The sequence below is a fragment of the Manacus candei genome, unplaced genomic scaffold (assembly GCF_025592945.1).
Source record: "Manacus candei isolate 608988 ecotype Guabito, Panama unplaced genomic scaffold, ASM2559294v1 h1tg000052l, whole genome shotgun sequence".
Taxonomy (NCBI): Eukaryota; Metazoa; Chordata; class Aves; order Passeriformes; family Pipridae; genus Manacus; species Manacus candei.
Genome location: NW_026138100.1, coordinates 3,734,850 through 3,806,938, shown reverse-complemented (window position 1 = coordinate 3,806,938; position 72,089 = coordinate 3,734,850). Strand labels below are relative to the sequence as shown.

The 72,089-nt window shown below is 38.9% G+C and overlaps 1 long non-coding RNA gene across 1 annotated transcript; it reads right to left on the bottom strand.

Annotated features, from left to right (window-relative positions):
• Positions 1-17,766: 17,766 nt before the first annotated feature.
• LOC127477399 (uncharacterized) lies at positions 17,767-58,027 on the bottom strand. Its single transcript, XR_007906939.1, has 3 exons — positions 57,947-58,027; positions 20,543-20,585; positions 17,767-18,417 (listed from the first exon to the last, which is right to left on the bottom strand). It is a non-coding gene; the product is annotated as an uncharacterized LOC127477399 (long non-coding RNA).
• Between the last annotated feature and the right edge of the window lie 14,062 nt (positions 58,028-72,089).

Sequence of the window (72,089 nt, the reverse complement as noted above, 5' to 3'; positions counted from 1 at the left end):
TTAAATAATTAAATTACGCTTTCAGTTCTTCAAGACTAATTTTATTTTCCCTGGCTATTTCTACTTTTTCAGATGATAAATTGTCATTAGAGCTTCTTGGTTTTGTTTTTACTGATGGTATCTCAGGATGTCTAGAGATTCTTGATACCCCAGCTGTCCTCCAGAGTTACCAGATGCATTTTTTAAGGACATTTCTGGTTCACGGGCCTAGTTCTGAGACTTCCAGCTCCCGCTTTGGCAGGCAATTTCTCTCTCAATATTTTCCAGCAGCCATTTTCTTCTGTTCAGTAATTTTCTCTTTTTAACCAGGTGTGGTGGGTTGACCTTGGCTGGACGCCAGATGCCCACCCAGCTGCTCTATCACTCCCCTTCCCAGCCAGACAGGGGATAAGGCAGTTTATTTAAAGCGAAAGCAAAGTGGAAGCTTGCACGCGCAAAAGCGAAGCAAAGTGAAAGATTGCATGGTTTATTCCCATCAGCAGCGATGGTCGGCCGCTCCCGAGAAGCAGGGCTTCAGTACGTGCAATGGTTTCTCAGCAGGCAGCCATTGGAGACAATGAATGCCCACCTTCCTGTGCTCCTTGCCTTAGCTTTTATATCTGAGCTGACATGATATGGTCTGAAATATTCCCTTGGTCAGTTTGGGTCAGCTGGCCTACTTGGGTCCCCTCCCAGGATCTTGCCCTCACTGAGGAAGGAATGTTACAGTGCTGATGCTGCGCTCAGCAGTAGCCAAAACACCGGTGTGTTATCAACACCCTTCTAGCTACCAAGGCAAAGCACAGCACTGTGAGGGCTACTATGGAGAAAGGAACTCCAGCTCAGCCAGACCCAACACACCAGACCACCTTTATGACTGCTTACATTAATACTGTAGTGAAAAACACTTACCATCATGTAAGTTGTTGGGCAAATATTATCAAAAATACAATACAAGTTTGCTGGTGCCTAGTTTCTGAAAAGTTATACTGGTGGAAATGAGGTAGAACAGTTACATTAGACACAGTCTAAGTTGGATGCAGGGGACAAAGTACTCCCTGCCTTCAGAAGAATGCTGTTAAGTCAGCAGAGAACATTTCTGTCAACAGCTTGTAATGGGCATGGAAATAATGTGTGTGTGTTAAAGAGAAACACCTCAGAAAATCTGAGGATAAGCACTTCAAGTGTTATTATGCTGCATTTGTAATGCTTGATATTATCAGCTCTGCCCTTGTGTCCCTCCGTCTGATTTAGAAAAAGGTTGGTTCAGAATAGTTAATATTACAGTGTTGGTAAGCTGATTCAGCATCTACCAAGGTAATTGCAATTTATTTGTTGTTCAAATACCCATGATTAAACTGGCAGATTTTCACCTGAATTGTTTTGTTTGCCTTAAGAACTTTCTGAAACATAATTTAAATGGGTGTAGGCTGAAGGTACTGATTAAAAGTTGTTTCTTGTTTGGTTTTATTTTAAGTAGAAAGAAAATTTTCTGATAGTATAACAATCCCAGCACAATTTTGAAGAGGAATGTCTCTCTGTCATGTACAGAACAGATGCAGGATTGTTCTTCTTTTCCATCTCTTGCTCCCCTGTTCCTCCTACAACTTAAATAAAGTTTTAACTAAAGTACTTTCTGTTCTCTTCTTCCATATTGCGTTCGGCTTAAGATCACCTCTCTTCCCGGTTTCAGTCCCAAGTCCTGTCAAGCTGTAACTGCAAATACATTCAAGCCCTGTAAAATGAGCCCAAGTAAATACTAGTATAGATGAGAACAGTCTCACACTGCTCCTTTGTACTTAACCTTTCTCTATTTCTACACTAAATCCTACTGTACCATGCAGAGTTTGAGGAATCTATATAGCCTTTTATTGAGAATTAGACCAGATAAGCCAAAGTTAAAAAACTCACCCAGATTGCTTTCTTGGGCCACCTACATAGATAAATAAATGACACAGCATCTATTTCTTTTCAAGAATGCAACAAGGAAGCAGCACCTGCCTGTTCCATGCAGACAGTGTAATTTTTTTCTGTCTGTGAAGTTAGCATTCAGCTAATTTTTGTTCACTAGTTTTTGTTCACTTGTATCATTGGGCTGATGGTAAAATTTGATTAGATAAAGCAGAGTAAAGAATGTGACTACAGGAGATCAGGGTAAATTTCTAATACAAGACTGATTTTTCACTAACATCATGTTCTGACCTTAGCAGGTTAAAAATTATGAGCTTTCTCTGTATCTTCTTCTTCTGCATTTCCTGAAATTTTGGCAGCCTCTTTGGCACACTTTTTTCTGGTTATATAGCATTGGTTATATGGTATGGAGAGGTGAACCTCGATCTGGTCAGCAAATCTCCAAAACATTTTGTATTATAGTGTACTGAGCTTGAATAGCCCAAGCTTATTGCTCCTGAAAGTAGCACATCCTGTTATTTAGGGGCATCCTTCAACTCTGGACAACCCCATGACCTCTTATCTCTGCCTTTCTAATATAACTTAGCCAGAATTCAGGTGAGCTTTGTACTATACAAAGCCTGACAAAGAGAGATAAATAGAAAAACAAGAACTTAGGAAACAAAGGTTGTTTTCTTTTCCACTTAAGCAATTTATTTTGTTGCCTCTTTTCTGTTTCTAAAGCCTTGTCTGTGGATTTCTTTCATTAAGCCTGTCTAAATGACAAAAACATTGTTTCCCAGGAAAAGGAGAAAATAGAAGAGCTAATGGGAAAAAAGAGATGCAGTTTGAAGCAGTAAAAAAAGATCAAGAGTTAATCTAAATCTTACTTATTGGGTTTTTTACATCCCGTTTAGTCTAACTTTTCTCCCTTTTGATAGGTGGTTTATACTTGAACAAAGCTAACTGCTTTTAGGAATGATTCTCTTCAACTTGGTCAACACCAAGACTGGCCAGAGAGATGCCCATAAGGCAATGTTTTATCCTCTGGTGCCTGGAATCAGAGCATTTCCACAGAATTTGCAGTTCAGAAAATCACAGAGTAGCTGAGGTGAGAAGGTCTTTCAGGAGATCCCCTAATCTAACCCCTCTGCACAAAGTAGAGTCACCTACATAAGTTTACACAAAATCTGCATCCAGTCAGATTTTTAGTATCTTCAAGGTCTGAGACTCCACAACCTCTCTTGGTAACCCGTGATTTTGTTTCACTACCCATATAGTAGGAAAGTGATTTCTTACATTTAACTGAAAGCATTTAATGAAATATATGTTCAGAGAAAATTTGCTTCGTCAAGGCAGGTTGAAGTTCACTAGACTAATAAACTAAAAATTGTATTCTTACATGAAGTTAGTTACCTGACATGGAAGAACTTACATCAAGTTAGTTACCTTGGCATTTTTTTATACCAATGTTCATTTTAGCTCAGAAAACCCAACAAGTACAACTTCTTATGCCTCAGGAAACTTTGACTCATCTTTTTCTCCTGGAATTTCTCAGTAAAACAGAACACCAGCATATTAGATTGATGAAAAGAGATAGCTGAAAAACCAAAGTGGTGGGTTTTTCAATTTCTTTACAGGCTTTTAAAGAAACCAAAGTTCATCCTGAGAGGGACAATTAAAATTAATAAAGGGGCTCTCAAGTGGACTTAGCATAAACACAGCACACAGTAAACCAGTAATATTTATGCTGACTATATAATCTTGTACTCAAGACAAGAAAACAGTTTCCCCAGAAGAGAAAACACATATGAAATTAATGAATGTGAAAAGGGCAAAAACACAACAGGGTGCAAGAAGAAAATAGTGTCTGTAGAATTGTTAGGCTCTGTGGTCAGGGAAACAGCAGACAGAGAATAGTGGTTACCATGGTATTTCAGTGCTAATTTAGTGCATATAAATTTTTGGTAGCATAGTTGGTATATCGGTCACAGACTGAAATGACATTAGTAAATGAAAGGCAACTATGGCACATGATGTAATTTGCTTTGTAAAGATCCAGTGTTTAAAGATTCAGATGTGGATACTTTTGTTATTGTAGGGACATGCTAAAGTTTTTTCTCTGGTAAATATACCAGGATTAGTCTAGCAGCTGAAGAGAGAGGGATGTGAATTAGAAGAGCAGCCACACTGATCTGTCCATTATCGTACACAAAAGGTTGATGTCGTGTCCCTGGACCTTCAAGTTTTCAAGGTATCTGTTAACTGTTTCCCCACTTACTGAGTTTCCACTTTGAAATACATCTTTTATCTCTTCATCAGTTCAAGTATTTGGTTGAAGTGAAAGAATAGATTAGAATGGTTCAATTTTAGTGTATCCTATAGGGCCAAGGAGAGCTGGTGAGTCTATAATAATTCTCAGTAGGGCATTTACAATTACAAGACCAACAAGAGATGCAGGATCTTTTACTTTATTATGCTTCATTCCACTACTTTTTTCCTTTTTTTTTCTTTAATAAAAGCAAACCTTGTTCAAACAATACAGGTTATTGATTATATGAGCTTTTGGACAAAATTCAAGTTCAGAATGATAATATAAAACTGAAGAGAATGTCATTATTTAGATCTTGAACAGGTTAATCTACAGGACTTAGGACAAGTAATAGAGTCATATATGAAGAAAGAACACACCGAAAGGACTGAATATGAAAGCAGGAAACAAGACTGAAAAGGTAGCATCATCTTTCGTCTTCTTGATTGCAGTGGGTTGATTTTCTAAATTATCATACCAACATGTTCCACAACCATAAAATGGCACCTCAACAGTCACAAGTAACTCTGCACTAGAGGCAGTGAGATACAAAACAATTGTGAACATGTGATGGTGGCCTAAATGATGCTCTCAGACTGCAGGTTGGCAGGCAAAAGATTTTATTATAAACAAACTTGTTCTTTTTATCTGCTTTTCCTCTGTCCACGCGCTAATATAATATATGTCATTGGTTAAGTAGTGTTGTTCACGCATCTGTATCTCATGGCTAATTGGTCTCTACCAATTAGTCTCTAATTGGCTAATTGGTCTCTACCAATCTGTGCTCATGCCCCATCCTGTCTCCTGACAGATAATCGGCATCTCTTCTCATGTCCAAACACATTCCTCTATCTGCAGCTGTTTTTCTTCTCTTTCTCACACTTTCTTCCTTAATGATGTTTTACTTGTTCCTTTGCCAGGCCACAGCTGTAGCTCAAGGTCAAAGCTGCCTTACTACAAACATGTGACTGCACTGGTGTATATTAAAGCACACAAATCAAAATTTAAAATGATTTTATATGTCAGTAGAAAGACATATGAAACCTGATCTGATGCAGATTCCTTGTTGTGGACAGATGTTACCCAACATTTTAAAAAGCCTGATCTTATGAACTGATCTGCTGGCGCTTGAGTGACTTTGAACCAGCACCAGCTGTTGTAATTGCAACATATTTGATACGACAGAAAGAGTCCCAGAGACTGCTTTGTTGCACTGCCAAACTGTGTCATCTTTACTGAATGTCAAATGAGCAAATATTCTATAGTTTTATCTCTTAGAACTGCTTGAAACCATGTCTTAACACCACTTCAGCACAATATATAACCTGCACTCATTTTTGCACATTGGTTCTGAATCATTCTATGAACATTTTAGTTTAGACATAGTTTTATTTTGGCTGGTTAACCATTCCTCCTCATGCAGACAGATTTACTATTAATTCAATTATATTGCATTTGGAACAGAGAAGGGGGACCAAACAAAAGCACTTAAAAGTGATATGAGTCTGTGCAATTTAGTGTTCTAATAATGAAAGACTATAGGCTCTCTGTTTTTTTTTAATTGAACTCTTTTTCGATGCATCAGTATTAAAATACTGCAAAGAGGTTGATCTTCTTCATGCTATATACTATCTCCTATAATTTGAAGATTTAAAAAATTCCTTAGACAATAGTCAGAACCATATATTAAACACAAAGGGAAAGATATTAAGATAGCTGAAGGATAGCTGAATTGCTATCCTTCTGAGATCTCCATTCAAGTCCAACTTAGAAACTCTAAAGTCATAGAAATCTTAAATGACAGCAAGATAATGGTCTTTGATATTTGTTACTTATTAATCTTAAATTCAATGATAGCAAAATAATGCTATTTGGGATTTATATGCTTAATTATATAAGCAGTTCTTCAAAGCCCTAAACCCATATTTTTCATTCTTTGAGTTTAGTGGTGGTGTGTAATATATAAGAACTCCATTATTTTCCTAAAATACTTTTGGATTATCTTACCAGTCTTTTATTTTCCCCTAAAAAGCATTTTGATTATACATATGGACAGCTGCCATTGTAGCTTCCACTTTCCAAGTAAGGCTAATTCTACTTTTGGCAGTGGCTCTTCACAGTAAATAGTCTGGAAGGTAATAAAGGAGAGAAAGTGTATTTCCAGACACAGGTCTTTCCTAGACAATACAGTATAACATAGGAATAGAAAGGCATGGAGTCTGTAAACTTTCAGTTCCGATCTTCTTGAGTATCATACTTGCTTAATTTTTATTCTGAGTATTCACCTGAATCAATAACATAAATATTATTGATTAGGAGGTAAATTCATTTAATAAATATTTTGAAAATCTGACGTAACTTTGATCTCAAGGGCTTTAATTAAAATTTTTTAGGGGTTGTCTTCCCCAGCCTGACCTACCTCTGATCTGCATTTTCTAATCTCTTGCCTTTATTATTCCATTGGTGCGTTTTGTAGCTTCTACCTTCCTTTGGCATTTTCTGTAAGAAGGAATGTAGGCTGCTTGTCATCAGTTCTGCAGTATGCCAACCAGAAAATGTCCTCCAACCTACTCCAAATCCTTTGACAGATACTTAATTCTGGGACTGAGAACCCAAAGACCAAAGAAATTATATCTTCTGTTTCATTTCTGATTTACTACAGCCTACTCTATCTAATGGTTGTAGCTCCTACAGCATTAAAACAGGGTGAACAGTCAATGTTTAAATAACATATCACTCACCTCTTAATCACAGGACATGCTCAGACCATCACAAGGCCCTAACTTACCATACAATCATCCCTGCCTTGGATCATGATGACTGAAGAATTACTGCACATCCTTAGTATGCTACAAAATCCAGATATTATGTACTCATATGAAATGACTACAGAAAACCCTTTAGTTCAGCAGATGTCCTCTGAACGTCCAGATAGGATTAGTTGTTGTCTAATCAAAGTCTTATAATCATGAAGATGATGTGATGATGTTTATTCTGTGTGAATAATATAACAGTAAATTGTTCTGAGACATTTTCAGGTTTTATTTTAGGAAAGGAAAATTTACTTAGCTGAACTTGACAATGAATGATTTCTTTACCACTAAAATGAGACTAATTGAATTCCAAGTAAATGAAAGATAAGGATGAGAGCAGACAACAAAGATGGACAGTGCATAAGTTAATTACTTATAAGGTAATAGCAATTGTATTGACATTCAGAGGGTGACAGTGCAGTATGTACAGCAAAAACTATTTGGGCTAAATTTATTTTTTAGTCTTTTCTGGAGCTTATCTGTACAGCACAGCTTACAGCATAGACACAGAAAATATTAGCCCATGTCTGTTAGATTAATTTTATCTGTTTTAAATAGGGAATAAACCCCAAGCAATTCAGCTGCATTACCAAAAGTAAACCATCCTAACGTTTGTGATGTTTCAGGCTATTTGAAGGTGTTTGATGGATCCCCAGTGAGATTCTGTGTTTTTTCAGCACTAATTCAGCAGAAAACCTTTATGAAGGTCTGTAATAGATTTTCTCTTTAAAAAAATTCAGTGTCACCTTGAAAGTAAATAGCAACAAAGAAAGCAAACACAGGAAGGTTTTAAGAAATGTTTGTAAAATTAAACCAAGAAAGCAGTAACACTACTTTTAAATTAAAGAGGAAATCCAATCAAAGAGTACTAACTTTGACCAAAATTATTAAAATTAGTGATTCTTGGAGGTTATGAGATGTTGAGTAAACTGCTGTGCTTCTTCAAATTCATTGCAGTAACAAAGGATACAAAAACTAACCCAACATATCGCTATTTGCGCATGATATAAGCATGTCACCTATTAACTTATGTTTTAGGAGACAGGAACACTTGACTGTTTACTTATATAATACAGAATTTTAGAATTAGTAAAGTTGTAGTAGTATTAATAGAATAATTCAACAGTTTTTCACACCAGTTAAATGAGAAAACATATAAAAAAATTATCCTTTATCATGTTGGTACAATCATCACTAATATTATTATCACTACTCCCATTAATATTATTATGTAGTTTTCCTTCATTATTCCTTTTTTAATTTTGATTGTTTCTTGACTGATTTTCTTAAAAATCAAATTCAATTGATGCCTAAAATATTGCTAAGAAAAAACTCCAAAGCAGTTAATTGAGGGTGAGATAAGGAAAGGGTTTAATTTGTGCCTATGCATAGATGTTACAGGACATGTGCTCAGGCTGTGCTTGAGATGTTATATTTTATAATACTGCTTGACCAGTCCAAGTTTTGTCCATCCCGTAGCTTTTGCCCTGGTCCACCCCTGGCCCACCCCCTGGGAATTGGGTCTGGGGGCTTTTGGAACCACCTCTTCATCATCATCATCATCTTCAGAGTACAGAGGGTATACGGTCACCCAGTTCTTGACTGTGTTCTGTTGTTCAGGCCAGGATATGAGTGTTCTCTAAACAGCCTAGGCCTTGCCTTGAAAAAAGACTAAACATTTTCTACTGAATTCAGGGGTAGAATTGATATGGGGAGCATGGAATGGGGTAAGAGGGTTGAGGAATGTGTAAACTAAAGGGTGCTAAAGGGTGAGGAATAAGGACTGCTGCTTCTAAAATCTACTTCTACTTCTTATAAAACTTAGAAAATTGGGAAAATAAGAAAAAAACAGGTGGACCTTATGGCATCAAATGATAGAGCAGACTAATTATCCACCTACTGTAATACCAAAATAATTTTAAATTGAAGTATTAAACCCCTGAAAGATAAGTATTAAACGCAGAATTATATTTGCTGTTGATATAAAATATAATTCTGAATCTTTCTGCATTCTCTGGTCTCAGGGTCTTTTTCACTGTTTAAGTAGAATAATTAATTCTGAGATTCATGTCTCTAATGAATAGATGAAAATGCTGTTATTAGAACATGTTATGTACTGTATGCTGAAAAGACTCTAATTTGTCTTGATATGAATTATTCCTTTCATAATTTATGTCTTAAAGATCAGATATTGCTTTGAACTGACCTACATAGCATTAAGTAAATGTCAATTCTGGGCAAAAGCCTTCCAGTGTTGGTGACCTGAACAGAGATGTTGTGCCAACAGTACATCAGGTTTAACAAAGAGATATTCAGTGATTGCATGCAGATAATTTTATTAGCATTATTTTTCATCAACATTAATTGCTCTCAGTTTGCTTTATAATATCCTGCAAAAACTATGTGGAATATCCTATGGAAAACACCATGTGCTCAATATACAGCACTGTTGGGGAACGCAAGGCAGAGTGGGACGAATACCAAGCCTGGAGAAAGATCTATAGCCCGGAGTGACACTTTTAACACCGGACAAGGCTTTACTTTACTGGACTTTACTCCATGACACCGGATTTGACACTATTATGGATTGGACAGTTATCCCCAGTTATTCCCCAGTTGTTGTTGTATTGTTATATGAATGTTTGTACCCCAGTTGTTGTTTTTGAAAAATCATCCTCCATATTGTCTTCTTCTTCCCTTCACAGTTTTCCCGCCTTTTTCCCTGCTTTCCCGCTCCTCTGCCTGCCATTGGTTAGAGTTTGGTGCAGTGCAGAGGTAGCTCCCATTGGTCCTTTTCCCCGGAGATTCACAAACTCCTCCCTTCCTTACCTAATTGCCCAATCACCATGCTTCCCCAGTTGTCAATCCCACGCTCCTCCCTAGCCCAAAACTCCACCCCTGAACCTACCCTTTATAAGTTACTGTTTCCCCCAATAAATTTGGCATTGCTCCACGAGACTTCTACTGTGTCCTGAACCCTTCTTGCAGTGCCCGATCCCTTTTCCTCTCCCCCCGGGTCGTGGCAAGTGGCGCCCAACGTGGGGCACAGTAGAGGTCTCCTGTATCAGGAGAACTCCTGCGCTGCCAGTTGAGCTCAGGCATCTCCAGGAGAGGAGATTGCTCCGCCGGCCCTCCTCTGCAAAGCCGACGGCTGTGGACTTTCTGAGTCGCACGGGTCGCACGCCTGGACAGGTGAGCTGCAGGGGACAGTCCCTACACCTCCACCCCACACCTTACCCCAACAATTTAAATTCGAAAGGGAGGAATAACACCAGAGAGTGCTGAGGAGCCCGACTACCAGCATGGGACTCACACTCTCCACCTCCCAAAAGTACGTTTATCGCCGCCTCAAGGACTTTGTTATCGAGCACGGTCACCCTTTAGATAAGAAATCGGCGAAAGCCCTTGCCAGATGGCTTGACCGTCACGGTCACCAAGTGAACGATAACACCACATTCGACAAATGGCAAGCCATCGGATTTCAACTGTGGCGAGAGAACGGCAGGGGTGACCGACTCGCAAAAGAGGCGCTTATCGCCTGGAGGCTTATTCTGATGGTGCTTCAGCACCAGATGATGAATAAGAACGACAGCAGTAACACCCAAGAAGCTGTATCCTCCAAGTCCACAGAAAAAGATAAATCTCACACAGAGAAAGACACGGACAGAGACATTAAACACACGGACACGGACACTTGCAATACAGACAAGGACACCGGGAGAGGGAAGAAGGACACCAACCACCACACACAAGATGGCGGGAGGGACTCCGACAGCGAGTCACAAGATGGCGGGAGGGCGAGAAGATGGGGATCGCGGCGATCACGGAATGGCGGCGAGGAGGCGGGGCCCCGGGAAGCGCGGGAAAGATTGAGGCGGGAAAAGCGGAGGCGGGCTCCTGTAGTTCCACCCACAGCGCCGTCTCCGCCCCCGTATACGCGCACGCGGAGCCCCTCCCCGGACACACCTCCCTCTACGCCTTCTTCCGCCACTCCGGACTCCTCCCCAGAACGATCCCCCTCCCGGAAGTCACGGGGTGCAGTGGGCGGGGCTAAGGCGAAGGCCAGAGGCAACATCCGGCAAGATGGCCGCGCCCATAAGGCCAAGGCCACCGAGGCCTACTCCGCCCGCCGGTATCCCCCATCAGACTATCATTGGCCACCATATTCCCCGGATGAACCAGACGATGCTCCAGACATCTGGAGCGAAGTCCGGGAAGGAGCAGCATCCGCTAGAGATGCGGAGTTTTTAAAAGCCTTCCCAGTTTACTATGACGAGGGCAAACCACCAGAGTGGCGCCCTATCTCGTATCCTATGCTAAAAGATATTAAGAAGGCCATTGTAGAGTACGGGTTGGGCGCCCCCTTCACCCTCGGTCTACTGGAGTCGTTCTTTTTAGCATATACGTTGATACCTTTCGATATACGGGGTGTGATGGGAGGGTTGCTAACGACAGTACAGGCCTCAGCTTTTGAAACCGAGTGGAAGAAGCGCATTATAACCTGGGTGAACGACCGGATGGAGAGGCGAGGTATTCCCCCACGGCAAGCCATAGACATGCTCTATGGGGAGGGTGACTACACGCGTAGAGGGGATCAAGCTAGATTAGATCCTAAATTATTAGATAAGTCTAAAGAATTGGCCCTAGACGCCTTAAAGAAGGTGGCCGACGCGTATGTGCCGACCCCCTCCTTTACAATGATTGACCAAGGCGTAAAAGAACCTTTCACTGAATTTATAACGCGGTTAAAAGAGGCTATTGCCAGGCAGGTCCCTCAAAAGGAATGCCAAGAAATTTTATTTAAGAAATTGGTTATCGAAAAGGCAAATGAGGACTGCCAAAGAGCGCTCAAGCTCCTAAAGGATCCCACTCTATTAGATATGATTGAAGCGTGTAAAAACATCGGGTCAAACTCCCATAAAGCGCGTCTAATGGCTGCCGCATTTTCAGGTCCCAACCATTGCTTTGAATGTGGGGAAAAGGGACACTTCAAAAAACACTGTCCAAGGTTGTCCCAGTCAACACCTAATTTACCAAATACGTTGTGTCGTAGATGCGGGAAGGGACGACACTGGACCTCCAGTTGCCGGTCCCTTACCAACATCAGTGGTGAACCTCTCCCTCCGCGCCGTTCACCTCGGTTACAAAAACGGGTAACCTTTTCGTCAATGCCGGACCTCCGGTTGGGTGAGTGTGGGCCGTCGGGAAACGGGGAGCTGAGCGCTCGGGGGAGCGCGATGATACCAAATGCCCCCCATGTGCGCTCTATTCTGCGCCAGGCATCACGCCCAGCTACCCCGTGACTCGGCGGCCGCTCCCTGACCCGGTCCCAGTGGCGAGACAATGCGTTCCACTCCCCTGGGTGATCCTGTCTGTCGTGCACCCCTCCCTTCACTTGAGCTCTTACGAACAGCTCGCCAGGGTTGAGCCGTCGAAAGCAGTCAACCCTGATGCTACCTATCTAATTACCTCCCACCTTTCGGCAGTGGATAAGGGAATAATAGTAGTGCCCTCTCTCCTGACTGGACTTGCGAATAATAACATCGCTGTTTGTTTGTGTGTTCATACCCCCCCCGTACAGCTAGAGGAGCATTTCCCCGTGGCCAAGATGATCTCCATAGATGACTTGCTGTGTGTGCTGTCTGTTGACGAGGAGCGAAGAAGAGAAGACAACAAAGAAGTTTTGTGGTCAACCGCTGTTGAATCTTCTCGCCCTCTGTTAACATGTCTAATTTACTATTCACAGCCCAGACGCCCGCAGCGAGTTAAAGTGGAAGGTCTCTTGGACACGGGAGCAGACGTGACTATAATCGCCTCTAAAGACTGGCCGCACGGGTGGCCCGCACAAACGGCCTATGTACAAGTTAGCGGCGTGGGGGGAACGCAATATCCAGTCCGGAGTAAAGAGGTACTAACAGTTTATGGGCCGGAGGGCAGACCAGCGTCCCTCCAACCTTACATTCTAAACATTCCAATTACATTGTGGGGACGGGACGCGATGGGGCAGTGGGAACTCTCATTGAGAACCCTGTCCCCGGAACAAAATTTTTAGGAGGGGTCACTGAAGTGAAGCAGCTCCCCAAACTGAGTTGGAAAACTGATGTACCAGTTTGGGTTGATCAGTGGCCCCTACCTCGTAAAAAGCTGCAAATTCTCAACGACTTGGTAAATCAAGAATTGGCCAAAGGACACCTGGAGTCTTCCACCAGTCCCTGGAACACTCCAGTGTTTGTCGTTCAAAAAGCCTCAGGTTCCTGGAGATTTCTTCAGGACCTGAGAAAAGTAAACGAAGTCCTAGAACCAATGGGAGCCCTCCAGCAGGGAATGCCATCACCATCTATGCTCCCTGCTGAATGGCCCCTAGTGGTCATTGATATCAAGGACTGCTTTTTTCAAATTTATTTAGATTCGGCTGATTCGGCTCGATTTGCTTTTTCTGTCCCAGCCATCAACGTTTGCGAACCCCACCGCAGGTTCCAGTGGAAGGTGCTTCCCCAGGGGATGAAAAATTCCCCAACACTCTGCCAGATGTTTGTGGCAGAAGTGTTGCGTCCAATTCGGCAACAGCATCCACAATCAATCATCTTCCATTATATGGATGATGTCTTGATTTGTGCCAAATCTCAATTGGCTGTAAACGAGACATTAAATTCAACCATCCTGGCTCTAAAAGATAACGGATTGGAAATATCCCCTGAAAAAGTTCAAAGGGAATCACCTTGGAGGTACCTTGGACTCAAAATAACAGAAAAAACCATTCGGCCTCAAGCAGTAGAAATTAACAAAAGAGTCCAAACATTGAATGACCTCCAAAAGCTACTGGGTGCGATCAATTGGATCCGACCTGTGCTGGGGATCACAACCGGAGATCTGCACCCACTGTTTGAGCTGCTTCGTGGAGACGCTGACCTGTCCTCCCCCCGCCATCTAACACCAGAGGCAATTAGAACCTTATCCATTGTCGAAAAAAAGATAGAGGAAAGACAGTCATATAGGAGGATGGAGGGACTGCCATCCTCCTTAATAATTATCAGAGAGGAGAGACAACCCCTTGGCCTTCTAGGCCAATTCACCAACGGTCAAAAAGACTTCTGTCTGTGGGAGTGGATGTTCCTCCCGCACCAATTCGGTAAGACGATCACCACCGTCGCGGAAATGATTGGCAAAATAGTATTAAAAGGTCGCACTAGATGTTTAGAGCTCAGCGGTGAGGAACCAGATTTTATCTACCTCCCGCTGACCTCTGAACATCTAGACCAACTGCTGCAAACCTCAATTGATTTCCAAATTGCCATCGGAGACTACCCGGGAGAAATTCGGTTACATCTCCCGGCGTGTCCATTTATCCAAAGATTAATTCAAATTCCGTTAAAATTAAAAATTATTCAATCAGAATTGCCTATAAAAAATGCCAAAACAATATTTACCGATGGCTCTGGGAGAACTGGTAATGCGGTAATAATCTGGCGACAAAATAACGATTGGCAATATGACATACACAAAGTAGAAGGTTCTCCCCAAATCGTAGAGCTTTCAGCAGTTGTGCGGGCTTTCCAAATTTTCAGTGGTGAGCCGATCAACATTGTCTCAGATTCGGCCTATGTTGTTGGTGTGGTCAAACGTATCGAAAATTCCTATTTAAAAGAAGTATCCAATCGGAGCTTGTTTGAACTACTAACCAAATTATTATTCTTAATTCAGAATAGGCAATTCGGCTTTTTCATTGTCCACACCAGGTCACACACCGCTCTACCCGGTCCTGTGGCGGAGGGAAACCAACTTGCTGACCATCTGGCAGGTATGGTAGTTACTCCCAATTTGTACCAACAAGCAAAAATTTCCCACGAGTTCTTCCACCAGAATGCGCGATCGCTACAAAAACAATTTGGCCTTAAATTATCTCAAGCCAGGGAAATTTTGAAAACGTGCCCTGATTGTCAGGTTATCACGCCAGTCGCCCCGGAGGGGACCAACCCAAGAGGGCTCTCGGCGTTAGAAATCTGGCAATCAGATGTTACGCACATCCCTGAATTTGGCAAGCTAAAATACGTGCATGTATCTATAGATACTTTTTCAAAAATGATCGTGGCCACCGCGCATCCTGGTGAGAAGAGCCGTGATGTCAAAAGACACTTTCTGTCCGCATTCGCGAGGATGGGAGTTCCGAAACAAATAAAAACAGACAACGGGCCCTCCTACGTGTCTGCGGACACGAAACGGTTCTTTGAGCAGTGGGGAGTACACCATACCACTGGGATCCCTCACAATCCCACGGGACAGGGTATAGTGGAGCGTGCCCACCAAAATATCAAAAATTTACTCAAAAAACAAAAGAGGGGGAGTATTGGCCTCTCCCCCCAGGAAAAACTAGACAAAATTATGTATGTTTTAAATTTTTTGAATTTGCTGGAGGAACAGGAAACCCACACAGACAGAAGTCCAGCAGACCGTCATTTTGGAACGAGTGTTGTAAGTTCAACCTCCCAAAAAGCGAAAATCATGTACCGGGACCCGCTGACCGAGACATGGGCGGGCCCTTTCCCCTTGATAACATGGGGCAAGGGCTACGCGTGTATTTCAGGTCCTGACGGACCAAGGTGGGTCCCGGCAAGGAGGATAAAGATCCATCGCGACTGAACTACACCGGAAGACAGCATGCATCCACTCCGCCTCTTCAACATCTTCATCATCTCCAACCTTGTCATCTTTGGGCTCGTCCCTCTCAGCGACACGTCACCTCTGCGAGAGTGGATGAGCCAGCCAGGAGAGAATTTGTGGGTAACGCTGGCTAAGGCTACTGGCACAGACACCTTGTGCCTAGCCTTGGCCAGCGCAGGAAGCCCATTTCGTACCTGTCTTGTAGGAGTTCCCATCACACCCAGAGAATGGAGCTCCTTCGTGTCCCAAACCCGAAACAAAGGAGCCGGTCCACTCAATTCCCCTAACCTTGCCCAAACGATTGCTTCCCTTAATTTTATTGATATCCCCTTTCAAGAAATTGATTTGATAGGTTCACTCCCGACCACAGCGTGCGTTATTTTCCATCGTTACACCCAAGCTGTTTTATTTACTCCCCATAACGTAACTGCTAATAACCCCCTTTATCGTGAATCTACTTCGCCGTGGTGCAATGGCTCAATAGTTACAACCATCCCTACAGAGCATGTTCCTAGGAACATGAAACTCCCAAAGGGATATTTCCTATTGTGCGGGGATCGGGCATGGCCAGGCATTAGAGCCTACCCCGAGGGAGGACCCTGCACAATAGGAAAGTTAGCCTTGTTCAACCCGGCAAAGTTCCACCTACAAAATCAATTCGTTTTCCCAAAAACCCGAGTTAAGAAATCCCTCTCCTTTTCAATGGGAGCACCCCTCCGATTCCCCGGGTCCAAGCCTGTCGCCCCTAAAGCTAAATCAGAACCCCAAACAATCTCTGCACCGATTCGACTCCAAAACTCCCTCCCTGCGCCACATCTGAATCTCGGAAAGCCGCAGTATTGGCCCACTCCTCTGCCCTTCCCAGAGGACTGTGATTCTAACATTCACATATGGTCCAGGGTGAAGAATTTCTGGGCGTCCTTCCCTATCCCCGGGATAGGGACAGCACACGCCCTCTCTTTGCTCACGCACCTTGGTTGTTGGCTAACCAAGGAAGCTAATGCTACAACCCAGGCAATTGAGGGCTTGCTGGCGGACACCCAGAAATTGAAAGAGGTGAGTTTACAAAATCGGGCCGCCATCGATTTCCTCCTCCTGGCACACGGTCACGGGTGCCAGGAGTTCGAGGGCATGTGTTGTATGAATTTCTCGGACCATGCTGAATCCATTCACCAAAGCATCGATCGATTAAAAGGCTTGGTCCGGGAAATTCATCAAGACAGAGGCAGTGGACTCGATAACCTCTTCGATTGGCTACAAATACCAAATTTACCCAGTTGGACCCGAAAAATTATTATATTATGTCTCATTGCCCTTTTTGGTTTAGTTTCGTTATGTGTTGTCTTACCTTGTCTGATTGTTTTCTTAAGAAAAACCCTGATTTCATCAGTTACTGCCAACATCGTTGCTGCTCAAGCAAACAAAGAAGGGGGAGATGTTGGGGAACGCAAGGCAGAGTGGGACGAATACCAAGCCTGGAGAAAGATCTATAGCCCGGAGTGACACTTTTAACACCGGACAAGGCTTTACTTTACTGGACTTTACTCCATGACACCGGATTTGACACTATTATGGATTGGACAGTTATCCCCAGTTATTCCCCAGTTGTTGTTGTATTGTTATATGAATGTTTGTACCCCAGTTGTTGTTTTTGAAAAATCATCCTCCATATTGTCTTCTTCTTCCCTTCACAGTTTTCCCGCCTTTTTCCCTGCTTTCCCGCTCCTCTGCCTGCCATTGGTTAGAGTTTGGTGCAGTGCAGAGGTAGCTCCCATTGGTCCTTTTCCCCGGAGATTCACAAACTCCTCCCTTCCTTACCTAATTGCCCAATCACCATGCTTCCCCAGTTGTCAATCCCACGCTCCTCCCTAGCCCAAAACTCCACCCCTGAACCTACCCTTTATAAGTTACTGTTTCCCCCAATAAATTTGGCATTGCTCCACGAGACTTCTACTGTGTCCTGAACCCTTCTTGCAGTGCCCGATCCCTTTTCCTCTCCCCCCGGGTCGTGGCACAGCACCTGCTTTAAACAAAAGAAATTCTTCTCATGATAAATTCTGTTTTTATTGACACCTATGAAGGGTGATTGAATTGTTATTTCTCTCTGTTGAAGATATGGTTTCAGGAACACAAAAGTAATTTTCATCAGGAGGAGAAAGTATTCTTAAATATAGGATGTAAATCCATATGTATGGCATGGTTTATAAGAAGACAAAATAAAGAGTTCTAGTCAACAATAAGAAAAAGTATTTATTACATTAACAGGAGAGTCACAGTAAGCCTGTGAAAGATGATATGCTATATTGAGGAAGAACATGCCACGTGGTAAAAACCAGGAGAAAGCTGTTGCCAGTGTAACCGATGGCCATAAATCCATTCTGACTGTAGGTGCCTGGGGTTCCCTATGTAGGTCAGCACAATTTAGACCTTCAGCACTTTATTTTTCTTTCTTAACAGACTCTGGTATAATAATTGAGTAACTCATTAAATACCACAGACTAAGCAAGATCAAGTTGCACTCATGCTCACAGAGAAGTCCTTAATGAAAAATTCTTAATGATATCATATGTTGTTGTAATAATTCAGCAACAGAGGCAATTTCCTGTGGTGTAGTTTTTAGAATTTGAATCATTATCTACTGCACACTTGCACTGTGTCTACTCTTTCATTATTAGCCTTGATTTTTTCTTCTTCCAAACTCTTGCACATCTCTGGATGCTGAGGGGCAGTTTGGCGTGTCAGCCCCCGAGTACCTCCACAACCACCCTGTAAGTCAGGGCATAGGAGCACATCAGGGGAGCCTGTTCTGCCCTGCCCAGCCTCTGGCACAGTGAGGCTGCAGTGGGGCTGCTGAGACAGGAACCATGCCTAAAAGAGTTAACTGAGATATCTTGACCTGCTAAGAAACCCCAATACCTGTTTTGCTAGAAGAACATTTTAAGAGCACTGGTTAATATCATGTTCTGTTCTGCTCAGTGGACCAAAGGCCTTATTATAGAAAGAATAGGAGTAGTACACACACACAGTAATAAATTAGGTAAACTAGACGTTTGAATAAGACCTAGAAGGCCCAGAGCCAGGATTTTGCAAGCTTGAAGAATTCAGGTCACCTAATTGAAGAGGTCAAATTGAGGAAGACGTCCATGAAGGCTTGAGGAGAAGACCTCCACAATAGAAGATTGCGCATGTTTGGAAAGACTCCGCCCAGAGACTAGCCTGCTTATTAATATGTATGTTAAATGATGTAACCATGTATCCTAAGTGTATAAAATAGTTTGCTTTTGCACTTTCAAGTCGAGTAAGTTTGTCCATTGCGAGCTGGCTTGCTCCCAACGTTGAATAAACCTTGCTGCTCAAAGATCCAAAAGTCTATGAGCAGTTCTTTATACCGGATTTTTTTTGGATTCACTACTAAAGGAACAGTTGCTTCTCTCTCTGACATGTCTCTCTGAAAAACTGTTTAGTGACTGGATTTTGACCATAATGACCGCCTTATCCTCAGGAAATTTCTTTAAAGGAAAATAGCAATCTTTGGCTCTGGACATGTGTCACCTTACATTTGTGAAGTGGTGTCCATGTGGAGAGCTTGTATGATGCTCTACAAAGACCAATGTAGGTACATTTTTCACCAGTTACAAAAGATTGTTTAAGTCGTGGCTTTTTAGACTCCTTAAGAAAAATATGAACATACTTTTCTGTAGAGTCAGTTCTTTCAAATACTTCGAAGGACAAACCATCCTGAAGGTGACCAATAGAAAGGAGAAAGAACCATCCAGCCTCTATTTCAGTACTTGTTAAATTGTATACAGTACTTCCATATTTACAATATTTCTGCCAAAGCATGAGCATCCTGGCATAGAATTGTTTCTTTCTCTTTCAATATGACCTTTTAATAGCCTGAAACTATGAATGACAAGTAGAACCATGTTTTCCTGTCACCTATTTTGTTTTGTGTATACCAAAATGCAACTCCCTGTTTCACAAAAAGTGGCACAACAAGGTGTTCATTTTCCTGTGGCCAGAAGTAGAACAAGAATTACTTCATTTCTTTTACTTTTCCAAGTTCTTTCCTCTGTACTTTTTTTTTAAATATTATTCTTAAAATACAGTCCATCAATTTCTATCTGGTTCCAGAGATGGTAAATTTTGTCTCTTTGCACTCATTTCTGCAAGTACTTGTTTCCTATAGGTGCTGTTTTTTCACTTTGTTTCATTCTCATATTGGAGTTAATTACGTTTAAACAAAGAGTAGTGCTCAGGTTGCCATTGGTAATCTTAATAACAATTAGCAATTACAATAGTATACTATATAATGATTGCTCATTGTTATTAAGATTACCAATGATTAAGGATTTTCCTATGGGGAAATTGAGTTGGCTTTGGTGTGACAGTAAGCCTACCTTCTGTGAAAGCAGCATTGATTAAGTGGCTCTTGTGATTCCTCACATTCTACCAAGAGGACATTCTGTGTACTTCAGTTACTTCACGTCTTTTGTTACTTCACGTCTTTCCTGAAAAGTTGATGCTTTTCAATGTAATATTACAGGGGAAATAATCTTTGGTATCATACTTTTAAACTGAGAAGAAAGTCTGGATATTTGCTGTGCAGAACCTGTAGGAAGTCCGGGACAAAATCAATACTTCGATCACTACTTCGCTTCTTGATCTGGGTCATTTTTACACCTATAGCTAATGACCTTTTGAAAAAAACTGTACAGTACCTAGTCTAGGTATAAATATGAAACTTTATTCTCCAGAGTTGTTAGTCTGATACTTCTTAATAACACATAAGTTCACTATGCATTAACTGTGTAGGATGTTTGACATTTATAATTCTAGACTAGAAGACAGGCATTGGAGAGTTGAAGCACCAGCTCTGTCCTTACCTTACCCTGTGGCCTTAGGAAGCCTCTTCAACTTTTCAGTTTCTCCATCTGAAAAATAGAGATAACATTTTCCTATCTAGGTAGCAGGAGTCCTTTGAACTAATTCATGTCTTATCAATTTTATGCAAAAGCAATAGGAGTCAGTCAGTTCTGCAAAAATTATTTAGCAAAATGGGTTTTAGTCTGTTGAGAGACCATTTAAAGACCATTGGGAGTTAGTATTTTCAAGTCATGATCAGTTTAACACACTTTGGAGGAATCTTCACCAGTCATGGAAGAATAAGCACCTTAGGTTTTTTGGTTTACAAAGGAAAACCCTGAAGAGATATATGATAACAGATTTACAGACCCATGAAAGTATTGTATAAGATGACAGTGGTACTGTTACTCACCATTTCTCACAGTTCTGGAACTTGGGGACAATTGGTAAAACTGATAGATAGTAATTCCAAAAGACATATAAGTATGGTTTTATACAACAGGTCATGAATATCTGAAGCTTCCTGCCACAGGAGTTCATGGAAAGAGGAAGTATTTTGAGGTTCAAAAAGGAGCTGAGCAGATTTATGGAATTTAAGCAAAGGATCTAGTAGTTTAATAATTTGCTCTTCTGATCTTCTTTGCTTTTTGTTTTAATGAAGATGTGAACTGATATTTATGGAGAACTGTTGGACTTTTTTCTAAAGAAAAATGAAAGGAAAATGTTTGAGAAGGTCTTGAGTTCAAAGCTTTAAAAACACTTGCCATGAAGAAATCTTGCTATCTTAATCATTACAGACTTATACAAGTTTCTTCATGCTTCCCATTTTCTTGGGAAATCCACTGGCAAAAATGTTTAAAAAGTTATATTATAGGCTTTTGACACATTTTTTGTCTAACAGTTTTATAAATTCTGACTTAATACATTTATTTGAATAAAATAACCCTACCAAACTGAATCAAGCAGCTTTTAACTTATTCTCTGTATTAACCAGATTTAATTCAAAGGTTTTAAACTTCAGCAACTGCCAGTGCTTAGAGTTAAAATCTCTGCCTGCAAAGTTCAAAAAAAAGAAAGATATTTCCCCTCTCTCTGAAAGAAGAATTTTTCAATAAAGCAGAAAGGACTGGGAATCTCTGAAAAAATAAAAATTATCTTTTTTTGTAAGATGAACCTGAACTAAATTGTAGAGAATAAAACGTCAAAACATCCTTATATCTACAATCAAAATATGAAGTTGTTGAGCTTATATTTATACAAAGAATGTTTATGCAGTGCAAACCCCATGAAATTATCATTAGACAGTTAAAATACTTATTTCTGTTCTGTAATTTTTGAATGACTAAGGGGGATGGAGGTTTTATGAAGTGTTGATTTACTATTTGAGAAATGTCACTTTTTATAACAAAAGAAAAGCTGATTTTCTATTCATACCAACTATTTACATTTACTCAAGTAAAAGTACTTGAGGATTCATGACAGGTTTTTTTTTCTTTTCTGTACAAAGATTTTTTCAAAATAAAATGAAAGGCAATTTATACTTCCGCATCTCTATCAGTTCCTTCTTTCCAAAAAAAATGTCATCTGTTAGCACATTACTTTTAAAATACTTTTGTCCAAATCTCTTTATCAATTTGTGCTCCTCCTAGTTTTCAGACCACAGAAGTTCTTATGACCTTTTAGTGATATTTAATATTTTTCTCTAGCTAATCACGAAGAAGTTTCAATGCTGTCAAAAAAACCCAAAAAACAAACAAACCAAAACCCTATTTGCTTTTAATCTTTTTATTTTTTTTCAGAGAAGATAAATGTCAAGCTTTGTTCTTTGAATACAGCTATTCCCTTATTACAGCTTAGAGTAGTGCAGATACATAACTGTCTGTCTCCAGACACCTTCACAAAAAGAGTTGTTAATCACAGAGCATTCTACCGTGCATAGATTTTCTTGAGTTGTGGTGAATATGATAGTAACCTTCTCACAAGTTGGATATTCTGCATTTTTATTAACTAGGACATTGTCTTGTCAGGAAAACACTTCATCATGTGCTTACTGATAGACTTCTTTCAACTTTCTTTTAGCAGCACATTGAAAATATTGATCCTCCTTTATCTCTGGCCTATTTAAATCCATTCCATTTGCTATTCATCTTCTGCTCTCTGTTTTCTTCTATTTTCTACCTTATAATGCTGAATCTGCCTTGCCCATTCTCCCACTCCCCAGTATTTTTTGGTTTTCTATTTATTTTTTTCTTATAAACCCTGCTTACCACACTTGACAAGGCAGGAATTACCTGGTGGTTCAGGCACTGACCAGCTTCCCAAGCCTCACCATAGATCATATAGATAATTTGCACACTAAATGAGAATGACTGTGCAAATATCCACATAAGAAAATTATTTTCTGTTCAATTTATTCCAAAAACCTAATTGTCAGATCATAGATGAAGAGAGAGACACATTATTCAAGATTATTTTGACTAACAAAGCGAATTTTATTTTTTTGCAATTTTTCTTCTGAGCTTTTTAGTTGTTTATTTAATATCTAGTGCAGAGCAGAATGGCCAATGGTGACTGTAATTTCAGTTGCTCTGAGAACTATTATTGCATATAGCAGTGTTTTTACATAATCCTTAAATCAAGGTAAAGAGTACAGATGGTGGGATGCTCGACTGTATGATATTCAGAGGTCCATTTAAAAACTATAATGACCTCTAAAAATTTATAAAGTTTTGAGTGCTCCAACTAAAGAAACATACCTTAAATTGATAAAGTCCATTCATAATTTTAACTGCAAGCTGGAAACCCAGAGTGATTGAAGTGGGAGGAGACCTCTGAAGATCATCTAATACAACCTCCTGCACAAACCAGGGTCATCACCTACAGCAGGTTGCTCGCAGCTATGTCCCACTGGATTTTGAATATAACCAAATGTGAAGACCCAACAATATCTTTGGATAACCTTTGCTAGTGTTTGATCACCCTCAAAGTAAAAAGTATTTTCTTACACTTAACTGGAAATTTTTTCTATATTTCAGCTTGTGCCCATTGCCTCTTGTCCTGTCACCGGCCATCACTGAGAAGAATCATGAACATTTAATCAAATGTACATTAAGTAATTTTTCTGACAATACTAAACTGGGAGGAGCTGTGGACTCCCTTGAAGGTAGAGAGACTTTATGGAGATATCTGAATAAACTAGGGAGGTGGGCAATCACCAAGCGTATGAAATTTGACAAGATCAAATCCTGGATTCTCCCCCTGGAATGGGGCAATTCTGGTTACAGGTACAAATTGGTGGACAAGAAGCTGAAGAGCAGCCCCATGGAAAGAGAAATGCAGGTCCAGTTCAGTGTCACATTGAACATGAGTCAACACTATGCCTTGATATTCAAAAGGGCCAATCATGTCTTGAGGTGCATCAGGCACAGCATCACCATCTGGTTGAGGAAGGTGATTGTTTCACCTTGCTCTGCACTGTGCTGGTGCAGCCCTACCTCGAGTGCTGGGTGCAGTTTTGGGCACCTCAATACAAGAGGGATATCAAAATATTAGAACACGTCCAAAAGAGAAGGACCGAGATGGTTAAAGGTCTCAAGGACAAGAATTATGAGGAACGGCTGAGGTCACTTGGCTTGTTTAGCTTGGAGAAAAGAAGGCTGAAGTGTAACATCATCGCAGTCTCCAACTTTCTCAAGAGGGACAGCAGAGGAAGAGGGTGCTGATCTCCTCTCTCTTATGACCAGCAATAGGATACAAGGAAATGGAATAAAGCTACTTCAGGGGAAAAGGAAAAAGTTTTTCACTGAGGGGGCGGTTGGCCACTGGAACAGGATCTCCAGAGAAGTGGTCATAGTACCAAGCCTGTCAGAGTTCAAGGAGCATCTGGATAATGCTCATAGTCATATGGTTTAGTTTTAGGTAGTCATTGCAATAAGTGGGTAATTGGACTCAATCATCCTTATAGTCCCTTCCAACTTGAGATGTTCAATGATTCTGTTTCTCTCCTCTTTACTCCCCCGATCAAATATTTATACACATTAATAAGATCACTCCTCTCCAGGCTGAACAGTTCCAGCTTGTTCAGTTTCTCCTCTTAAGGCATATACTCCAGTTGCTTATTTATCTTTGTAGCCTTTCACTGGACTCACTCCAACACATCCACTGCTGCCTTGAAATGAGGATCTCAGTGAGCTCAGCACTCTTCTGAAAAAATGAAAATTTTTTCAGGAACCCATTTCACTGATGTGTACCAGTGGAACTGGGTGAAGGGAAGGATTTTCTCCCTTGACCTGTTGGCAGCACTTCTCCTGTTGCAGCCCAGCAGGTTGTTGTCATTGTTAGCCATGAGGGCACATTGCTGGCTTTGATTCTGCTTGGTGCCCACCAGCACCACCATAAACTTCTCTGCCAAACTGCTCTACAACCAGTCTCAGCCTGTACTGATAACTGGAGTTATTTGTCCCTAAGGCTAGAACTCAGCATTTCTACTTGCTGAAATTCATGAGACTTCTGTCAGTCCATTTCTCCATCTTTTCAAGGTCATTCCCAATAGCTGCACAACAGTCTGGTTTAACAACTACTCCTCCTACTTTTGCAACATCACTTGTATGATTCAGGTCAAACAGCGAACAATTTTAATAATTGTTATATATATTTCTTATCTTATAAAAGACAAAAAACCCCAAAAATTGTTCTTGCATTTACCAGCAAGTGTTCATATATATAGATCAATTAGTTCTTGTATATGCCCAGGTTAACAAATGTAGCTAATCTAAGAAACAAAATACCCAGTAACATTTAGTATGCAGACAAAATATAAATTCAATGCCTGAAGATTGCATATTTTTGAATGCTACAATAAATTGTAATAAACAGAATAAGATTATATGTATTTTTATTTTTGCCTGAAAATGCAGTCTCTAAATCATACTTTTTGTAATGTAAAATTGTATTTGTAAATGTGTAATACAACATGATTTATCTTCAGGCAAGACAGCTTACTTTGGAAGTCTTGATGTTTTCATTGGCAAAAGACGTTTTAGAGAATGCAGGTGTTTTATATTAAAAGCAGAGCAGCTGAAACCAGTATTTATTGATCAACAGCAATAAAATTTTGATATGCAGGCAAGCTATCAAAATATAATTATCAGAGTTTTAGTAACAGTTTGACAATACTAATATAGTACATACATATGCAAAGTATTTGTTTCATCCCTGAACTTGGCAGAGAAATGCAGTAAGGAAGGTTTTGTTTTCACACCCCCTGTGATGGTGTGTATCCCCCCTGCCCCTTTTCTGCTTAGGCAGTAGACACCAGTGATGGTCCTGATTGCTCCATCTGGCTTCAGCTGGTCTCTGGGAAGACATATAACACACAATAGCTAAGGGCGATAAATCGTGCTGAGTTCTAGTTGAGCATGCGCCAACCAAAATACGGCTGGTATGCAAATGTGACTAGAAGCCAATCACATTAGTCCATAAATTATGGACACCCTAGGATCCATTGAGTTATCCTTCACAGCAGCATGCTGCATGCCAGAATCTCTTGATTATATTAAATATTGTATGAACAATATTTACAATATGAAGAACAGCTATGTTATCTTTAGGAGTTTAAGGAAATTAAAAAGATCTAGATTTCTAGAAATTATTTCATGCTGGTTTTGGCTGTCTATAAAAATTCTTCCAAGTGTTTGTCACGTTTAACTATATAGAATTGCTTAATTACTTGAATAGAAAATAATGAAAGTTAGACTTTCCCATTTACCACTGTTTTATTTGCAGAATGAATCATACAAATATTTACACAACTGGAAAATCTTCTTTCAGTGATTTGGATTTAGCTTATTACCAAAGTACTAAAAAGCAATTAAAAGTTTTGGAGAGTAATTTGTCAGAGTCTCTTTTCAAATACAGATTGTCACAATAATTGCTTATGTCATATGTCACTTTCACTAGAGATGCCAGGAGTGGATGGAAAAAAATTTTTTATATGCTTTATGGAAGTGAATTTAATTTGATGCCAAAACTGAGCATGAAACTCCCCTTTCCCAATAACATGGATCTTTTATGCTAGTTGTGTAGACTGTTTAGTCTTCATTTCAGCAACTGCACATAGTGGTTTCTTTCCACACCAGAGCTTTTTTTCCTCACAATCAGATAAAATATCTTTTTAACTGAAATTATGTGCTGCCATTTCAGCTTTGGGGCTAATGAACAAAACTGAACTCCTTGCACTGAAGTCTTGACAGTTCAAGGAGGTCTGAATGTTTGCAATTTAGGTATCATGTACTCAGCTGATCAACTTTTCAGTAAGTATACCTCTTTCATAACTGTGAGATCACCAGTGTTCTCCATTAATGTGAGACTTGCCAAAAGCTTAGCTAAATATACTGACTAAATCTCATTTTGTGTATGTGAAAATAGTTTTCTTCAATCAGTTACTTTGTTTTCACATTAAAGCTTGAAGACTTTGTTTCAGCTAGCCTAATGACCCTTTCTCAACCTGTCATAATGGGATTTCTACATTGCTTCAACTTGCTATTCTTATTTTTATACAGCAATCTTAAGTATTTCTTTTTTATGGAAATTGAACTGGCCAGAGTTACTCGTGTGAGGCCAGAGTTATTCATGTGATCTAAGTCTTTTAATCCCAGATGTTTTGTACATCCTCTACATGTTCAGGACCATTGCATCACACATCAACTAATTAGTTCTGCATCTGCCTGTGTTTACAAGATTTTTCAAAAGTAATTTCCTAAAATTTGCTGAAAGGTATTTTAACGGATGTGTGGGATGGAAAGAAAATTCACTCTTCCTCAATTCTTTTTTTTTTTTTTTTTGTTTCTGTGTTTTTAAATTAAAAATAAACACAAAATAATTCCCCTTAAGGTTTCACAATCAAATTTAATTGAATTATTCTATGCTGATATAATGATTTAATCATCTAAACGTAGTAATTTAATTAAAAATATGAGATTAACATGAACTTTCCACTGATCATTTTTTTTTGGTTCTTAATATGATGCAGTACATTTTCTCATTGTATTTGTTTTTCTTCTTGTCTCATTACTTTCTTAAATTGACTAAGATGGTTGACAGGCTTATTCTGTCAGATTAAAAAATTTGACATTAACTGAAATAAAAAAGAAAAAAACAACAGTATAAGCTAAGAAGTTTTCAAGCCACTAGTGGTTCTTTTTGTTTAATAGGCAAACTCTTCATATATTTCATTAGTTGAGGATTGGGTAAAAATAAATTAATAGGAAAACATAGAGAGAGAAACTGCTATAATGAATCTTCAACGTTTTAGTAGAGTTTTACTGAGCTTGTATATCTGGGAAATATACATGTATTAACCTCTATGGGCTGTGCTGTACTGCAGAACAGAATAAGTGCAGATTTAAGTTTCTATATTAAAGAATCTGGGACCAGATCTGACACCAAAGCTGTATACACATTTTTAGAATCTCCATACTGTTCTACTGGCTTCCCTTTTCTCCTTTCGTATAGATGCTAAACTTTATCTTTGACTTTAATTTATTGTGAACACTTCTGTCTTGCAGAAGTCTTCTCTTTTATCTAGTAGTGATTTATTTGCAAGAATCTATTTTGTAAGTGGTAAACACCATATGATGATATATATTCTAAAGACAGTGCATACCCTCATGTGGCTCAGATGAGCTAATATCAATTGTTTTCTTCATATGTTTTCCTGGATGGGCAGCAGATGCACGTGCTTCTGAGTATCTTGTGGATTAAGAGCCTACACTTCTAATGGGTGCCTTTCTGTTTTGTTTTGGAATTACAAGAAACCCGTTTAAAGATAGAGCATTAAGGACTGAATGTAATTTTGAAATGGACTTTGCATATATGTGTATGTAATAACAGAAAGTATGATTAATTGCTTATCTATGCATTTGATATTTGAGTATAACTTGGCTAGAAGAAACTGAAAACATTTTATTGGATGTAGCAGTTACTCTGAAGTGAAAAAGATATTTCTGTGAGAAACTAAACCCATTGGCAAGACAGTGCAATAGTTTTCAGTGCAGGACAGAAGCATTTTGTGGAATTTAACGGGTCTCTCTAGTTCAAGGATTAGGGTCTACAGCTCAATGCGAAATTGCTCCAAAGTAGAATTTGTGTGATGCTTACAAGTGAAGTCATCTAAATGATAGTAGGAAAATTATAGAAGAGTATAACTTTGCTTCATCAGTGTCTCAACATATTATACTGTTGAAGGTGCTCTAAATTAAATAACTCATTTGACTAGATGGTGATAAATAGTACACTGGTTGCTGTCACAGCTACATTTTGCTAAATGATCCTTTTTCTACTCCCAGGTGCTCTGTTGTCGCTAAAACATCAATTGTTTGTCACAGGAGAACATCTGCCATCTCTATTAACATTTTAAAAAACCAGAAAACCAAAAACCACAGAAGTCAAATGACCAAAAACAACAAAAAAAGAAACACGCAAAAATCCCAGGACTTTATAGGGCTCTTCACATTCCAAGAAAGCCAGATCTGTGGGCTTCACATTTGAGATTGATGCAAAAGACATTAAATGAGGAGTAAACACTGCACGTGCACCAACATGTAAAACCTACGGTAGTACAACCAGAAGTAACTGCACTAGTTTCCAAGCATAATGGAAAAACATTACTATCTCTAGGTAATGAATAATATGCCTCTGATATGTTAATTTCATAATCTTAATATCAGCAGTGGTAACTTTCAATGTCTGCTACAAAACAACTATACTGTCAGCTTCAAGTTTTGCAATAATATATTTTCTGAGATGAAAAATATTTGCTAAGGGATCACCTCTGAAATGTCCATAAGGTGATGCTGATGACTATTATATTACTGGCAGCAATTTAGTGCTGACAATTAAAAAGGAACCGTGATCATGTGGTTAGACTAAACTTAATTCCATATTTTAGATCTGAATAGAAGACAGAGTTTTTTAATTATATATCTTCCCAAGTGCCACAAGAGCTGTCTGTCTTTACTGCAGGTGTTCAGGACACTTCTTTACAGAGGAATTACACTGAAATAATCTGATCTAGCCTAGTCTAGACTGGTCTTCTAGACAGTGTTTGTGACAGCCCCATCATCTAATTATACATCTTCCTGATGGACTCTGCATATAGCTTTTATTATATTTAATGGAATAAGGATTATCTCCTCTTCTAGCTCTTTTCTTCAAAGGAGTTTTTAAAAACAGTTTTTTCCTCATCTTTCTCTCAAATTCAGAATCCAAGAGCTGTTTTGTATCACAGTAAGACACTTCATTGATGTGCTTAATGTGCCCTGACACATGAAAAAAACCAGAAAAAGTAATAGGAAATAGGTATTTAAATGAATGATTTTTTGTTTATTTTTCTTATCTGCTTTAAAAGTAGCTGGAAGAATAGTGCATTTCTGTGACTTCGAAGATATTAGGAAGCAAGTCTGAAATGGTTTCATGCCTTTTCGAGTTTAGTTGATTATATCTTAGAAAACTATCATTTTTCACTTTCTCATAATATTGACTCTAATGCAGCAACAACAAAAACGAAAATATTTAATAAACTATGAACTATCAGAATTACGAATTAGTCTTTACTTTGCTCCAGTTTGCATATTAGGGACTTCAGACTGTGAGTGATTAAATGGCTTTACACTGTTCTTCTTTATACTTGGCCATTAGGTTATGTTCCTATGCCTTATTTACTACAACTATTTCAAACTCTCTTTTTGTTCATATTTTCTTTCTCTCTCCATCTATATTTTTGCAATATATAAAACCACTCCACTGCAAACATCTAAGTATGAAATATCAAATTCTTAGAGAATCACAGACATGGATTTAAGATGAGTTGCTAAAAACTATTCTGGTCCCAAAATTTGCAATTGTGCAATGGTTATACAGCTATACAAGCTATATAATCTAGGGCAGTATTGAATTATTTCATCCTGAGATCACTCTTCATCTTCCTAAAAAAATTCTTTCCTTTCCTAAATAATTCTCTGCTATCAGTATCGTTGTAGGTGAGGACGTCACAGCAACAGCTTTCCTGCAGATAAGGTAGCTCATCTGCAGGTGTGCTCTGCCACATGCCTGTGGGAAGTCAGCTTATCAACCTGTTGGTACTGAACTGCTTATCTGAGATGTGCACAAAGGCTTAAACTACACATTTTACAGGCATCACTTGTCATTTGACATCTTACATTTCACAATCTTAATTCTCTTTCAAACAGCTACTTGTTTGAAATTTAGTGTAATATTTTAATGTGATACAACATATTTGATACAACAACATTTGGTTATTCAGTATAAAGGTCAGCTTAATGACATTATACTCCTTTCTGCAAAGTCAGTTAACCAAAGCACCATTATTTTTATTAAGTCCCCAAATATAATTAATGCTCAAATTTGACAAGAAATATATATAGGTTGGTTGTTGTTTTTTTCTTTCTTTTTTTTTTTTTTTTTTACAACTCAGGTAGTGGTGAAATCACCTGAGTCTATTTTATTACCGGATGTACTATGATCTTATTCCCTCTAAGTAGAAACAATCTCTGTTAAATCAATGTTACACCACAGCAAATCTCTGCATTTAAAGATTTGAAAAGTATATAAGGAAATAATAACTCATATTCCTTGTACTTTACAGTTCTGAAAGCAAACCTTTCTCAAGAAGAGTGCTGCTCTTATAGTGGTCCTATCCTTTATACATCATTTGGATTGAGTCTTTTTATGCTCCAGACAACCTTCAGTTTTCAAAACGCAAGACAAAGGAAAAGGTCTTTCTCAAGTTTCCAGTCGAGAATCTTATTTGGTAGTACAAATAAGTACTTTTGGCCTAGTAAATTGGAAAGCTTATCTATGAGGTTTCATTCAGCATTTGTTAGAAAGAATTTCTTGACTGAAGTGTCATGATGAAGTGCTAGGGCCTGAGATAGGCCAGAATTGACTTACAGATGAATCCTGTACTGTCCCTACTTGATATAGGAAAATGGGCAAACCTGATATATAACTTAGATTGTTTGTACTAAGTATGAACCTTATACATAGATTAGCTGAACTGCTTAGCATTATTATGTCAAACCATATATTTGAGACATCTTTTTCTAAATCTTGTCTGTTAAACTGGATGCTTAAGAAATTTTGGTATACTCGCGTGACTGTCTGCAAGATATTTTAGGGACCTTAGGAATCTCACCCAGGAACCTCCCCCAACCTAGACCTGGGCTCTGGCCAAGCCCTGGTCTCAGGTGGTCGAGAAGACTGTCACCAGATGTTTTGGTATGACAAAATATGCAAGTCATTCTGACTTACCAATTTGGCCCTATAAAAGCTGGGCCCCCTCACAGGAAAGATGGAGACCTCACCTGTGAGTGGATGCACTGCGTGGGATTTCCCAGTTACCGAGATTGGTTCTCCAACCCTTCTCTGTGACCTGGGCTGCCCAGTGAATGAAGCAGTCTGGGTGATGATAATGTATTAGCAGGGTAACTGGGGATGTATCTTTCTTAATCACTATTTTTGCTTGTATAGTAATGATTAGATACACTACCTTGCTTAGTTTGTTTGTTGCCAAAACAGTGCATGTGCTAAGCTTATTGCCATATTCAATGCATTCTTTTGGTTTTGTGTTGCCTTAATCTTGCTAGTAAAGTGAGACCATTCCCTCTATTGGTGTTCTGTGTCCTCTCTGTCACCCGTCAATTGGCAAAACACGAGCACACTGCAGTTGCTACTAACCTTCATGGTCTTGTGTTTTAAACAAATATTTCTAAAAATTAGTGTAGCAGATCAACTGCACTTCCTCAGCAAGCACACCAAGTATAGGCAAAGACCATGACATAGTGAGTATGCATAAAGATTTTAAAAGCTTAAGATAGTAAACCTGTTTTCTGAAAGCAAAGAAACTGACAAAGGATTTACAAAAATCTTCAGTTTTAGAAGCAGATGATGATAAAGTGGGCAGCAAAACCCACTCTGTACCTTCCCTACCCAGCAGCATAGTCAGGTCAAAGCTATAGTCAGAGCCATATCTGCAATATCACGGGGAAGATTTCAAAAAGAAAGTTTAGTGAAAACGAAGACACAGCTTTTTATGTGCCCTTCTTTATTAGGTTGCCTTGGCACTGAGAGTGGGAACAAAACTGAGAAGCATCTTCTGTCTTACAGTGATTCACCTGTTCTTATGACAACTCCAGCTATAATTGGCATTTTCTAGAGCTTTTGTAGAAGACCACAGATACATTGCCTGACATCCCTGAGCACAGTGGTAAAAAGAAGCTTTGCGAATAGGGTTATTTATCCAAATTGAGTTATTGATTGCTCCTGCTTAAATGATGACTTTCTGTGGGTTAAGCTTTGCTGCAGGACATCTAGAGCTTCAGCAAAAGTATCTTTTTAACTTCAAATCAATGGCCTCCTTACCTGAAGGAAAAGGCAAACTGTTAAAACCTGCTAGTAATTTATGTAACATAACTTAGATGGATCATTCTCTTCAATTTGGCTTCAAAAATAAACATAGAAAATAGGACTACTCTGGATAGATTGATAGAACCTAAATGATCAAATAAATACATTGATTTTTCTCAGAACATCTAGTGTAAAATGGGTGTCTCAGTTTCAAAAATACACTGTAATTGTTGTATAGACAGACTCTACTTGGGCTTCACAGTGGAATTATTTTACTATTTTCAAGAAGTAATAAGTAAAAGGAAAGCTTTTTTTAACTAAGCAAAATCCTTAGAGCAACATTTTGAATGTAGTAGTAGCTTTTGTATGGAGGTAAGTCTAGACTATGTTGGAATGACTCTACTCAGCACTGTGAGGCCACACTTGGACTGCCGTGCCCAGTTCTTGTGTCCACAGCTGTACTGGGTTTGTGTGGAGAGAAGCTACATGAGTGACTTCTGTGAGAAGCTGCCAGAAGCTTCCCCCATGTCTGATGGAGTCAATGTCATCTGGCTCCAAGATGGACCCACCACTGGATCTGAGCTCATCAGCGATGGTTGTAGTGTCTCTGGGATATTATATTTAAGCAGGGAGAAACTTACCGCGCAGGAGCAATTGCAGAAGAAGAAGAGAGGAGTGAGAATATGTGAGAGAACCAACTCTGCAGACACCCAGGACAGTGAAGGAGGGGGAGGAAGTGCCACAGGTGCCAGAGCAGAGATTCTCCTGCAGCCCATGGTGAAGACTATGGTGAGACAGTGCAAAGGCTATTAGGTTCCTAATGGTTCCTCTTAATTCCTAATAGTTTTGATATAAACTTAGTGCTGTAGGTGGCTGATTGATTACTGGTATGTCTCACTCTGTTTAACAGTGCACTTTTCAGGGTAAATAATTTCAAAAAATGGCTTTCAATTGGCATTAAAATCCACCTGGCACATTTTGAACAACAGACTGGCAAAAGGCTGACAAAAGAAATGAATGTCGTCAGTGAGATGAATAGTAGGAAGAACATACATGTCCGGTTGGGGTTTTCAAAAATTATGTAATCTCCCATTATTATAGATATTGGCACAAATATTGCTCAAAGGAGAGGGGTAAAAATAGAATACCATTTTCTGAAAAACATGTTTAAGAGAAAAAAAGGTAAAACACTGCATTTTTTTTATATCTGGCCTCCATTAAGTTCTTCTGAACACTCATTACTTCCAATGGCAATAGCCTTGAAACACACAAAACATACCTTCTACCTGGGTGCCTAAAAAACTTTTGACAACAGATAAACAGTGTTCTCTGCACACCAAACTGCATGAGCAATAATTTAACTGCCTCAGTTATTCATCTGCTGTTGTATGTCTTGTGACTGGACTACAAACTTTCTGGAGCGGGGCTAATTTATATGTTGTACCTCGATTTAATGCTAACAATTTCTGATGCTGGCCTAGACCTAATGTCTCTAGTTTACTGCACTAACATAAATAATAATTGTCTAATTAATAATTACCTAGAGAAAAGTCTTCCTTTTTCCTATGCCAGTAGGAGAAATGCATCTCAATAAAAGTTAAAAACAGAATAAGTCAGGAGCAGAGTCACAGAGAAGTAGCAACTCAAACATGCAGTGTTAAAAAAGCGATAAAACCCAAAATTGAAAGGACAAGCCTGTTTTTAAATACCAAGTATTTCAAACTCAAGTACATAATGAAGTTACTGAATATACCTCTTCCTTTCCCTCCCTCAGTCACTCTGTCCCCATACCCAATTAAAGGGAAAAAGCAAAGGAAATAATCATGTAATTAACATTAAATCCCTATCTTTAATTCCTATCTTTAATTAACATTAAATCCCTAAATTTCCATCTCCAGAAAAATGTGCATTTTAAAGTCAGAACTTTAAATAAACAAGCTCACGTTTTGTTCAGAATTATTCTTTAACCTCACTTTGGGGAGGTATTCTTCTGCCTGCATCCAAAAACACGAGAACTGAGTCATCCTGTTTCCTTTTTCATCTGCTAAGTCCAAATAGAGCAGGGTAGATTTCATTGCCCTCAGCATGCCCTCACAACACTTTGGCTTTGCATCAGGACTGTGATTATAATCAGATCTCATTCTTCAGGGCTTCAGCTGATCAGCTGTAAGAGTCTGGGCCTTAATTTGACTTGTAAATTCTCCTCTTCCTTTCCACATGCATCTTTTCTTCTGAAGGGCTTGCAATTGACTGCAGGTGGCTGCTGAGTGAGGGGTACCCATACTTAGGGTGGTACAGTGTTTGAAGGTGCTTAACTTATGTGTCTGATTAGGCACTCAAAGTCATTCTGATAACACATTTTAGGATCAGGAAGGAACTATAAAAAAAAATCAAAGCCAACACAAAATGTTCATGGGGTTATTTATTTGAATAGATCTTTTTTGGCAGATTAAACTTTTACTAGATGGATGCTTACACAACTGATACAATGCCATAGCATTTGTGGAAAACATTGATTTGGAGTTTTCTGGTTTATCTTTGATCTTCTCATGACATGTTTGTTTTTTTTCTGTTAAGTAACATTGAAATAGGCAGCATCTGAACTGTATACTTGGCACCCAGGTTTCCCTCACACTGTGTGATTAGATTACCTATTGTGGTTCATGAAATGTGCTCATACTTCAGACTGATGAGGTACTCTGCTATGCTTCTCTGTTGGTGTTCTGAAATGCTGAAACTATTCTGGGACTGGTGTTAAGGTGTCTCTTTTTAACAGTAGATATATTTCTGAGTCAGGGACACAATGATCACATAAATGAAGTATTTTTTAGTAATCTAATATATGATGCTGAGTGAGCAGTAATGGATATTTAGCATGGTTTGTCACACATTTTAAATGCTGTGATTTCAGAAACAAGTACGCAGCAACTCTTCCAAGTTTTCTGAGAACGCAGCTGATGATAACAGCTCCTCCTCTCTAGTTGCTCTATTTAGCTGCACTATTATCTTTGGTGAAGAAATCTTTTTCATCTCTATGTCCAACTAGAATTCCCAAGGAGGTGCTCCTGTTCTGAAAGCACCAAACATCATTCCTTCCTATTTGCTTCCATTAACACTCTACCAAAGTGCAACAGAAAACCCACACAACTGGTTGCTTCTTTCAGTGAAAGAAATTTAAAAAACGGGGAAAAAAAATAAGAATTTACTGTATTTGTTAGGTTTCCACAAGTGTAAATATCTAGAAAAGAAATGTTAAAAAGAGATTCCAAAATCACAAACTTTTGCTGTGAGTTTTTGCTTGTTTATTTACTTAGATTACTAGTACAAATCTTTATCTGTGTGACTGAAAACTATGAGGAAGAGAAGGCAGTTGTCCTTAATGGAGGAACTGGATTTGAAAAAGAAAAAAGCTTCTGGGTTTGCTAAAGGTAAATTGAGAACTTACAGGAAGGGCAGTGAGCGTTTTGGACCCTGTTGGTAATTAGAAAGTCACAAATAGATGCTCAAAATGGAACAGCATTTGAAGCTAAAATGAAGTCAGGAAGGACAAGTTCTATTGAAATTCCTGGAGACAGCATATAAAGAGGTACCATGGAGCTCCACAAATAGCTGAAAACTAGAAATGGAGATAGGAATGGTCAGTGAACTGCTAGAATGATCCTTTATATTTTAATCTTGGTGAGATGTCTAGATCTCTTTGCAGACATGGTTGTCTGTCAGCCTTATCTCATAGGTGATATACAAAAGGAGAAGGTATTCTCAACTAAATTAGAGCAAAACAAAATAAAAATCCTTCAGCAACCGAAATGGTAACATCTTCATCAAATATGACATTTGACAGAACATGTTTTTCTTGCCACCAAATAAAAAACTCTATTGGAATCCACAAAGGCAAATACCTAAAGGATTTCCCAGATAAGAAAACATAGAAACATAGAAAATTACTCCAAATTATTAGGTTAAAAGAACATTGTTGTTGATTCATGAGAATATCAGTAGAAATCAAACTAAATAAGTCTTTTCCACCTTAAGAAAGCCCTTCTACTGAGTAGAATATTCAGGTAAGTTTATAATAATATTGGCAGTTAATGGAATATAAAAACACTGGGAATTTTAAATGGGATAAATAAAACTTAACATGATTTCTAACATAAGGGGCTTATTAGGGCTCTTAACCAATTTATATGGGGGGATTTATGTTATTTTTTTTTACTGATGCAAACTGTTCTCAGAGCAGTTTTATTATAACAACTATATCTGATGTAAATTTCATAATTTTAAATTAGCTTTTCTATTCTATTCTTCTATTACAATGTGTCCTCTATAGTTATGTTCTTTTATAGAAACAGTTGCACCTGTTTAGCTATCTAAAAGCTGTCACATTGATTTTTTCATTTTTTTTCTTACCTTTAATATCTGATTCCTAAATTTTCAGTTTAGGTGAACCCCAAGTCTCAAAACTTCAAGTTATTGCTCACACACATGGCAGGAAATTCCCTTGAGACTCTCCACTGAGAACTCTGCAGTGCCTGCACCTATCCGCTGAGATCTCGAGACCCACTGCCTATGTCCCATTGTACTGATTTAATAAGATTGCAGAATGATTCCAAAGCTTTGCAAGCTTGTCCTTCATATTGGTTACCTATGTGGGGTATATGTTACATTTGCTTTTATAAATTCCTGTCAGATTCTGATTCTTCTACTGTAATGTGTAAACTGGGGACAATGTCTTAAAGTTTTCTGCGATAAAATTAACAAAATATCCCATGTTTGGCACTGGCTTTCCCAAGTGAAGTCTGTGAAGAGTGGTATTTAGGAAAGCTTCTTTGAATTCACTGCATGGTGCACTATTTTCACAAATAGATAACCTGCAGTGAAGAATGTGTATGAGTTTTGAGGTATGAACCAGACCTTTATGTCCACACTCCAGAGAACTGCAGACTGTTCCCCTGCTGTTTTTTCCAAGCTTGTTTTTATCTTAAAACAGCAGACTTGTTTCTTGTCATCACAGAATCCATTACAGTTTATAAAGCGAGATGACTTTCCCTATGGGTTCTCTTACTAATTTGGCAAAGAATATATTCAGGTGAATTAATGAAATCCTGGGTTTTCAATTTTTCCTCTTGTATACTCCCTATCAGTGCTCAGTGGGTGAGTGTATCTGTCTGCTGGAGCTATGAATGTTTCCATCTCTGTGATTCTACTCTCACTACAGCTTTTACCTTTCTACTGCTCTTTTGCAACCCAGGTTACTGTGTCAGACCTGGGCATCAGATCCATCCTTGGAGAGGAGGGGAGAAATTTGTAACAGGAGTTTATAACAGGAGTTAAAGTCAAAGAGTGTTACAGGTTGGAGAGCAGCTGAGATACGCCAGGGCACTCACAGGGTACAAAATACATTGCAGGGGCAATTGATTCAAATGCAGAGTATTCCTCTATAAAGCTAAAATACTTTCAGAATGTCTGGGAAAACTGAAGCAAGTCTTCAGCTGTTCTCCTCAAGCATAAAATCCTTCTCTTTCTTTCTCCATTAAAAAAAAACAAAAAAACAAAAAAACCCCAAAACAAAACAAAACAAAAAAAAACCAAAAAATCAAATCCCCCAAAAAACCCTCTCACCAAATACATGTATTTCTAATAAATTTCTATGTAATTTGTAGCAGATGTTAACTTTTTTTTCTGACACTACACTTCTTAGATGCACTAGTCAGTTTTTTTTCAAGTTTATTAACTAAATTCCCATGATTCACTAAATTGCTTGTTTATCTCTTTTTTCCTAATTCAAAAAGTAGTAGAAAAATAGAATCAACCAAGTTGAAAAAGACCTCTGAGATCATAAAGTCCAACCCTTGATCCAACACTGCCGTGGTTACTAGACCATGACACTAAGTGCCACATCCAGTCTCATCTTAAAAACCTCCAGGAACAGTAAATCCACCACCTCCTGGGCAGCCCATTCCAAGGTCGGATTACTCTCTCTGTAAAAAATTTCTTCCTAATACCCAACCTAAACCTCCCTTGGCACAGCTCAAGACCATGCCCTCTTGTCTTACTGCTGGTTGCCTGGAAGGAGAGACAGACACCCACTTGACTACAACCTCCTTTCAGGTAGTTGTAGAGAGTGATGAGGTCTCCCCTGAGCCTCCTCTTCTCCAGGCTGAACAACCCCAGCACCCTCAACCTCTCTTCATAGGACTTGTGCTCGAGTCCCTTCACCAGCCTCATTGCTCTTCTCTGGACCTGCTCCAGCACCTCAATATCCTTCCTGAACTGAGGGGCCCAGAACTGGACACAGTACTCCAGGTGTAGCCTCACCAGCGCTGAGTACAGGGGAAGAATCACTTCCCTAGACCAGTTGGCCACACTGTTCCTGATCTAGGCCAGGATGCCATTGGCCTTCTTGGCCACCTGGGCACACTGCTGGCTCATGTTCAGCTTCCTGTCAATCCAAACTCCCAGGTCCCTTTCTTCCTGGCTGCTCTCCAGCCACTCTGTCCCCAAACTGCAGGGGGTTGTTGTGGCCAAAGTGCAGGACCCGGCACTTGGCCTTTTTGAACCTCATCCCATTGGAATCAGACCATCTCTTCAGCTTGTCCAGGTCCCTCTGCAGAGCCCTCCTGCCTTCCAGCTGATCAACGCTCACCCCCAACTTGGTGTCATCTGCAAATTTACTAATAGTACACTCAATCCCTTCCCCCGGATCATCAATAAAGATATTAAACAGAACTGGGCCCAACACTGATCCCTGGGGGACACAACAAGTGACCGGCCGCCAACTGGATGCAGCACCATTCACCACCACTCTCTGGGCTTGGCCCTCCAGCCAGTTTCTAACCAAGTAGAGAGTGCCCCTGTCCAAGCCATGGGCTGCCAGCTTTTTCAGGAGAATGCTGTGGGAGACGGTGTCAGAGGCTTTGCTGAATCCAGGTAGATCGCATCCACAGCCTTCCCCTCATCCACCAGGCGGGTCACCTGATCATAAAAGGAGATCAGGTTGGTCAGACAGGACCTGCCCTTCCTGAACCCATGCTGATTGAATCTGATCTCCTGTCCATCCTGTAGGTGCTGTGTGATTCCATTTAGGATGATCTGCTCCATAACCTTGCCAGGCACTGGGGTCAGGCCGACAGGCCTGCAGTTTCCCAGGTCCTCCTTGCAGCACTTTTTGTGGATGGGTGTGACATTCGCGAACTTCCAATCATCTGGGACCTCCCCAGTGAGCCAGGACTGTTGGTAGGTGATGGAGAGCGGTTTGGTGAGCTCTTCTGCCAACTCCCTCTAGTTTAATATCTAGTTGCTGAGGGGACCAAAGAGATCTTGTCATTGCGTTTCACAAGTCCTGTCAAAACCTATTATCAGAATGATGAGTGGTGTTTATACCACAAGCTACTAACAGAATTTGCAAGCTATCTCAAAGAATTTTTATTCCTGAAGTCGTTTTTATGTTTATTTTTCTGAAGAAGTGTGAATAATGGCTATTGTGCTTAGCATGCATATCCATGAAATGCCATTTCCTTTGGACTAATCCCTGAGTAACCAATTGCAGGCACAAATAGTCTCAATCTCATAATGCACTCAGGAGCACATTGCCCTGAAGGTACTGGAAATCCCTACATCTCCTCTGCATGGAAAGAATGTAAGTGGTACTACTGTCTTTATTGGTGCTTACAAAATACTATTATAGGTAACCAGAAAAAATGTATCTGATAACACACACATAATTATTATATTTTGTTACTACAAGGTTGATGTCCTTATTACCATTAAAATCCAGCTAGTTTGAGTGACCTTTATATCATGTTCTGTATAAAATGCTTAGCAGTAATGATAAGCCAAATATAAGCCTTTTGAATAAATATAACCCATATGGTATTGCTCAGGAAGTCGATAGCAGTTGAATATTTCCATTTGTTCAGCAGATGTGCTACTGCATCGCCTAATGGTCACAAACAAGAGTAAACAACAATGAGAAGTGCAAATTTTGCTATACATCTTACTCATCTTCAGCTGGGAAATGGCCAAATGGAAACTTTCATATATTTTCCCATTGGCTGAACATCTGGTTATGCTAATTCTGACCTCAATACTTCAGATACAGCCTAGGAACTATTAGTTTTAAATATTGTTTTTATAATCCCATGGACTCTGTAAAAATATCCTTAAAATTAGTGTAAGCTTATCTGTATGACTCCAGCTGCAATGGTTTCCCAAGAATTGCCTGAGACACTGTATTACCTGATCAATCCCAGGATCCCACACTGCCTACATGCTCTTCTCATCTTGGCTTTTCTGAAATGCCACAGTTGCCTTGACCACCAATGACATTTAAACATGGGACATGGCCTGCATAGAATTCAAATTCTCTTCTTATAAGCAGCATAGATGCCATGGCACTGGACCAGCTCAGGATGACATGAACCCAATCCTCAAAAATGTTTCAGGAGCTGTGAGAGCCCCTAAGCCCACTCCCTTGCTCCTTCCTGCATTCCCATCTCCAGCAGTGAGCAGCCTCAGTCACTGCCTGTGCCAGCTTGGACATCAGCAAAAAAAAAGCCTCCTGCATCAGTGGGATCTCAGCAGGCACTATGCCTGCTCAGAAGGGGCTCCACAAGATATCTTTCTCTCATCTAAATTCTTTGAACAATCCTCTTTTTTGTGAGAAGCTCCTTTGGACATCTCTAAGGTGCACAGCACCCCTCACACTGGCAACTTGGGCCAGGGGCGACTTCTCTAGCCAGACTTAAGAAGGAAGGGGTCTTCCTGGCCAAAAAAGAAAAAAACCTTTTACAGTCTGCTGAACCCTTTCCCTCTCATCTATTGGACTACCACAGCTTCATAGATTTTTCCTATTGCCCAGGAGCAGACTTGTTACTAAAACTAGACAGCATATAGAAACAGGGCAACACATCTTGGAAGATGGCCTTTCTTCACAGCTCACAAGCATGTAGCAAGTCCTGCCTGACCTCAGCCTGTGAGGTATATACCTGTACTGTTTTTATGGCAATTTGACTCCAGACAGTCAAGAAATTTACTGTACAGAAAAAGCAGCTGAGCCCTAATTTTGCATTCACTACTGAAAAGTGTTAGGACATGTGCTTCCTCATAGATAACATTTTGGGGCAAAAATCATGCACAGATGTTTCATAGATAGCAAGATATCGACTCACATGAAAAGTCATAACAATAGCTAGCTTCCCAAATGTATGTCATATGAATTCCTCTTTAAATTATGCTGAAATCCTTACATTATGCAATATTTCTGATAACTACACCAAACTGAGATTAGACAGGCTTGTCCCCACCATCTGCCACTAGGTCTTCAGCTCCTTTGTGCTCTGAAGTAAATTATGATATTTTAACCAGCATGAATGCTGATCCTGTGGAAGTAAGCATTAATTTCATCCACAATTATGTAGAACTGCCATTGAAGAAAAAAACATGAGGAATCTTGGACTCTCAGTCAATTGCTGCTTCACAGAAAAACCAAGACAGCACCACTGGGACATGGTTGTATAAAATGACAGAGGCAAAGAAACCGATAAGTATGCCCAGGGAGGGGTGCAGGAAGTTAATAATTTGCATTTCCCTGTGAAACACTGAATAATTCAAATTAGCAAATAACTTCCACTCCTCTGGTCCTGAGCTGGGGAGAAACTAACCACATTTAGCTATAGGAACTGAGGAGTGCAAGACAAGTCTTTTATAAAACCTCAGGGTTTTATAATTAGCAGGTCTTCTAAGTTCTTTAAATTCTTTACCACTGCTCTTAGGATGATAAAAAACTGTTTTCCTAATTTTTTAAAATCATTTTTCTGCTCTAGATTGGACTCGGAGTTAGCAAAAGAGGCCTGGTAGCATAACAGACTAGGGAAATCAATTGTCCACTATTACCCCTCATGCCATTTACCTTCTGATAGCAACTCAGTATGTGGAAATAAGTACTAAAAAAAATGCTGTCAAAGTGTTCATGTTTTGGAATTAAGTTTTTTTTTTTTCTCAATTTCTTAATCTTTACATTTCAAATCTTACTTTTTATAGTAAAAATAACAAATCATAATTTTTTTTATAAAGATCATGGTGTAATTACAACTGCTCCTACAAAGGATCTGGTTGGAAGGAAGGTGTTATCTGTCATGCCAAAAGTCCAATAGTAGGCAGTAAACCTGAACACATATGGAATAACTTCAAATTAAAGCACTAGAGCAATTTCTGTTCTTGATCTTTCTTCCTAACTCCAACATTTTCCTCAAAAGAGTACCTACAGTAAAGCTATTTCAACCCAAATTCTTTCTTAACCCCTTTTTGTTGGAGGAAGCCACTTCAACATGGTCTGAGAAACATTACAACATAACATTGCAATACAGCAACAGAATATCAAGTTTATGTAATTTACCTCAGTAAAGGGAATCCATTTTTCTAGACTTCTTTAAGTGGTAATAGTCTTGCTCATATTATTGGCAGGGCTGCTAGCACTGCCTAGTCTCATTACTCACTCATTACTTGAAAAAGATCCTGTTTTCAATGGAATGGGTCTTTTCTAAAATTGAACCATTTGTGCTGAAATATTCTATGCCAGAAGACTGCCTCAGCATGAATTGGCAATTATCATAAAGTAGTGCTGATGACAGTAATTTCAACCAATATTCTTCAGAAGATGGAAAGAGTGTATCTCCTTTTTAAAACCTCTACTGATTTCTTTGTTTCCTTCTTTCTTTCCTTCCTTTCTTTCTTTCCTTCCTTTCTTTCTTTCCTTTCTTTCTTTCTTTCTTTTCTTTCTTTCTTTCTTTTCTTTCTTTCTTTTCTTTCTTTCTTTGTTTCCTTCCTTTTTTTCTTTCTTTCCTTTCTTTCTTTCTTTCTTTCTTTCTTTCTTTTCTTTCTTTCTTTCTTTTCTTTCTTTGTTTCCTTCCTTTTTTTCTTTCTTTCCTTTCTTTCTTTCTTTTTCTTTCTTTCTTTTTTCTTTCTTTCTTCTTTCTTTCTTTTTTCTTTCTTTCTTTCTCTCTTTCTTTCTTTCTTTCTTTCTATTGAAAAGCCCTATCTTTGAAGCAGGAACTGAAATTAGAGAGAAATACTCTGCAATTATATGACTTGTGCAGACTTAATAGAAATTAGCCTATATTTGGGCAAACCTAAACCCCCTAATGAACTGCAGTTTTTATTAGTAGCAATGAACTTTTTGTGTTGCTATACTGAATGAAAAAGCAAAAGCTTTCCAAATTAGGACTTCTGGCTATGTATAAATGAAGAACTCAGGAGTGCAGGAATGCTTCTGGCACTGGATACACGAGCTGTACTCCAGGGCAAGAACTCTGCTCACATTGGTACACCAGGCATCTCTTCCAGGTGTGCAGTGGAAAAACGCAACACTGAAGATCATGATGTCCTCATGAACAGCCATCAAAGTCATATAAATGCCCTTTGAAAACAGAGCCACACATTCATTAGAGAAAAAAACATACCTATTGGATCAGTGATCTCATGGTGTGCCCTGCAGGAGGTATGGCTATCTGTTTACCAAGCTTAAATTTATCTTTCTTTGTTATGTGGTGACATTTAGAAGTTATGCTGTAGGGTTTTTTTATTTTGGTTGGGTTTTGCATTGTGTTTTTTATTTTTGTTAGTTGTTGCTTGGTTTTGATTTTAGTTTGATTTTTTGGGATTTTCGACGTTTTTTGGGGGGGTTTATTTGGTTGGTGGGTTGGTTTGTTTGGGGTTTTGTTTTGTTTTTGTTTTGTTTTTAAGAAAAATAACCCCGGTCCTCCAGCTGCTTATTTCTCATAGCAATATTTAGGTATCTGTCTGCTACCAGCTGTGGAAATATATCTACTCTATCTGTTCTGTTGCTCTTTATCGGTTTGCTCAACATTGCCTTATGTCGAAAAATTTTGCAATTTTCCTGAAGACTTTAAAACTCATTTATGGACGTTCAGTGTTTGAAATTCATAAACGTTTTTTCATAATTTCAAAACAAACTTTGCAAAGAAAGATAATTAGTTTAGCCAGAAAATACTGTCTTGTGTGTGTTTTCTACTTAAATGTAAAAGTGCAAAAAACCCCTCCCAATTGGCCAAACCTGTAAGTGAATATTTCAAAAATTATTTTGGTTTATTTTACCTCTTTTTTACAAATGTAAGCCATGAAGTACACATAAAAGAACTGTGCTATGATATAATTACTCTCAAAAAATTTAACACTGCTATAGATCGATATAAGAAGCACATCTCATGTCTTTCACGCAATGGAGTTTAAAAAAACCTAGTGTGCTTTTAAAAGGAAAGAATATGTGGGAGGAAATTCAAACTGGAGAAAAATACCTATGCATTTCTTTTTGATTTGAAACATCAGTTGAGAGCTTTCATAGAATTTGAGGAACTATTATCTCAAAAGTTGCCGTCACAAATTTATACTTAAATTCGTTTATCATTTGCCATCTGTGGAACTCAGTCTCTTTAAGACAGTAGTGAAGTACACCTTCCATGCAAAACTTTATTTGTAAAAATTGTTACATCTATGTTTCAGATGATGAAATGGAGAATAGATATACCCAAAGTTATATGTATATTGCATTGGACACTTGAGGCTCTTTCCTTCTAGCAAATCCTTTCACGGTCAAAGCCAAACAAAATAGACTGAAGAGGAGACATCATGGAGCGGTGGAAGGGAGCATTTGCCTTGTGTACTTGTTTGGGAGATGACCACAATAACTACTTAGAATCATAAATCATAGAATGGTTTGAGTTTAAGGATTGGGACGACCTTAAAGATCATCTAGTTCCAACCTCACTGCACTGGGCAGGGACTCCTTCCACTAGGCCAGGTTTATCAGAGCCTCATCCATCCTTGTTTGGAGCACTTCCAGGGATGGGGCACCCTCTGCTTCTCTGGACAATCTGTTCCAGTACCTCACCACCCTCACAATAAAGGATTTCTTCCTAGTATCTATTTTAAGCCTGCATTCTTTCAGCAAAAGACCAACCCCCCTTGTCCTATCACTACATGCCCTTGTAAAAAGTCCACCTCCAGCTTTCTTGTAGGCCCTCTTCAGGTGTTGGAGGGCTGCTATAAGGTCTTCCTATAACCTTCTCTTTTCCAGGCTGAACAACCCTAAGTCTCTCAGCTTGTCACCACAGGAGAGGTGCTTCAGCCTTCTGATCAACTTAGTGGCCTTACTCTGCCCTCACTCCAACAGGTTCATGTCTTTCTTGTGTTGGGACCCCAGAGTTGGATGCAGTACTCCATGTGGGGTCTCACAGGAGCAGATTATAGGGGCAGAATCACCGCCCTTGACCTGCTGGCCATGCTGCTTTTAATGCAGACCAGAATACAGTTGGCCTTCTGGTCTGCAAGTGCACATTGCTGAATCATATTAAGCTTTTTGTCCACAAACAGCCCCAAATCTTTCTCCCAAGGCTAGTCTTGGTCCATTCTCTGACCAGCCTGTACTTGTGCTTGGGATTGCATTTGGCCTTGTTGAACTTCATGAGGTTTGCACGGCCCCACCTCTCAAGTCTGTCAAAGTCCCTCTGGATGATATTACTTCCCTCCAGTGTGTTGACTGCACTGCACAGCTGGGTGTCCTTGGCAAACTGAGAGTGCACTTGATCCAACCATCCATGTTGCCAACAAAGATGTTAAAAGGTGCTGGTCCCAATAATGATCCCTGAGGAATGCCGCTTGCCACTGGTCTTTACTTGGACATCAAGCTGTTGACCACAACACTTCAAGTGCAAACATCTATCCAATTCTTCATACATTCAGTAGCCCATTCATGAAATAGATGTCTCTCTAGAGACAAGGATATTGTCTGGGACTGTGTTAAATGCTTGGCACAAATCCAGGTAGATGACAACTATTGCCCTTTTCCTGTCCACCACTGTTGTAACTCCATTACAGTTTTACATACTGAGATTCGCATACACTCATAGTATTTTGAATGAACAGGAGTACCTTTATATGTATAGAGATCAGCTCCAAAACATGAAGCTGTTCCAATTCTTGAATAGACTTTGAAAGGTCCTGAGAAATATACAATAAGAGTCTTCTAGAAAATCCCTCCATTATTTTTATATAGTTAGGGCATACCTTTGGAAATTGAAAGTTTGAAGTTATAAATGGCAGACAGGATTGATAAGGCCTGTCTGTGTAATTATATTATATATACTTGTTAGCATAATTATATATTATATCTGTTTAGTATAATGCTATAGGTAACGATAGTTTTAATTTATTTTTTTATTCTCATCTATTCCACTGGAGGCCTCAGAGGTTTTTCAATAATTCAATTACTTTAATAAAAAGAAAGTGAGTTAATAAACATTTAATAAAAGCGCTTGGATTAACACATTTTGAAACTAAGTATATTTATGTAAGAAAATGGCATTGCAATGAATTTAATTAACAAGTCTATTAATGTTCTATATTATTATTAAAAGTAAGGCCCTGTAGCCATATGCTATGAAAGAGAAGTCTTAACTGTGGAAAAACTATGCTGCGAAAACATTTCCATGGAAAACTTTTCTCAGGTCTGAAAATATCCATTAGGTAATTCTACACATTGTTGACTGCTGGAACTGCAGGGTAAAAATGTTGAAAACAGATGTCAAGATCATTTGCAATGGAATATTTTATGTCTGTGGCTGTCCCAAAATAAACAAACAATACATCTACCCTTCAGAAGAAGGGTCTAATCAATGAACAGTGCAGCTTTTTCCTGTTAGTATGTTTCAACTGATATTTTTATCGTACTTTGGTAGAGAAAAAAGACTTGACCTGAAAAATTAACTCAAGTTTTAACTTTCAATTCAGAACCTCGAGTCAAACTTTTCCCGTTTTTTCTCATTATATGTGCATTTTAACAATGACAGACTCTACTAGGCTTCATGTTAGTTGGCCTGTTTGGTCTTAAGACATACTGTGCTTTCGCTCACTTTGGTTCTACCACAGCCTGACAGTGTCACCTGATGAGTCAAGGGGAATGTCATGCCACTTCAGACAGACATACACAGCTTGCGGTATTTCAACGTCATGACAGCTAGACTGTTGTGTGTGTTTCAATGCCTCTCTTCTTCAGTTCCCTTGAGGGGTATGGGTAAGAGCATTTCAGCACTCTCTCAAACTGCTTTATTTCTGCAAGGTGACTGAAAAATAAGTTAGAGAATGGAAGGCTGAGCTGTCCCTAGAGTACCAGAGAAACTGGAAGATGCAGTCACTTTATTTCTGATCTACATCTTTTCCTATCAGTAGGGTTTATGCTAAACCGACAGTTCATGTCCAAAGAAGCACTTGAGGGCGAGGAAGTCAAAACGAAATGTTTAATGTTCCCCCAGAAATTAGTTTAAGCACTATGTCATCAACAAGAGATATGTAAAAACTTTTAAGCTGACAGGAAATATCATTGCCTTCTAAACTCAGAGCATGCTGTGATATTGTGGGTGTATTTTGACTTAGCCCCTGAAGGGGCTTCAGTTTCCCATGTCATGCCTTCTTGTTTCGCTATTAGAAATAGGAAGGCAACATCTTCTAACATCTTCTGATGGTTGTGTAGCTAATTGTGACAGCACTTATCACACTCTGAAGTGTCTCTATGTCATGGGTGAACACTTTTCACTGCTGCATTGCTGCTGCCTCGTGCTACACATTCTGCTGTATAAGAAAGAGATGATACACTTATACCTGCCTAGTTCTGATACACCAGCATGCTCTGTAAAGATCTACCAGTGAATATATGATTTTGTCAAACAAACCTCACAAATGATAGTCTTTCACTGGGCTTGATTTCTTCTTTTCCTTCTGCAGTGAGATGAACCCTACTGCAGAATATTCTGGCTGAATAACAGATCATTCAGAGCCCAGGTTCATTCCTGACTCAGGACAGTTCCGGGAAAGTAAACCACCAGGTTTTTCTGTTGCATTCAAACGTACAGACACATAGATTTTTGCATTTTGAGTTATAGCTTTATCTGTGGTCTCCATATGGTTTTCATTTTTTTCTTTGTAAGTTTGCATTTCTATGAAAAAAACAACATATAGACTTGTCCTAAAGGTTCTATCAATTTACACAAATTGAGGGCACAGATGTGGAAATTATGGCAACATTGTAGAAAAGTGTCACAGGGACCCACTCCCCATATCCTTCAGTCACATAATCCCACTGACTTCAGCAAATACTGGTTTAAGTTAAGCAACAATGCCTCGATTATGTTCTTCCACTCAGAGCAAGAAAATGACTCACAGCAATTAGCTTGACAAACAAAATCATGTTTTCCAGCCACGAATGATTAAAGATTAAGCTTTGATGACACATTTGTTTATCATCTATGATTCAAGGTATGGTTTGTACCTGTAGATCTTAGCCTGGGATTTGTTCCTGTGGTACCTCTCACATATATCACTTTGTAAATGTGTACATAGTAATTTGCTATTTATGCTACGTGGTACTTAATTTATGTTGTGTTATTTCTGCTCTCTGTTGGAATACTTATTTTATTTGGAAAGGATTAAGTCTAGAAACACAAATACCAATGCAAACTGAGGGTGGATGAAATATTTCTGACATTTTCTCTTACAATAGATAGTCTTCTGATCAAAAATCATGATTTATATTGTGTGAATAAATTTAGTCATAAAGAACACTAGAAAAAAGCTTATTTTACTCGAACAGATGTTCACAAGCAGTGTCTTCCTATTCTCTCTCAACTGATTCGTAGCTAAAAACTACTCTGTGAAAGTGAAAACATTTGATTTTTTACAGAACATGTGACTTGTGCTTCAAGACAATTTCAAGAGCTAAATGTAAATGTTTTTCTTTTTAATAATTTTCTTCATAGAGTCCAATCTCTTCCACTTCTTACTCATCACTATTTTCAGGATATGCAATTGAAATTTGAATATTTATGTATTGTCACTTGAAATTAGCTCTTCTCAGCTATTACTTCACAGTCATAATGAGGTGATAATGTGTCTTTGTATAATTCAAGAGCCAGCTGGATGATTCTTGTCCTTCCTGCAGTAGCCTGATGTTAATTCAGCCAATGTGTTTCAGGAGAGCTGTATTTGATGTTTGCTAATTTATTCTATGTGACTTGTCTATTATGCCATAGTGAGTTTGGATGACTGCTACTTCAAAATGAATGTAGTGCACTCTCATATCACTTGCTCCATCTAAATTAAGTCTTACTAAATCTCGTTTAAGTGATCATAGTGATTTCTCTTCCATTAGACATATATATTTGTATATATTAACTGTGTGTTTTCTCTCAAACTATTAAAGACAGAACCCGAGAAGGTATTCAAACAAGGTTTTTAAAAACTGTAACTGTGATTAAAGGAAATAATGAAGTGTACCAGTGATAGAAGATTTAAAATACAACGGGAAAGGAGAAAAATAATGCTTCCTGACATCAGGGTAATTAAGCATATAGTAGCCTAAAGAGATGAAGACTGGAGGTAATAACATACCGTGGCTGTTCCTTCAGCTTTATGTTTTTTCTAACAGCCTCATTTTACTTTCTTGCCTCATAGTCAGTGAAGTTTTAATATGCTGATAATTCAATGTATTACTGATGATGTCTCTGAAATGAAGAAGTTTTCAAAAAGACAAAAGGTCTTCCTTCTCTTACTCTTGTCTGATTTATATGCTTGATTTGGGTTTAGAGATGGGATTTCTGAAATTTTTGCTCTGTTACTGAGTAGGCTTTTTTTCAACCTGTAGTCTGAATGATGCTGTGAATTGGTCAAAAGAAGGAAATAAAAGGACATATCTTCTATGAGTTCTACATGTCATGCATCTAGGTCCCATTTACTGTCAGTTTTTTGAGGACATTTTTGTCAGTTCAGAGTTTCTGAGGTGATATGAGTAGCTTGTCATGGTTTCTAACATAAACCTGGAAGCATATATTTCATGCCTTGGCTTTTGGCATGTAGATGAATCTGGGTATTAGTGGGCATAAAATTTAATGTTGGATGAGTGTGGAAAGAGTCTCTTTGGGTTATGTCTTGGTAGTGGATACCTATATAGAGTATTTGCTCTGGCTTAAGCCCATGCACCAAGACACAGTCCAAAACTGTGTAGAGAGTTTGGATAATCAGCAGGCAGTGCTTGAAGGTGCTTGAGTCTGCTGTCTGTCCCTTTTTATTCAGCAGCAGTTGCTTAGCCTGTAAGATGGTCTAAGATCTTCCTCCCAAGATCTATGTGAAGGTACTGGGGCAAAAGTTTGACACGACTTGTAGGACAAAACATGGTGCTAAATGCCTTACTGATCTACAGGACAGCCCCAGGAGGATGTTTTTTCACTTAAAAATCCACTTTCCCATCTTCTGGGCCTGCTCAGCTTTCATACTACATATGGCTGTACCTAAAACTACAGATGGCTTGGAGGGAATGCTATGTATCTCAGACACTGAGCTCTCAGATACTGTGTTTCATTTGCAGGGACTGTTCACTGGGTACTGTCTATACACGGAATTTGAACCTTTGCTCATTTGGTACTGAACATGTTCTGAATTGCTTTAAGTAAAGAGCTGTGGACTCATTAATGGAAAAGAAACATTCTTTTTCTTGTAGTTTAAATTAGTTTTAATATCTTTTGCTAATTTCTTTTCGAATTTAAAACAACTAAAAATTTTTTTATTTGCTTTACATTCTTTTGGTGTTTATTACAAGCATATTTCAGCTCTGCCCAATGTGTTTTTTACCGTATGTTTTTCCCCAAATTACCAACCAGCATGTGCCTCTGAGATCCATTTTTTTCATTAAAAGGGTTTTATTCCCTTAGCATAGCAATTACGTTGATTATTTCTAAGTGTAGACAGATACAGTCATGCTAATAGAGGTAATTACTTCTGTTGCATTACAGTGGTTTGGAGGGATTTGCCTAGGCACTAGCCATGCCAGTTGTCGCAGCTGTCTGTGGGTTGGGAAGTGCTGGACAGTCTGATTAGGATGATAATTAATGTCTAGAGGAACTCTGTCAGGTACACAAAATCCTTTGTATCTTGAGATATTTAGAGAGAATTACACGTTCTGATGTACTTGTCTTTTAGAAAGCAATTGTCTCTGCGATATCTTGAAAATCCAGGTGCACACTCAGCAGGGGATCTCCCAGTCTGTTTGTGAGAAGCTTAGAGTGGCCAAGCATAAAAAGAAACTGCAGAATGTACTAGACTAAATAATTCTTTGACCCACTTATTTACCCATTTGGGTAAATAAGAGATCTAGAGAAAAATTGAGAAGTTCTATAAAAACAATAGAGATAAACACAAAGATTGTTTTGGGGACTGATGATCTTGATGGCAGCAAAACTGATATGGTAACATAAAACTGAATGATAATGGAGGCTGAGAATCTGTTGGAAAGAGGTTATTGGAAATTCTACTGCTTCTGACTTACGTTGCTTGAGTTCCTGATAATGTTTGGTTGGACTTTATAGCTGTTCTTTTCTGAGGTAAATCTTTCCAGGAGGAGGCAGTTCCAAATCCAGCGTAACCCATTGTTAAACCCTAGAGGGAACCTGCTCTAAACTACCCTTGGGAAAAGAAATGTCCAGAAAGCTGATAGAAACCATCTCAAATGGTTGAAGACACCAAAAAAATTAAAACTGGCTTAAAATAGTTCAGAAAAAAACCCTTCTTTTTTGAGTTAACACCACCATTATTCAAATAAGAATTGAGGCAGATAATATGAAAGAGAATATTTGGGACAAATAATTGATTTAGTGGAGAAAAAAACTGGGAGAAAAAAAGCCATCTTTGAAGGTGGCTTATTTATATTTGTGAAGTTTGCAATTTTCAAGAGAGAGAGTTCACACACAAGGGTACACATAGTATACCGAAAATGACATTATTTGAAAACTTATCTTGTGTGGCTCATGAAATATCAAAATATCAGTCTTATGTCTTCCTTGCAACATTTAAATATATTAGAGTTGACTCATCCCATTTCTGAGCACTGACATCAAAAACAAAAACCAAAAAAACCCAGAAAATCCAGTTATTATGGATGTCAGGTAGAACCACAATGGTCTAGGAGAATGCCAGAAATAAGCTGACAATCTAGGAACAGAACAAGAGGTACAGCATAAGAATGACAATCTACAGCAGTCACTAGACTAGAAATGCGTCCCGTAGTGAGATGCCATGGCTTTCTTCTTCATGTCCTCTATTTATCAGAGAAGGAAGTTTAACGTTTCTACTCGAGATGATTAACTGCCAAAAGAAGCACATCAGCACCAGTGATATGCATCTGAACTTATTGAAAGCTGCCACCAGACCTTAGAAATTCTTATTCACTCCAGCAACAGCACTATTGTTTAAATCACTGTCATATAGGAATATGAAGGAATATAACATGAGTAGTTTTAAAGCCAAGAGAATAGATGAAAAGGACTTTTCAGGCTGAAGAAAGGCCTTTAAAGCCATTCAAGATTCTCCAACAAAATGAGGCAGAGATAAAAAGGGACTTTTACCACATCCGCATTGGGCTACATTTCCAAAGAGAAGTTGCAGAGATAAGAACTTTAATGTGTTGGCCTCTACCTTCTCTATACTACCCGGAGAACTGGAAGGAAAATACATGATGTGGTTTATCAGAAGACAAGTTGTTCAGCACAAACAAATCAAAACTCCCTTTATCCATTTCCATTTGGAACAAACTAATTGCTGTTATCTTAACTGTTTTCCCTTTAAGCACTTTATAATTTTAATAGTTGTAAATAAAATTATAGCAGCCTAATGTAACATTGTCTTCTGATTTCTATTAGGATATTTCTTAAATTATGTATTACAATTATTTCCTTTGGCTTTTTGACAATTCCTTAAATTGCTCTTAGGAAAAAATCTTGTAACTCACCAAAAAAATAAAATTTCAGGAAAAAAAAATTCCTTATTTAAACATGAATAACCATAGCACTATCTATCCCTGCAGTCTAGATCCAGTCACACAAGACAAAACAAACAAGCAAAAAAACCAAACCAAAACAACAATAACAAAAAGGATCTTTTACAATAATTTTCACCAAAAGGTATCCTCTATTTTATGTATTTTGAATATCTATTTCTAAATTCTCCAAAGTACTTCAATTTTATAATGTAGGATAAAAATCAAACAATGCTACTGCTCATTCTGTGCATCTGTTAGCATCAAACTATTCACCAACAGCAGGGAATCTTACTTAGGCATCTGATTATGACCACGTGATGTTTTGTAAACTGAAATATTTTTCATCCTAAAAGCAAATAGAGGTGATAGTTGGACTCATGGAATGAATATTGGCACATGCTGACAATACTATGAAGCTTTATCGCTTTATCGCTTCATAATTTTTCTGTCAATTTTTTCAATTATCTTATTTTTTCCGTCAAGACTTTCAGCTATAGTTCACATTGGTTTTTATTTTTCAGTCTTCGAATCACAGAAACTACTTGAAACAGGGTGATCATGAAGAGACCATTCCGTTTACCTCTGAAGAGAAATTAACGTGCTCTTAAGAAAATTCTTTGCTTTAAGAGTAGGCTCAAAATTTTGGGACTAATAGCAAGTTAATACCATCACATGAAATTTGTAAAGGCCTGGTCACTCTGTTTTTGTTACTTGCTAGATATTTTGCTGAGAAATAAGAAAAAATTCTGTGTCTGCTTTAGCTACAATTAATGTTTGAGAAAGTTGCATATTACCCTAGCAATTTGATGGCCTCAATATACAAGAAGAACAAGGCTTGTATGAGAAGCAACATGATTTATTAAACCAGATTATTTATCTAGTCAAAACAGACAAGTTTTCAGGTAGTTTTCTTTCTCACAGGTTATTATTAGTATATTATCCTTAATTTTATCCTATAAGCAACAGGTAAATTTTTATGTGATCCTGAAAAATATAACTGAAAAATATACAGTCTTTGCAAGAGAATGGTTCTTGTGAAATTCTTTCTAGTGAATAGTATATAATGCATAGTATGTAAAAATCTGGTGATAAATAAGACATTGCTAACATACCCAGTATTAAAATTTACTTAGAGAAAGCTGTATTTTATTTTTAGAGAGTGGAACACATATGAAAATTCCTATAAAAACTTTATTTCCATGAAACTTAACATACTACTAATTATAAATGCCTCCTAATATGAGAGAGACCAAAAGCTTTCCTTTCTCTTTCAATGAATTGTAGTGGAATTTTTGCAGAATTACTGCAGTCCTAGAAAAAGCTGTGAATTTTTTTTCAGTGCTGTTACTAGAAGCAATTAAGCTGCCTATAATTAGACCTCATAGATTTTTTCCAGGTTTATGAACATACATTTCCATTGATTTGAATGAGAGTCCTGCACAACAGAAGTCTTTGAGATTGTTGATTTATCTCTAATATTATTTTAAATTTAGCAGACTTTTTGAATTGAATTGAATGACATGACATGATATTACATGATGTCACAGACAGTAAAACAATAAAAGTAAAGAGATGGTAAATCACTGAAAATCAGATTCATTGTGTACTCACTCTCTATGAGTAATGACACTTCTGTACTGGGGCAAAGCCTTTCTTCTCTATTCCATTGTTGAGAATAAAAGAAGCCTTTAAAAACAGCTTAGCTTTGATATCCAATAGTTAGCTAACACTAGAGTAGATTAATTCCACTGCAGCCTTTCTGTGCCTACATTTCCCTAAGAGAAGAGAAAATATCATTTTCTACTGCTTCAATATTTGTACAGATGAGAAGTGGACAGGTCTTATCTAAATATGGCACACTGCTCTTCTGGAAGCAAAGATGCATTTCAGGGAGCTTCAGGGAGCTAAGGTTTCTCATTCCGTTCCCTCGAGGTGGTAATTAGTATCTGCTGGAATCCTGCATCTTTTCTTACTTCTCTGAGCTTCTACTCAAGGAGAAAAGACACAGATTCACCTTTTGTATATTTCCTTCTACAAACTCTTCTGCTCTCAAAACCCAACACTTCAGATCCTGGAACATAATCTGCTGCTTTATCAAAACTAAATACAATGTTGCTTAAAAGAATTTCCACAGAATTTTTTCCCCATTATCTTTATCTTTCTGGTTTTGTGGGGTTTGGTGTTCTATAACCATTTCCTTCTCTAAAAACTTGGTAAGATACACCTTCTTTATAGCATGGAGGGTAGTCAGCTCTGTAGTTATTTCATTTGCCTCCACACTCACAATTTCTGTCCAGCATGTCTGCATTAGTTCTGCCTTAAATACTCTCCACAAAGATGTAGGTGATGACACAGTGTGCCCAGCAGAGGAAATTAGTACTGGGAATATTCTGCTCTAACTATCAGAACTATCTCTATCCTTTTATTTTGAATTGGTGCAACTGAAGCGTACTGCTAGACAGAGTCAGACTGAAGTGCGATGATTTCAGTATAATGCAGACAGTCTTATTGGCTATTTAAATTATTTTTTAATAATGAAAGGCAATAAAACCTGAAGTCTTCATATATTTTCTTTGTTGAAGACCACTATAAATTATATGTCTTGGTCTGGATTATAGTAATTTAAACAGAACCTTATGAGTTGTATTGTCAGAAGTCTGTACATGATACCTTTAATAACAGCATTCAGTGAGTGTAGCAAGCTTGGAATGTGGCTTTAATTCAGTACATTCGATAATTGACAAAGACACTGATTTTGTACAGATTATATTGGCATGTGAAATTACCAGGAAAGGTAAACACATTCATAACTGAAAGCAAGCTATATGGAGTGATCTTTTTAAGAGAAAGAATAATCAATATTAAAAGTAATACTGCTCTGTCTCAACTGACAGATTTGAGTTATCAAAATTAATTACATAATACTGATTCCCTTCATTAGCCATAAAGTTGACAAGAAAATGAGAGCAACACTACACAGCACTAACTTCACTAGCACTAATTTCAAAATAAATTTGCTCTGAAACTAAAGTTGAAAATTTCATAAATGTATGATAGTTCTTATGGTTTCACTGTTATCCTTTTTGCTTTTCAAAAGATTTAGTGAATGTTTCCTTCTTCTATTGATGAGGGAAAAATGGTTCCAACAACATTTCTTATCCCATTATCTTTCTCTTTTTAGGACTACTTAATATCAATATTTCAATATTCTAAAATACCATTTATAAACTACAATTGACTGCTTTTCTTTTACATGATTAATGATTTTTAATGTCAAAAGAGTAATATATTATTTCCTCATATTGTTCACCCCAAGTATGTTGGAGTTGTATGTAATTTAAAGTAAAATTTTTTCGAGGACTTGGGAAAAGTCCCTGGTTCTGGTCACAGTAATTCAGAATGATTCAGAAGATACGGTTGTTCACAACTTTGACTACTTTCTAGTCTACTATTTCAGTCTTAGGAATCAGAGTGGTAAGAGTCGATCTGACAATACGCAGTTGCTAAATTTTATTTCACTTGGTAAGTATATTTTTAGTCAATACTCTGCAGGAAAAACTCTGAGTGATAGTTCTACAGATACAGTAGAATAAAAACTGTGTCTTTCTTGATTACAAAGCTCAATGAAATGCCAGACATTATGCTTGATCCTCCACAGCCTTGTATATTTTTTTTGGTTTTCTGCATTATTCTGATTCAGTAATGTTTTTCAGTTTAAATAACCCTACTGTGCTGTTCAAAATCAGGATCTTTTTATGCATGGAGTGCTGAAAAGCCATTTGTGAGGAGTCTCTGCAGTGAGCTCAAAATCAGTTCAACTTTCTAATTTCAGAGGAATGACAGTAAATGTTAAATTTAAGTAGGCATGGAAATATAGGCAGAAAAATTCTCATTATGGAACAATGCACACACAGATATATGCATTTTAAAAATCCAGTAGTAAACAAACAAAAATAGTAAAGAGAGCAAAATTGCATAGAAGTAGCCTTGCACGTATGTCTATTATACATTGTCTATTATACATGTACGTGCTACTCACGTCTTAATAAAGTTATTTTACTTTTGTGATCAACGTTACTTTAAGTCACTGTTGTTTGCCTCTAGGGGATATTACCAGGAGGAGACAGAACTCACAGTTCCAGCAGCAGTGCTGATATTTGATAAGCATTCTCAGGAGACGACATACAGTGCCAACTCTTCTGCATTCAATCCCTGTGACACAGGCACAATTACACCAACTTCAAGATGAGCAACACCTTACACATTATGTTAGCTAATATATTAATTTCTTTATTCTTAGACTGGATTAAGTCTTGTAGCTGCTGTAACTTTCAAATTGTACATTAAAAAAATGTACCTTGGTTTCAGGTATCCTGTTTCAGTTATAAACCATGAGTCAAACAGAAAAGTCTTTAATCTTTAGTCCTTTTTGTTCCTATTTATGTATTCTCATTTTATGGGTATTAAACATATATTAAATATATAACTACATTTATAAAGTAACTGGTATGGTCATGTCCCCTGAAAAAATTAGATTAATTCTAGATTGTTTTCCCTTCCTTTCTATTTTTATTCTACCTCCTACTTCTTGGCTTTTCCTCTGCATCTTGTTCCAGAGAGTTTGAAATTATTTGTCATATTCACAGTACAGAAGACTTCTTCTGTGTTGTAATATTGTTTTCTCCTTTCTCCATTTAAAAGTATCAAAGATTACCACACAGAGTTGAAGGATGTCCCACTGAGACATTCACAACAGAAGAAATTCCCTAGAATCCAATAAATGAAAGACATTTTAAGTGTAAGTCAGTGAGACGTGACCACTGATGGTTATAGAAGTAGACATGAGTGGTAAGAGTTTTACCAAGCCAGACTCAGAGGGTGTATGGATAACTGGGCACATGTAAGTCTCTGAGTACTGTATGATTCAGCCTGCTCTTCCTGTCACCTACTTCATCTCACTCACTCTTTTGTTCTCCCCCCAATGCTTAGTGTTTCTGTTCAAAAAGGTTTCTTTCACCTTAGTACTCCAGCAATGCCTGTTTTCAGGATGGAGCACAAAAGCATTGACTGCTAAATTGCCTGCAGCTTTCAGAGCAGATCTGAAGAGCTTCCTTAAGTCACAGTGCCTCCTTTCTTAACACCATCTCTCAGTATTTATGAGCATTTGGGGCACCTGAGCCATGTGCCCCTCTCCTAGCAGCAGCCCCTCTATTGCTAGTCCCTCTGCAGACATGCTGTCAGCAGCCTCAGAGAGCATGCTGCTGATCAGCTGGTCCTGTTGGTGTAGATCCTACATTTGGTGTAGGGATTTCTCTCACCAGTTTTTACCTTTCTGAAAGTTTATTCTGACTTCTCTCCAAATCACAGGATCCTCTTTATTAAGTCTTTAAAACTTTTACATTTTTTTTCTCAGTTTTTTTTCTTTCAAAATTATAAAAAATAACTCCTGTAAAATATGTCCTCACATGCAACCCAGTCCCTCCGTCTGAATTCACATGACTTCTCTGTCATTATTTGCAGACCTCTACAAACATCTTCTTATGTTTTTCAGCTGGTTTAAGGTTTCAAAATTTGATATAGAGTGAGGAAAATATATTCACTGTTTAAAAATCTTTGTACTGAACATAATATTATTGCAAATCCATCCAAATATTTCATACTATCTCCCATACAACCCAAAACTTGTCATCAACAGACCTAGGCACATTCCCACACAAGGACATAACTTTCCTTTTTAACAAAAGTTTCAGTACAATGAAGACCTGTAAAATCTATTCTTTCATGTCACTAATTAAGTTTGTCTTTCTCTCTTTACTGTAGCAGTTTCAATTCTTTTGCAGAAATAGAAATCTCTCACATTTAAAAAATTTTTGTCTCTACCTATGCTTTCTCTATTTTTTCTTTCCTTTGGTCCCTTTCTGACTTTTTACTTCCCTTCTTTTTCCCATTTCAATTCTCTCCCACTTTCTGGTTTATATCCTTTTAAAGGTTAAATTCTACCACAGAAGGACTCTTTCCTATTCTCCACACCACAATGTGCAAATTCTGCTCCTTTTTTATTGTTTGGTTGGAAACCTAGACTAAATGCAAGAAAATACACTGCTCTTCATTCAAGCATTAGAGAACCATTAACCTTAAAGGAGTGTACAGGCAAAAGAAACGAGGCCAATTCGAAATAGGGTTAATAACCATTTTTCTGAAAATTAATACATTACCTCTTAAAGACACTTGTTTCTAGCCAGTTCTGTCAGCATTTCATCTTGTTTTCTTCTTATACCTCCATAATTCCTCCCTTTTTAAAATACAGTGTATACCCATGCTTTGCTACACAATTATCACAACACAATTTCCCACTTTTAAATTTTTGTTAAAAGAAGCTTTCATTTTTTCATTGTTCCTTTTTAATGAAAATTCATTTATGCTTATTGAACATCAGAGCAGATTCAGTAAAAAGAAAAAGGAAAAAGAAATTAATACAAAATGCATTAATATATGCTCAAAAGTCATGTTAAGACTCTGTCATCTATACTGAAACCCTTATTATAGGCTTTTATCTCTTTTTACTTATTCAGAAATCCACAACCTTGAAAAAGAGTTATTTAACTTTCACAGTGGGTAGCTGATTTGAAAAGTGGGATATGTCGGTATTTTCTTTTGTTGTTTTCTCTCACCTAACAGAATATTTACTGGAAGTAGATGTTTGGTTTATGATAATCATATGGGATATAACTGCAGGTTGGCCAGGAGACCTCCTTGAAAAGTTATATCACAAAGGAATTTCATTTGTGCTTCTAACATACCTTGACCAAACATTATTGAAAATGTCAGTTTTTTCTAGCCTTGCTGAAGCAAGAGACAGATGACATCATCATGTCATGAAGTCTGACCTTCTTTATACCACAGGTCAATAAGGTTCACACAAATATTTTGTAATATCTAAAGATTTATTTAAGCCAGATATCTCATTCTCAGATTGCTGTAGGTAGAGGTAACAACAGACCTAAGCACAACCAGTGGCTTAGGCTTCTTCATGGCTGGAAAACTGTTGTGGTGAGATGATCCTAGCAGGCAAATCATATTGGATGCAACAATTATTCCTCCTTCTTTGGTTCTTCATAAAATACCTACCAAGCCTGTGAGAAAATGCTTGTTTATACAAAATCGGCAGCCAGTGTTGGTCTGGGTAAGTGAACTCTGCATTGCAGAGATTCTCTGTGTTGCAGAGTTGACCTACAGTACTCATTATTTGCCTTGATTTTATATATAAACAAAAATCCCAGCAATTGCTTATTTGGTTTTTGTGCACTACTTTGACAGGTCAATTTAAAAAGTACTGACTGGACTGGAAGTACTGAGATTGGAGAGAGAGATTGTCCTGGAGGCTGCTCAGGAGAGGAGGGAGCTGAAAGGTGTGATGGGCAGATCCATCAGCACCTGTATGGTGGCTAAGGCTAAGATGCTCTGCAGAGACATTACGGTCTCTGGAGAGACTAAGCCTATGTTGATGTTTGCCATACCATTCTCTAGTATCTCTCACACTGCATTCAACTGGCATGGAATAGCCCCTGTCTGCATTATGAGACTCTCTGACCCTCTGAAACAGGGTGACTGAGTCCTGTGCATCTTTTGGGAATGATCTTCATCCATGTTGGCTCTGGAAGCACACCCAGGGTTTTTCAGGGATGGCCTTGCTCAACACCTAGCACAGTCAGTGACTGATCTAGAAGTTTGTCTGTGTAAATCACTGACTCACAGCGTTCAGGAGTGTTCCCTAGAGCTGTTTGATGTGTCTATGTAGGCTCAATCCCAGGGACCGGAAAGGGTGACAGAGTGAAAGAAATTCCCTAGATAGCAGTTTGCTGCCGTGTGGGAGCTGCTGTGTGACTACCTAGGAGCAAGGACATGCACTATGGTCTGGGATGGAGATGTTCAATAACATCTTCCAAGCCATGAAGTTTAATAACTTTAATTTCCATTTTATCTTCCTTATTTTGAGCTTTTGTTATGTAAAAAAGGTTCTGTTGCTCAGGTAAAAGAATTTAGCTTTTTATATTTAAAGGCCTTTAGACTTTCTCTAGAAACCACTATAGGAAAGACAGATTCACATCAAAGCCCAACTAGTCCCACGATCTCTATCACTTGAGAAAGACATGGAGAAAAAAATCAAGAGAAGTGCACAGGCCACATGTACACAGAAGGAAATAAGTTTCTTCCCAATTCCAGAGAGAACCTAGTTGCATCCCAAAGGGGAAGATTTAAAAGTGTTTGCCTAACAATGCAGTTTCCTTTTCTTTTCCAGCAAAATAATTTAATTTTAGAAACAAAGTGCTGTAGGAAGATTTTTGCACTGGTGCGGGTAATCTGGGATTTCACTTCTACACCCTTCCTTGTTTGGAAAAAAGTTAGGAGAAATTTAGGGAGGATTTACCATCAAACAGAATGGTTTGTGGCATATGGAGCAATCCCAAACCCATGTTCCATTCCTTGCACTAAAAGTAGTGCTTTACAAATGGCCAAATCATTTCCATTTGAGGGGCAGCACTTTGAAGCTTCTTTTGGAAAGGTTTGAAAAATAATGGGTTGTGCACTTCTGAATTGCTGTGCGCCACAGCTTGAAGTGACTCTGAAAAGAGAAACCCATATTATGATTTAAAAATTGTTTTGTATATCGTTGGTTTGAGTCCTAAAGCCTAGCTGCGAAACATAGGGAATCAATAAGACTCCTTTTCCTGACAGGACAGACTTTAATTAGGCTGTTTTATAGCCAATTTGAAAGGTACAGGAAAATAAGTCTAAAAATGCCTTAAAACACTTTTTCTTGCATTTCAGGTAGGCTTTTCCCCCCTAATGTAAGCATCTAGGAAGAGAAAAGTTTTCTGAAAGTAGAGTAAAATTTAAAGACCAGACCTTAAGAGGCTTGTCAAACTCACAGATCTGAACAAAAGTGTACCACGTTTCATCTTTACTAAATAGACAGTGGAGGCTGGCGTACAGAGGTGTCTCAATAATCCTTCTGCTCTCAAAGCAAATGGTCAAATTCCCACAACAAAGAGCAAAAAGATCACATTACATTTATTCTCCTTAGATTTTGAGTACTAGAAAGGCAGTGCTTTCCATAGTTTATGAGAAATGCTGGGAGGGAAGCTTATCTTAACAGGGTTTTTGTTTCATACCATTGCTGACAGGACAGCTACTGTTCATTCTCTCTTCAAAAATTAATATCAGCATTCTTCCACAAAACTAAGTACGATCTCGCTTCTGGCCAAAGTAATTTGTTTTTCTGCCAGAAGTAGGCGCTGTGTACTCTAAGCCCGAACTGTGTTGTGTAACAGTTCATGAAACCGCCTGTCTGCTGTGCTGAGCCCTTCTGTGTCCTCAGTCTCCCAGGGTTTCCTATTTCCATCATCCTAGCCACTTGGTCCCATCTGTCAGTGCAGAGAGAACTTCAAGAGAAAAAAAAAAAAAGGAAATGCTCAGGTTGTTGTCTAAAATTACCTCAACCCTTTTCTTGATGAGGTTCAAAATACTTTTCTGACAAAACCACAGCAGCCAAGGAGCCTAGTATGATCCTAGGGTATTGCTGTAATTTAAAGATTTTAAGCAATGTCTGAGAGATGCAGTGCAACCACATACCCCGGTGTCATGGTTTAGGAATAGTATCTCCAGTATAGTGTTCTTATTGATACTATGTGCTGCTCAATTGCTTCCCCCTTGCCCTACCCCTGTGACAGGCTGGAGAGGAGAACTGGAGACACAAAAGGTAAAGACCACGGCTTTAGGTAAGAACAATTTACTGGAATAAGAATAAGAATAACAGGAATAAGAAAATTAACAGTAACAGCTACAATATCAATAACAAAGCGTACAAGACAGGCAAACAATTCACTGGTGATTGCTCACAACTGGCAACTGGAGTTACCCTGCCATTCCCTCCACCACACTTATCTGATCTGAAGGAGCCTCATTTCCCTGGAAGAGAGTCCCTTCCCCCCACCCCCCCGCAATAATGTGAGGTGATATAGAATAACTTCCCCGTCCTAGCCATGCCCCCTCCTGGCTACTGCAAAAATTAACCCTGTCCTGGGTGGAACCAGGACACCCAGGAGATCAGAAACTCCACTTTTATTGCTCCCACTTCAACAGACAAAGTTTTAAACTCCAGGGCTTCACTCACGTAATTCGTCTGGCAGAAATGAATGTAAAGATAGCACAGTCTTATGTACGGGTGTAGTTCTGCTTGGATGTATTTGTACTTTGGCAATATTAATCCCATAAGCTACATTTATCATTTATGTCAGTGTTTATCAAATAGCAGGAATGAGGTTTGTATTTCTACTCACCTCACCAAACTTTCATCCACCAAGGAATAGAGTACATGCTGGGAAACAACACATATGATAATAATGATCATCTCAATGCCAATGAAGCAATGAAAGAGAATCAAGGATGAATTTGCTGTACATTTGAAGGAGTGAGAAGAGAACAGGAACACCAAGTTGGACTGCTTTTGTTTACTGCAACATATTTTAATTACGATTTACAGTTGTGTAGGAATTCTGATCCACTGGAAAAAGAGTAGTTAGTCAAGATGAAAGTATGAAATGAACAATTTAAAATTTACTATAATAGAAATGAATTTTCAAAGTTTAGACTCTCTCATTGATCATCTGCAAGTGATGTAATTGAAAGAGACCTGTCCATTTCTTTCTCCCCTCTGCACTAACACTGCACTAAGTCTGTGTAGTTGTTTGACCCTGGCTGGATGCCAGATACCCACTAAAGCCAATCTCTCCCTCCCCTCTGCAACTGGACAGAAGAGAGAAAAAAGAACAGCGAAGGATTCATGAGTTAAGAACTGGGAGACGTCACTTACTGATGACTTACTCAAAGTGGGGATATTAATTAAATTTATTACTAACAGGATCAGAGCAAAAGAATGAGAAGTAAAATAACCTTAAAAACACCTTCCCCCCACCCCTTCTTCCTTTGAAACTCAACCTCCTCCCCCCCAGCGGTGCAGGGGGATGGAGAATGGGGATTACGGTCAGTTATTGTTTCTGCTACTGCTCAGGGAGAGGAGTCCTTCCCCTGCTCCTGTGGGACCCGTCCCATGGGAGACAGTCCTTGATGGACCTCTCTGGTAAGAGTCCATCTCACAGGTAACAGTTCTTCACAAAACTGCTGTCCCATGGATCACTTCTCCATGAATGAGTTTCTCCAGCATGAATCCCTCACAGGGGCTGCAAGTCCTACCCGGGAAAAACCTGCTCCAATGTGGGCTTCTCTCTCCACAGGCTGCAGGTCCCTAGAAGGACCCTGCTCCATCTTGGGCCTCCCATGGGGTCACAGCTTCCTTTGGATATCCGTCTACTCTAGCATGGGCTTCCCCTGGGCTGCAGATGGGTCTCTGCACCCCGATGGTCCCCCGTGGGCTGCAGGGGCACAGCTGCTCCACCATGGTCTGCACCACGGGCTGCAGGGGCCTCAGCTCTGGCACCTGGAGAACCTCCTCCCTCTTGTTCTGCACTGACCTTGGTGTATACATTGTTGTTCCCATGTTCTCACTCCACTCTTCCCTGGCTGGAATTTTCATCTGCCCAACAACCTTCTGTTCTTTAATATGTTATCATGGAGTAGTTACTATCATTCCTGATTGGCTCTACCCACCCTGGAGCTAGCTGGCATTGACTCCACCAGACAGGGGAAGCTTCTAGCAGCTTCTAACAGAAGCCACCCCCTGCACCCTGCTGCCAAAATCTAGACACAGAAACCCACTACAGTCTGTTGCATCCTGCAGAGCTACTACAGTTCCCAAAGAGCCTGACAGACTTCAAGAAACATTTGGATGACACTCTCATACACATGATTGTGACTCTTGGGGATGGTCCTATCAAGGGCTAAGGGTTGGACTCGATGGTTCCTGTGGGTCCTTTCCAACTCACATGTTCTATGATTCTGTGATTTAATTTGTATGTAAAACCTCTTTTCTGTGCAGTTGTTTCCGTAACTAATTAAACCATGAAATAAACACCATAATAAATGCCAGTGCCCACTAAAGTTGCACACAAATAAATCTCACTCTGTTTAGACCCCATTTTTTGTGAAGTGAGTTGTATCTCAGCCTTATGCAACCATGCAGCTCTATAAGATATTGCCATTACTTGTAACAGGCCACAAGCTTTGTAGTGAATTTTTAAGGTCTCAGTACTGAGGCTTGAGAGGCATGCTCAATCCAAACTTTTCTTGACCCGTTGCAGTTTTGTCGTTTTGCACCTATTGTTTTAGGTGTGACAATAATTTCTATAACTGGCTTGATGTTTATGTCTAATTTATTTTATTTTTATCATCTTTTTGTGTCACAATCAGAGTTTTAGATATGTAGGAGCAAGTAGCAATTCTTGTAAGTAGACTGAGATATTTGTGACTCTGACACGATGATGTAGTGTAAAGAAATACAGGTCTGGTTCAACAGCAGCTTTGTTGAGTAGTGAAGTCACAGGACGTGGCACAGACACAGTCATAGGGTAACAAAACATGGGGCGTGTGCTTGGTACTGCAGATCCCATAGCTAAAAATATATCACCAAATAGTCTGCTAAAAAAAAATGTCACAAAGAGAACAAAGAAATAGTATCTAGCATGTATAAAAGACATCATATATAGATCATTCAGGCATAACGTAGAGATATAGATCAAAAGAGAAAGAAAAAAGTGTGGTAGTAAGCACATAAAAATTAATCTGTTAATATCCTATACTGAGGAAAAAACCTATCACAATTAACACTACATTCCTCTCAGAAAAGGACTCCAGGTGCTGGCAACTTACCATGAGTGTGCATAAAAATTCTAATTGTACTGTTATTTTTTCTCTAATATTCAGATCTGGACTAATAATTACTAGACTCTAAAGATTTCCACCATAGTAGTGTTACTATAGTAACAGTAAATTATGATCACATATGTGTATTTCTGCTTTGCCCATAAACAAGACTTTGAGTGCAATACATGCTCACATGAGCAACAAAAGCACTGATTTCAGTGGGGTTCAGGACTTCACACAGTAGACCAATTTTATTCTACCTCAACCTCCAAATCCTATTAAGTTATGCATCAATGCACTTCATCCCAAACTTTCTCTCGGTGTTGTCTAAAACCTGGAAGGCCTTCTCTCCTGTGGCAGCACTTCTGTGGCAGCTTTTAGCTGCCTCTGCCCCTAAGGCCAGTCCCTCTTCTCTTGGGAACCAATGGCATTTGCCTGCTAACATGGCACACCTCAAAGCATGTGTGTAGCACACTGAGCTCAAACCTTGACAACTTGGCAGAAGTCCTGTGTGTTTTTGGAATGGCAGAGATGCTCCCAGGTGCCCAGGAGAAAATTTTGGGCTGATGCCTTGTGCACAAATAAAACTGAATCTTTGTTGGTATTTGGCATGGACAGTGAGTTTCATAGGATGTTATGAACTGTTTCTCAATATTAGTTTTTTTACATGGTAAATATCAGTTTGTACTTCTGTAGTTTATTTTATTTCAGCTTTACCACTTTCTATAATATATTTTTGGTTTATGTTAAGATTTCAGAGAGTGGTTAATTTAACATTGCTGTTAACCTTAACTTTACTGAGAAGACAAAAGAAGCCTAATCTTTGAGATACATTTCAAATCTGATTGTTTACAAATTTCTGTTTGATTAAAATTGGAGGCCCAGAGAATGACAACACAAAATCTAATATTTCTTTTCTCTCTTATTTCCCCAGTGAAAGGAATACGTTTTTTCCGCTGCAATTAGTTTTCAGTTTCCCTTCTGCAATCAAGATATTTCATGCTGGCCAAAGTACTACTGACAACTGAATGACATATGAAGAGTGTATCTAAAATGCCATTTAACAAACTGATTGAGTCCTAAACAGAGAGGTCTGACTTTAATGTACAGTTCTACTTGCTTTCTGGTCTTATGGGAAATTCCACTATTTTTTAAACCACTGTTGACAGGATATTTTAAAGTCTATTTTTTTCTGGCTTCTGAACACCTTCCATAGCTGATTGTTCCATTGCCTATTATCATACTTCCTCTAACACACAGTAAGTCAGTAAAAGTTTCAGTTCTCATCAACCAGCCCTGAGCAGTTTCCTAGTTAGTGAGCCCACATCTCTGGGTCACATTGCAATAGAAATGTTTACTCTATTTTAGGTATAAACTCTCTGGGTAGCTATCGTGATGGTTCTTGCAAGAGTTTGTCCAGAGTACATGACAACTCTATGCTAAGATAAGAATGGTACAGGTCAGATAATGGAGTTGCAATCTCAAATAATTTCTTAAATATTAACTTATGTGCTAATTGATGGAGAGTGAGCTTTACATTCCTATTTGTGAGACTTTTTAGCTAGAAAAACTTATTGGTTAAGATGCATCCTATAATAACACAGAATCACAGAATCATTTAGTTTGGAAAAGACCTCTGAGATCATCAAGTCTAACGATTGACTAAACACCACCATGTCAACTAGACCATAGCACTAAGTACCACATCCTGTCATTTCTTGAACACTTCCAGGGATGGTGACTCTACCACCTCCCTGGGCAGTCTGTTCCAATGTTTAACAAAACTTTTCTCAAAGAAATTCCTCCTATTGTCCAGCCTGAATCTCCCCTGGTACAGCTTGAGGCCATTTCCTCTTGTCTTGTCACTAGTTCTCTGGCGGACGAGTCTGACCCCCACCTTGCTACAACCTCCTTTCAGATAGTTGTAGAGACCAACAAGGTCTCTCCTGAGCCTCCTTTTTTCCAGGCTAAACAACCCCAGCTCCCTCAGCCACTTCCCATAAGACTGACTCTCTAGACCCTTCCCCAGTTCTTCTCTGGACATACTCCAGCACCTCAATGCCCTTCTTGTAGTGAGGGGCCCAGAACTGGACGCAGGAATTGAGGTGCAGCTTCACCAATGCAGAGTACAGAGGAAGAATCAGTTCCCTGATCCTTCTGGCCACAGTGTTTTTGCTGCAGGCCAGGGTGCCATTGGCCTTCTTGGCCACCTGGGCACACTGCTGGCTCATGTTCAGCCACTGTTGACCAGCACCCCCAGGTCCTTTTCTGCTTGGCTGCTTTCCAGTCATTCTGCCCCAGCCTGTAATGCTGCGTGGGGGTGTCATGGCTGAAGTGTAAGACCTGGCACTTGATCTTGTTGAACCTCATATTGTTGCTCTTGGCCCACCTCTCTAGCCTGTCCAGATCCCTCTATAGACCCTTCCTACCCTCTGAAGGATCAACACTCCCAACTAACTTGATGTCGTCTGGAAATTTACTAAGGATACACTCAAACCCCTCATCCAGATCGATAAATATATTGAAGAGGACTAGGACACACAGCTCAGTTTTGTTGGACAATGGAACATAACATTAAGTTATAATGAAATAAAGGCAGTTGTTCAGCAGAAATATATTCATTCAGTAATTCAGGCCACACATTTTCATGTGGCAGTATGAAGTATTTGCAGTGAAGATAAAGAAAGCTTTTATTGAAATCAGTTTTGCAGTGTGAAATACTATTTCATATCCTGTTCTTGCTGGCACTACTGGGCAGCTATATCAGTCTGTGATGTGTCCTTTCACACCTAATAAGTGTCTGTGCCCTTGCTAATCTACAGAGAAGCAAAGCAATAGCAAGCTATTATACATTTAAAACATGATTGGAATTTTTGCTGCCTTTTATGATAGTATGCAGAAGTAGAAAATTCCCCATAAGAAGTCAGTCATAGACTGTATTTTCTCATTTACAACAGCAAAGTGGATGCCTGTAGAAAGTATAAGATTGAAGACCAATAGGAAGAAAAACTTTCTGCTGTGGAAACTGTATCCAGATCACTGCATGGAAATACAGACATATTATGCTCCATGAAATGGCCTAATTATTCTTTGGAAGTCTTTATACATTGGTTTACCAAAACATCCTAAAGTAAAAGGTGTGTCAAGAGCTATGTAAGCTACGTGTAACAGTATTTCCTGCCATTCCCTGTAAGCCTCTCACTTCTAGCATTTTGAGACTGTGCAGAAGAATTCTTGTCACCTCCTCAGTGTCCTCTTCTTCCTTTAAGGACTCCTGTCATTTCTAGCTTGAGATGTAGGGTCTTTTACCAGTCTGAAAGGTTCTTAGTAAAGATAGTATCCTCGTAAGTTTAGAAGTTATTTGCTTACTGGCCTACTGTGTGGCTTATCTACTTTGCCACAGTCTCATTTAGAGAGAGAAAATGAAGTATATTCAGTTGAATCACAGACACTCCCAGTTGCACAGTGATGTTTTGACTTTATTTTCTAGTCTCTTTCTAATAGTGTATATTTGCTGTATATTTGCTGTTTCCTTAGCATTAACTGAGGGTTCTCTTGACATTCTTACAGAACTATCTGCCATGACCAGTCCTTCTTTGGTAGAACAGTTGTTTTAATGTCATTATTGTTTATGTTTAGTTAGCTTTATCCCATTTACAGTATTTCCAGTGTACTACACAGTGTCTATCATTTTATTGTCAGATCACTCAGCATGGTCTTCACTCCTTGAAAGGCAGATTTAGTTGTAATATTCTTAAATACTAACAGTAAGTTGTGTCCTCTCACTATCTAAGTCCTTTTAGATCAGTTACATATACATTTATGGTGGTTTGAGACCACCACAAAAATCTAAAATCCAATTTCCAGGCTTCCCCTACCCCTTCCCACAATTTTATCTCAACACCAGAGAGAAACTTTCAGGCAAGAGGTTTCTATAGGGGAAAAGGGGAAGTATACACCTTTATTTTACACAAATAAATATACTGTACAAGCTAAAAGCAACTATATATATAATATTACACATTTCTATCAGTCCCTTTAAGCTTCTCCCTCAATTCAGTCCAGGAAAAGCCCTTCAGGCTGATAGGTAAACAGTCTTTCTCTCGTGGGAGTGTTCAGGGAATCTGACTCACTCCCCCACCAACCTCCAGCTGTTTACTGAAGTCTCTTCTTCCTTACGAAGTCCAAGAAAATAGTTTGAGTCCATACTCCCTTGGTTCCGTGTCAGTCTCTGCTGTATGATTCTCTGTCTCTCTCTCCCTCGGTTCCGGAACTGCTGTAGTTCAGTTCAGCTTATCACACATACACGTCTTCAAATTTTCATTCCTCCTCTGAGTTTTTGGCTGTCCTCTGTTTAAATCATTGCAAGGACATCCTCCAGGTCTTTCTCTGGTCTGTCTCCAGTTTCGCCTGGGGTTATCTCCCTGGCGCCAGGCTGCGTTCAGCCCGTCCACTTTGGCTCTGCTCCAACGCTGAGCCTCCCGTCCACTTTACAGTGAGAGGGAAAAGAAGCCCCCACTCCGCAACCTAGCTGGAAAGGCGGGGGGTGGAAGAGGGCCTGGCTCCTCCTTCCCGCTTACCTTCAGGTGCTGTGAGTCTCTTCCCTCACAACACACACTCACTCCAATGCTGCCTCCAACCCCGGCTTAGACCAGAGTTGTGGGCCGCAGGGCCCCCCTTCCCAGGAGGGGAAAAAGGGGGCCCTGCCACCCCTGGGCCTTCTACACCCACACACCCCCACACAGCAGCAGACACAGCAGCAGCCAGACAGACCAACAGCTTCCAGCAGTTGTGTATATATGATTTTTCACAGGAGCGAACAAGACAAGCGGTGATTAGCTCTTCAGAGGAGACTGCCCTGGAACCCAATCACCTCACTTATAGACCCCCCGACTCCCAGGGGGGGTAATTTTCAAACCATGACAACATTGGAAAGCATAGATCTCTCTGACTCTCTCTTTATTGATAAACCTCTCTTTATTGATAAACTTGACCTTTTGCTCTTCCTTTCCTATCCTTTCAAAAATAATGAATCCACAAAAATTATTCTCCTATAGCATCTTGATTTGTTCAATAGTCTTTGCTGAGGGAAGCTGCCAGAAACATATTTAGAACTCTAAATAACATGTATCTGCTGAAACATCTTTACAAGAAAGGTGACGTTATCCATCCTAAGCTGTTTTTCTTCATGAGGTAAGGATCTCCTTGGCTACATATCAATACTGACAATATTCTTAGTTTAATAATTACTCATCTAGCATTCAGCTGGAAATTACTTCAGGAAAGGCTTTCAGTCTGCGTTATAAAGCAGATAAAATGCAAAAATCACAGTGAGTCCTTGTGCAGTGGCAGCTTTTGAATTAAGAGAAGAGATATGTGTGATAAAGAAGGGAGTTACTCTGTGTTTATACGGCAGGTCATTTATACATCCAAAGTGAATCCAAAGTCATCATGAAAC